Source organism: Ambystoma mexicanum, chromosome 4q, assembly GCF_040938575.1.
Source record: "Ambystoma mexicanum isolate Mex_15411 chromosome 4q, UKY_AmexF1_1, whole genome shotgun sequence".
Classification (NCBI taxonomy): domain Eukaryota; kingdom Metazoa; phylum Chordata; class Amphibia; order Caudata; family Ambystomatidae; genus Ambystoma; species Ambystoma mexicanum.
In genome coordinates, this window is record NC_090928.1 from 1120041271 (window position 1) to 1120113359 (window position 72089).

Here is a 72089-nt window from a genome sequence, read left to right on the forward strand (position 1 = left end):
CAATCTTTAATATAACTTATGTGTTTAAATGGCAAGCAATTTTGTTTGCAAATATTTCAACCCAATTTGAAATATTTTTTCCAATTTGATCATAATGAGTTTGTGAATATCATAGTGGTTTTACTCAATATGGACATTAGTGTTTTGAGAATTCATTACGTTATTGGTGCAACACAAAATTCTTAACAATTGTAGTTACAATTCAATTTTCAATGATAATAGAAACAAAAGGAAGTTCTCAATAAAGTTTTTTTAAATAAAAAGGTTCAACATGTTTCAAGAATTCAATCTCTTCTTCAGGAGCAAAAAACAGTTCCTCTTCAGTTTTCAACACAGTTTCTAGAAAAAATTCAAAGAGTTTTGGTCAGTTATAGTAGCCTCTTATATTTAAAAGTACTTCCATTGTAATTTAGTTTTATGGCATGTCACATCCTATGATCACTATACTTCACCTATTATTGATTAGTGATGTTGTGCTCTGTGGTTCATCAGTTGATTAAGTTTCCTTTTTGGTTTCACAAATTTTACGTGTTCACTGGATGGTGCACCTGGGGAAAATCCATTTATCTTTTTTTTACATTTTTTTAAAAATGTACTGTGCAATAGCCAAAATTTGACTTTAAACACATACCAAGTAATAAAAAACAGAACGATAAAATTGCTTCAGTTAAAACAATTACAACACAAACATTTTCTCTTATTCAAGCAAAGTTAAAACATAACCATTGAGAAAAAATGAAAAAGGGAAGAAAGTAAAAAGAGAGGAGACTGTTGCTGCAGAAGGACCCTCAAAAGAAAAAAGCACACCAATCAAAGATAAAAACAAGAAAACCCACGGAAAATACAGCAAATACATGTTAAAGGAAAAAATAGCAGAAATCAAACTGAACATAGACCATACCAGGGATCTGAAAATGTCCCTCTCTCCCCTATCGATCTCTATCACTGATCAATCTGAGTTCCCTTAAGGTTCTAATAACCTCTAGTGAGAGACCAGACTCATAACCTGCTGATAGTCTCCCCCAGAATTCCTCGGTGTTCAACCAGGATTCATGATAAACAAACCTGCCAAACCTTCTCACCCTCAGACTCCAATTACTCGGGCATTTAGATAGTAAATATTTGATTGTCTGGACCTCAATACCATCACAGTTATCACAGGTCGATATAGAAATGCCCTCCCCATCTCTGGTTACCAAAATCCCCCGTGTAGGAAGCAGATTTAATCGAAATCTCAAAAAAGATGTTCTAAAGGATGGATCTGGTGACTTTGATAAATAGGCAGGCAGTACAGACAGATGCTTATCAATCGATGTTAAAGAGGCAGATCTCTTCGCCTGCCTCATACTTCCTTTAGTGTCTATCCAGTCGGACTGCTTCATCTTTTCCTTCACCCTTACTGGATTCTGGAGGAGAAGGTCAACATCATACTCTGATCTGGCCAGGATTTCGGAACATCTTTGCTTAAAATTAATTAAGAACCCATTTTTGCCAAGAAGCATCTCTTGTGCAACTACCTCAAAGAGTGAATTCGTAGGTGGCACTAGTACTAATCTATAAAGTGTCATCCACTTCCATTCCAACCATGACCTAAGCGATGACAGGCCTAGCTCATATCGTAAGGCGGTTATTGGAACACAATCTGGTAGACCTAGGGTTTGTTTCCACAACTTGGCTTCAATTCTGTCGCACTCAATATCCATGGCTAAAGAATTGTAGTCCAAGCCAAACAGAACTATCGGGACTACCTTGCCAATATTAAAACTCACGAGTAGAAATATAGAGAATTTACAAAATTGGGATTTAATTTTCTTCATTTGAGCTCCCAACTTTACCAATTTTCGGTCAATTGATTGCAACAGATTACCCTTTGTTGGGAAAGAACTGAGTGTTGCACCCAGATAAGTCAATTCCGAGACAGTCTCTACAGGCAGCTGGTCCAGATTCCAGGCATAGTTCTTAACTGCCTTTCTAGGGTGTTTGAATATTAATATCTTGGACTTCATCGGATTAATAGTTAAGTTACTCTTGCGTGCATAATTTTCTAAAGCACTCAGAAAACGCTGCAGCCCTACTTGAGAATAATCTAGGACTACAACGTCTGCGTAAGCCAACCAGTTGATTTTTATTCTTCCCAATAAGGGTGAGATTAAACCTATTTCCTCCAACCATCCCACTAGGTCCGCCATAAAGAGAATGAACAGGAAGGGAGCTAGTAAACAACCCTGATGGACTCCTCTTTCTATCCTGATCGCCTAAACCTCACTCGCATTGAGTTGTTATGATGTAATTCTCTCAGGATAGATAATAAACTGGGGGCAATCACCCATGCATCAAACGTTTTCCATAGGCGATTCCTATCAATTGTGTCGAAAGCCTGGGAAAGATCTAACCATGCCCCAAAGAGGGGGAGACCCACCCCCCCTGAAACGAGGGCGAGCCCAGGCAACTCAATACTAGCCCATTAAGAGATGCCGATAAACCCTTCCTAAAGCCCGATCGGTGCCTAGGGATGATACCTTTAACTTTTGCCCAGGCTTCTAGTTCCCCTAAAATGAGACCTGTAAAGATGTTGCTGTCCGCATCTGAGAGGGATATCGGACGATAATTTGCTGCCAAAAGTATATCCCCCTTTTTGTAAATCGGTATTACTATGGATTTTTTCCATGAATCTGGGACACTCTTTGAAGTAATTATGTTATCAAATAATTTTTTCAAAACCCTAGCCCACAAAAGTGGGTTCATTTTGAGGATAGAATTGCTTAGACCATTTAGTCCCGCCGCTCTTGAGGTTGAGGATTTCCTTTTCAGTTGCCCAAGATCACTAGCGGTAAAATCAAGGGACCACTTGATCATAATATCTGTTTCCCCATCTGTTGAGTTCGGTGAATCATAAACCGTGGCAAAATGCTCACTCCAGGCCTGTTCTTGAATGACAGAGTCCTGTTTCTGGTCCTGGGCTAGTTCCTTCATCCCTACCCTTGCCCAGAAATGTCTCGAGTTTCTAGAGAGTAGTGCAGAGAGCATTCTCTCACAGTCTTGTTGAAGCATAAGGTGCCTATGAGCTCTTAACCAGTTCCTGTAGATATTATTATTTATCACATATTAGGTTAAACCATCTAGTTAAATCTATTGAGATCTAAATGTGAATGACTGATTCCTAAGTATTTGAAATTACCTTAACACGTGCTGCTGCATCACACGTTTTCTGGTTTTTACTTGGAAAGCATTTGGATTTTTTCCCTCTTCTACTGGAAAGCTGCTTAGGGTTACTGCTCTATTTCTATGCGAGTTTCTCTGTAAATAGAGAACGTACCTATTAATATAGTATATAGAGTAATCTGCGTTTAGCGTATTGTTTAGAATTAGTTTATACTTACGGATGCCGGATGTGAATGTGCACACGTTTAGAATTTCTGCAGGACCCAGTAAATACTGAGGATGTTACTCATCTGCCGTTTCCGTCCTGTTTGATCCCTGCTTCCTAGGGAAGCGGGCCCGGGTGTGGTGGGGGTGCCACTTGTGCGCAGACGTGGCAATTGCCCACTATATTTTCCACCAGGCGATCGAGTTGGGGGAACCAGACTTTCTGGCGCAGGAGGCGCTTTGTGGCAACTATGCCCCTGTGTCCTTCATGGGCTAGGTGTATTATCCTCTCCCGGAGAGTTCTCGGGACAATGACCTTGCAGCCTTTTAGTATGATGTTATCCTCCACCACAGTCAATTCGTCGCGGACTTGATCTAGCCACTTGACGTCTTCTTTCGTGGTTTCCGCTTCATCCCTGGCCTGCTGTCTCATGAGGGCCGACTTGTCCACTTGAAGGCAGTGCCGGGCGATTCGCAGTGCCGGGTCTGCTTCAGATTGCACCGACAGCTCCACCCAACCTACCGGCAGCGGTTGTAGGTGGTGGATGATGTAGTTAATGTACGCGTCTGCTATGGACGGTTGGGACGTCGTTGTGGGCATAGGATGTCGGGAGAGATAGTCCGCGGGGTTTTCCTCCTTTCCTGGCCGGTGTAGTATGGTGAATTTGTAGTCCTGCAGCTGGAGTCCCCATCTGGCAATTCTTGGTGGCATCCTGGCCTTTGGGCTGCCATAGATGGTGAGTAGAGCCTGGTGGTCTGTGATGATGGTGAACTCCTTGCCGAAGAGGAATAGGTGGAAGTATTCGCAGGCCCATACAACCGCGAGGCTCTCTTTTTCCGCCTGAGAGTATGCCTGTTCCATGTTCGTCAGGCTCCTGCTGGCGTATGCTACCACGTGAGTGGACTGTGGTTCCTTGTGGTCTTTTTGCGTCAATATGGCGCCCAGTCCCACGGGGCTGGCGTCCACTATCAGCTCGGTGGCACGGTTGGCGTCAAAATATGCAATGTCCTCCGCCTGTGCGATGGCACTCCGTATCGCTTCGAATGCTGCTTGGCATTCTTTTGACCATGTAAACGGCGTGTCCTTCCTGGTGAGGAGTCGGAGGGGATTGCTGACGGTGGCATAGTCCTTCAGGTATCTGGAGCAGTAGCTGGCCAACCCCAGGAACGATCTGAGGTCAGTGGTGTTGACGGGGGGTGTGGCTGAGTTGAGGGCCTCCACTTTTTCCGGGTCAGGCCTCATGCCTTTATCTGAGAAGATGTGCCCGAAGAACCTCAGCGACCCTTTGGAGAATTCGCACTTGGCTTTGTTTAGGGTGAGCCCTGCGTCATCTAGCACCTGGCATACTCTGTGCAGAGCCAGGTCATGTTCCTCCTGTGATTTTCCGTATACTAGGACGTCGTCCGAATAGTTTAAGCAATTGGGAACGTGCCTGATCACCTTGTGGATCTCCTCCTGAAAGATTTCGGCGGCCGAGGATATGCCAAAACTGAGCCGTTTGTATTGAAATAGGCCGAGTTGCGTGACAAACGTGGTGATGTAGCGGGATTCTGGTGCTATTTCGATCTGGTGGTAGCCTTTTGTGAGGTCTAATTTGGAGAATATCCTCGCCCCGTGGAGTAAGTGAATCATGTCTGTGATTCTCGGTGCTTGATGACGCTCTCTTTCAATGGCTGTGTTGGCTCTGCGCATGTCGACGCATAGCCGTATGGATCCTTCCGGTGATTTTTTTGGGACGGGGACGATGGGTGAAACCCATGGTGTCGGACCTGAAACGGGTTCTATGACGTTCATTTTGATGAGCTTGTCTAGTTCCTCTTCTACTTGTCTTTGGATGTTGAACGGGATGCCTCGGTAGTGTTGGGCTACCGGTTTGACCTGAGGGTTGATGTGGAGGTGCACTTTACGGTTGTGGAGTTTGCCCAAACCTGTGAAGAGTCTGGGGAATGATTGTTCAATTGAGTCCGGCTTGGCGAAGTACTTGTGGGCCATCAACTGGTATAGAATGTGTATCTGTCCCATGTCAACTGCTGTCCGGAAACTCAGTATGCAGCCACTGTTGGCTTCGGTGTCTAGAACATATAGCTGGATCTTTGCCACGTGTCCTTTGTGTGTACATGTGGCCGTGATCACGCCTTTGCATGGCAGGGGTGTTGTGGACCCGTAGGGGTAAATGTCTACTGTGGCTTTTCGGATCTTTGGTGGGGCGGTCAAGGACTGATATGCGCTTTCGCTGATGATGTTAACCGTCGCTCCGGTATCCACGAGGAATTTTAGTGGAGTGTGGTTCACTTGGAGTGTCAGGATGGGGCTGTGTTGAGTGGCCGTCGTGTTGTCCTGTAGGGCCCACACGTATCCTTTTTTTCTCTGATCTTCCTCTAACGAGAGGGTGTCAGTGCTGGTGGGGGATCGAGTCTCCACGTATCTTACGAAACGCCGCCTGTGTGATCTTCTTGTGTCCTCGGATGACCTTTTGTCTTCGCGTGTGTAGCGACTTCTGCGGTCTCCGTCGTCTTTTCTGTTGCGCCGCCGTTCACTGTCCGCTGGCGGCCTGGGCGGACTCTGTGGTGTGGGCCTGCGCCTTTCCTGGTATCGGTGTTTGGGCGTTGAGTGGGTAGGGGCGTTCTTGCACATGGCCCTGTAATGGTCCATACCCCCGCACGCGGCACACTTCTGCCCTATGGCCGGGCACGTGCCAGAGTGCTGATATTCGTAGCCGCACTTGAAGCACGTGGCATCGAGGTGTTTGGTGGTCTGACTAGGGTGGGTGTATATCTTGTTGATTGTCTCTGCGTGGTCGCTGGGTTGGTGAATGGACACCTTGCCGAGGTTGTCCAGTTGCGAGTCTACTGCTGCTTCCATGCGGGCCAGCGCCAGGATTTCTTCTAGTGAGCGTTGTTTTTGTAGAAGTTGCTTGCGGAAAGGCTGTGAGAGGCATCCAGCTATCACTTGGGACCTGAGCGCCTCTTCGTTGGAGTATCTGTGGAATTCACAATGTTTTAGTTTGATGCGTAGGCGCATCACAAAATTGTCTATGGACTCCCCTTTTTCCTGTCTTGTTGTGTGGAACATGTGGCGCTCATAATCCACATTTGTGTGCGGTGCGAAGTATTCAGACAGCTTGGCGTGTAGTTGGCTATACGTGACGGTGTCCACATCAAGCAACTCCCCCGCAATGTCTCTTACCGCTGGTCCCACCGCCATGAACAGGGTGTTCTTCAGCCTCGTGTCGTCTGTCAAACCTATGGCCCCTGTGTAGAATTTGAAGTCCCGTAACCATATGTTCCATCTGGGCCCTAGGTTAGAAGTGTCTCTGATCTCAAATGGGTTGGGCATATGCATGACTTGGGCGGCACCTTCCTGATGTACCTGCGGGTTGTTGTCCTGTGCCGTGTCAGCGCTTCCAGGCGCTTGTCCTGCTCCCCCTGACGAGGACGCCGGGGTAGTTGCGGTATCCGACATGACTATGCCGCCGTAAGGGTGTGATGGTGCTGACTTATGTGCACTGTGGTCTGCTGTGGGCACCGGCGTCGGCGTTTCCACCTGGTGTGGTATTTGGCCTGTGCTGCTGTTGTGTGCTGTGGGGTGCCTCCCCTGGTGCAGGGCACACGTGTCCAGTGGGCGTCTCAGCACGGTGTCTGCCGTGTCACGCGGGGCCGGGGCCGCTCTCACACTGCGCTCGTGGTTATGGGCGCGTAACTGTCGGGGGCAGGGCCACCCGTGACGAGTGCTCTATGGCGCTCGAGCGCCCGTGCCTTGGCTTATTATTTAAATGTCACGCGGGAGCCGGGGCCCGCGATGCGTGCTCGGTGGCGCCCAAGCGCTTGCGACTTGGCTTACCCGTTACAGTGTCACACGGGAGCCGGGGCCGCGCTCCCACGGTGCCCCCGTAGCAGCGGAGGGTGACGGGCTGAGATGAGGCCTCTGTCACGCGGGAGGCGGGACCTTGCCTGGTGGGCACCCGTGCCCGAGGCGCGCCGACGCGCTGAACTGCTCGGCTGCAGACCTCGGCACGGTGCCTGCGGGGTCCGCGCCCGCTCGTCGCCAGTGTTCGATCCCTGCTTCCTAGGGAAGCGGGCCAACGCAGCGGATCCGGCGCACGCCGGAATAATACACGGGAGCCTCTGCTGCACACAACCTTCTTTATTTTACACTGCCGGCGGAACTGCCGTAAACCCCTTGTCCCTCCCCCCTACCCTTGACATCACGTCCGGGACGTCAATGTCCTGAGGACCCAAACGGGGTCCTCCCACACAACGATGTGGGCGACCTGACACGTCCATGTGTGGTTCTAAAAACACGAGCAGACGCCGCATTCAATATGTACTTTTAAGAAAATATCACTTTCAGTGTGATACTACTTCTATGAAGAAGTTGAAATAAAGAAACCTACGGTTTCGTGAACTGAGTTCTTTGAATATCCGAAATAACTTTTTTTTTGTACAGGGAATTCTTCTGCTGTAACTGTATTCCGCGTGAATTTCTAAAACAGATGAACGCAGCATTCAGTATGTGATTCTTATGAATCCTCCGATGTCTATCTATTGCTGCTCACTGAGCATGTTAGCAGTTACATTTTAGAAACTTACCGTTTTAACGATCCTTAATGTTTTAAGTTGCCAGCGAAGATGGAAAGAACTTGCAGGGTAGTCTCCATGGAGTCCCTTGCAAAGCTTCGGGGCATTGCTTACCTTACTTAGCAACCGCTGACTATATGCAAAGCGTCATGACGTTGTGTTGTGCCGCATCCTCACCATGGAGCCTCATGGGGATTGTAGTTACTACTGCTCTAATTCGTGTATTAGTTATCAGACTAAATACACATTGTATACTGTGTTTTATAATGCACTTTACGATCTAATTAGATAAACATCGGAGGTTTCGTAAGAATCACGTACTGAATGCCGCGTTCATCTGTTTTAGAAATGCACACGGAATACAGCTACAGCAGAAGAATTCCCCGTATAAAGTTCTTTCGGATATTCAAAGAACTACGTCCACGAAACTGTAAGTTTCTTTATTTCAACTTCTGCATAGAAGTAGTATCAGACTGAAAGTGATATTTTCTTAAAAGTACATACAGAATGCCACGTCCGCTTGTGTTTTGTAGAACCACACACAGACGGAAACGGCAGATGAGTAACTTCCTCAGTATTTACTGGGTCCTGCAGAAAGTCTAAACGGCTGCACATTAACATCCTGCGTCGGTAAGTATAAACTAATTCTAAACAATAAGCTAAATGCAGAATACTCTATATACTATACTAATAGGTACATTCTCTATTTACAGAGAAACTCGCATAGAAATAGCGCAGTAACCCTAAGCAGCTATCTAGTAGAAGAGGGAAAAGATCAAAACGCTTTCCAAGTAAAAACAAGAAAACGTGTGATGCAACAACACGTGTTAAGGTAAAATCAAATACTTGAGAATCAGTGATACACATTTAGATCTTAATAGATATAACCGGATGGTTTAACTTCCTAATATGCGATAAAGGGATTTTCCTCAGGTGCACCATCCAGTGAACACGTGAAATTTGTGATACCAAAAAGGAAACTTAATCAACTGATGAACCACAGAGCACAACATCACTAAGCAATAATAGGTGAAGTATAGTGATCATAGGATGTGACATGCCATAAAACTAAATTTCAAGGGAAGTACTTTTAATTATGAGAGGTTACAATTACTGACCAAAACTCTGAATTTGTTGTAGAAAATGTGTTGAAAACTGAAGAGGAACTGTTTTTTGCTCTTGAAGAAGAGCCTTTTTATTTTAAAAAAATTGCAAACATTGTTTTGTTTCTATTATCATTGAAAATGTTATTGTAACTACAATTGTTAAGAATTTTGCATTGCACCAATAACATGATGAATGCTCAAAACACTAATGTCCATATTGAGTAAAACCACTATGATATTCACAAACTCATTATGATCAAATTGTATTCTTTGAAAAATTGTTGACATTATTTGCAAACAAATTGCTTGTCATTTAAACACATAAGTTATAGTAAATATTGACTGAAGTGTTCTTCAGTATATATAGGTGTGCATGGGACGGAGTGTCCATAAATTGTGGACACTTAGACTGTTTCCATTATAGTGAGGGACTTTCGATGCCAGAGTCACATATATTTCTCCCATGCACCCTTAACAGTATACAAATTCCTCTGAGTGATACTTACCTTTATTCACAGAAATTAGGTGTGCTAAACCTTATGACAATTTTCTACATTGTGATATCCCAACTTGTTGGAGTAGCATTACACTTTGGCCAGCACCCATAGAACAACAGTTCTACAGTCTGATACTTTGTCATTACAAATATGTCCTTTTCAAAAATAAACCTAATCACATCCAAAAATGCAACTACATCAGCCTTTAACGAAGACGAAGTAATACGAATTCTGGGTCTCATTAACGAAACAGAGAAATCGACTTGAACTTCAGAAAACCCAGAACGACTGGTCAACAAGCATGAAAAACTAATAAGAAAGGAGATTGCACAGAAATTACATGCATCCACTCTAGACCAATATTACAAATCCCAACCGATCCATCGTGGTCTAAGAGTCTACTTGAGACCAACTCTTTGCTGAGAAAATTGCGACTTTGTACTTAGATGGGAACGTCCCGGGAGGAGAGCTCAGCGCAACGTGTTCGCTTTGGAAGCAAGACGACACGAAGCAACACAGGTTCGATCCCCGGGTCCGCGCTTAGAAACCACTGGGTATTTAAGCGCGTAATAAATACGCAACTAAGACACACACAAAAAAGAATACTTCCTGTAACAGTGCCTCGATGCCCACGGGCTGTGTGAGCGCTTTAAAAATGCAAATAAATAAAAAATTAAAAAAATGTATTTTGAATAAATGCTTGTTAGACCTCATATTCTTGACCATAGAAGAACGAACTTCCTCCTTAACAAAAATAGATACCGAGATTTCAGAATGGAAAGAACTGACTAATCTAACATCTGCAAAAGAACCTAAGATCATACTTCAAGATACCAACACCAAACTTCAGTCATACAAGTGATATATTGAACAAAGAAAGATTAGGAAGGTCCGTCGCAATACATTAGACTACTCACATGACATAGTGTACACGTGGCAAGACTTTTATCATTAAAATCAGCAACAATTTAAGACATACCCACCACAAAAAACTCCAAGAAGAGATAGCAAAAGTACAGAACCTTCGAGCGACAACTCAGACAGCAGTAGAGAAATTTGTTTCAGGCGACTTCGAACATCAATATCCCCACCTTAGTAACAGAAATTCCAATTGCCAAAGAGATACGTCCTTTTTAGACAATGGAAAGTCAGGAGATGAAACAAGGAAATTCAGAAGAAGAAAGAGAAGACAAAAATTACAAGTTAGCCCTGACCGCAGGGCACATGTTTTATAAAAATACTTGCTGGGAACCTTGTGCATACTCACCTCGTGGGGGTTCATCTCCGCAAACCTTGACACACCAGCAACACTGTTCTCCTCACCTCAACAAAGAAACCTGCAAGGGGAAAGAAAGCAACATTAAACCTCACGAAAATAGACATTTGCATGTACTTATAACTGCCAGGCCACAAAAAAATAGAAAGCAAAGCGCAAGACGATATAACACATACCAGTGAACAGTCTCCACTGGTTGCAGCTGGACTGGACCAGGACCAGTGACGTAACTGGTCAAGAGCTGAGCTTCCCACACTTGCATCATATAGTGAGTCCAATCCTCTTTGGGATACCACTGGGAAGTAGGGTAGGGAAAGGCCAAAACCAATGGTAACACTCACTCCTCTCCTTTTAGGGGATTCAGCCGAGGACAAGCCACATGGGTGCAGACCACTTCACTTCAAACCCTACTCCTTTCAACTTAAGCACAGCAGAGCGCCTTTCAGTAGTGCCTTACGTGGTTGTGGTGGGAGAGGTGTGGGAATGTCCACAAGGAAGACCAGACGTCCCTGCAAGACATCACATGAGTGTAAAGCTAACCCCACATTTCTAGTCTTGCCTGGACCTCATGGAAACCTCAGAGGTGGACCAATTAGCTAAAGTCCTGGGAGGCCTAAGGTCAGAAGTACACACAGCCCATTCTGAGAAGAATGCCTTAAGAAGGGAGCTCATGGTCTATAGGGAGAGAACAGAGGAACTGGGAAGACGCCTCACCCAACCTCAAGCAGGACAAGCCCCTTTACTGGGGACCCCGATGGAGTCGTCACTAATACCCTGGTGGCAATCTCCTCCCATATAGCCTGGGACAGCAGCCGCTACCTGATCCTGACCCTGGGCGTAGATCATGTGGCAAGGGATGACTGCCGGGAGGAAGTGATAACTCCATTGGAAGGAATTCAGTATTTCCCCCTCTCGTATGAAGAAAAACCTTTGCTGCCAACAATTCTGATGCATATTATCACTCTAGCCAAGATACCATTCATACCTCACACATATTTAACACAAACCTAACATCTCCTGTTTCTAATGTTTTCCTAAGTGAAAGTTCTGGACAATCACTGTAGAAAACTTAGAGATTATTTGAAATCCAACTCCCATAAAGCCCCCAACTGAGACGAGGAAGAGGAGTGAGGATGAATTGATGCAGATTGAAGAAAACTCAATCTGAAAATGCGGACTAGTTGTTTTGAAAGATTACAAGTGCGGGGGACATTTAAAAATGCTGTCCGCACTCAAACTGCAGAGAGAGCAAAGCAGGAGAAGTAAGCAGTATGAAAAAGGACCGTACCAGAGGAGATCGAGAAGGCAGACAATTTCCAAAGGCTGTTCGATATTCCCAGAGCTACTTTCCGGCATGGCGTGAGACCAGGAGAGACGCTACGGGTACAGCTGGAGGACTGCCAGAACACCAGCTGCAGCAGCAGAGCTACCGGAGACAAGGTCATGCTGAAGGGAGTGGTCTTTGGTCCCAGTGGCGAAGAGAAGCAGGCGGGTGAGCTGTAAGCCGCTGGTAGAGCTGGAGGAAGATCTTCAGAGTGACAGGGTTTGTCCCAGAGAGGAAGATTCACTGCAACGATGTGCCACGGGTCGGGAACGCTACGAAACACTGGAGAGTTTGTCCCAAAGCCATAGGGGACCCCGGGGCGTACCGACAGGCATGTCAGCCAGCAAAACATATAAGAATATTTGAATACCGAACAAATGAAGTGCAAAAGCAGAACTTGAACAAGTCTCCATACAAAGAATGCCGATATGGGGGAGGTTGGAGCAAGTATAACCCTAAGCAAATAAATGATAAAGGAATAAGCACAGCGGCAGAACTTGAACCAATCCTCATATATGGGATATCAATGTAGGGAAAGTTGGAACAAGCCATATCTCAAGCAAATAGAAAGACAGTGAAGTCATACGGCGTTGTGTTAAGAATCAAAGAACAACTCCTGATGAAAGGAACACATGAGGCAATGAACATTTGGGGGGAGAAGATACCTGGCAGGGGAGTATTCTAGTGGATCTGAAGAGTTTACTAGAGGACTCCTGGTAGGGGAGTATATCAGAAGGTCCATTAAAGTTGTACAAAGAAATGTACTTATTTTACAAAGCACATGGTGAAAGCGGATTCCTGGCAGGCGAGTATACTAGGAGGTCTATCAAAGTTGTATAAGGAAATCTACTTATTTTACAAAGCACATGGTAGAGGAGTATACCAAAGACACTTTTGCAATCCTAAAGGAACTGATGTTTGAGAGACACATTTGGTATCCTAAAGGAACTGTTGTTTGACATTTTCGCCATCCTATCTAAATATCCAGGGGAACTGAAGGATCCAAGGATTTCTCCTGCTTCTAATGGTTTAATTTATTTGTTTTGACTATGAGCACTTTTTCCCGAGCAAGATATTTCCTCACACCCTTAGTTGCTCATTTTTAGTGTGAGGGTCAGATTAGTATGTTTTGGACACAAGGACAGCTTATACGTTTTGATAACTTAACACATACTGATCTTTAGTGTTAGTTTCCTAGATAGGAAAACTCTCTTTAGGATAGGGAGAGAGAGGCCTTTATCCAACCCTTTTGTTTTAATAAAGATGTCTGATGTTAAGAATATTACAGGTTTGTGTTAGCCTCTCATTTCTGACCCCTGACAGTACCCATTCAGGTGGTTAGACCCGCTTCAGGAGCCCTCGGCTCCTCCAGACCGCTTCACGGGGGATACCCAAAAACGTGCAATGTTTATGAACCAGTGCCGACTTAATTTCCTCTGTAGACCAGGGGCATTCCCTGATAACAGATAAAGGTAACCTTCGTACTGACCTATTTGGGGTGCGGGGGGGGTCATGTGGCCACTTGGTTGATCCCATTGGTAGAAAGATGATCCCATACTGCTTAACTTCCAGGGGGTTTAAAGGGCGCTAGAGAAGTTATTCGCCTGGAAACCTCAGGCGCAGGCCCTTGACAGCGAGCTGCTAACCCTCCGGTAGGGGTCTCAGGACTTGTTGGGGTACATATTTATTTTATTTATTTATTGTGTATTTATAATGCACCTATACAGCAAAAAGGTGTTTCAAGGTGCATCAAGACAAGGGGGAGGTACAGTGGAGAAAACAAAACAATAACATTCGTCTAGATCTTGAGACATTCGTATGTGCAGTAACAAGAATGAAGGGGAGGGGGAGGAGGGGAGGGGAAGGTCGGGGGGAACAGGGAAGAAGACGAACAATAGTGTTCCTACTAGGTCAGGAGACAATTCGGAGCGTGCAAGTGCAGTAACAGAAATGAGGGGACAGGGGGAGGAGGGGAAGTGAAGGATGGGATATCCACATTTAACAGACTAGTAGCAGAGATGAACTGGCCCAATGATAAGAGGATTAACCTCTTTTATAGGGGTCTCCATAGAGTACTAAAGGATGTATTGGCTCAGGTAGTGAATACACCAGACAACTGCCCTGAGTACACCGATTTAGTAGTTTAGCTAGGCCACCGTTTGCAGGAAAGAAGGAAAAGAAGGACTGACCACTCGCGTTCTGATACATGCCTTAAGTATGTACGACAAAGAGAACACCCCACGCGTACCGCTGAAAAAACCACCGGAACCCAAGCAGTTGGGCAGCATCCGCAGACTGCTAACTAAAGAAGAAAGGGAAAAATGCAGACAACAGCAGCTGTGTTTGTACTGTGGAAAGGCAGGACATTTCCTTCGTAATTGTCTGGCAAAACCACCCCGAAAGGCTGTTGGCGCCTTGGACACTTTTGCCCCAACAGAAAACCTGGAAAATGAATGTCTGGCAGGTGCTGAGGCGCTAACTATGTGCGAGTTTCATTCCTGACTCCTCACAGTACTCACAGTGAAGCTGTTCTTCCCTTCTGTGATTGTAGGTACTAATTTTGTCATGAGGATTGGGAAAGCCTTGACTTGGTATGGTCGATTCCTTGCCTCACTGCATCATTGCATTGCTTGCCATTTTGTTCCTTGGGGCATAGGAATATAGATTGTTTTTTTAACTTCACAAAATGGGTTTATTCAATGAAAGATTGCTTTCTATGTTTTTTTTGGGCAGATTTGGTATTTTTTAGTTCAGTGTACTGAATTGTATAAACTGGAAGCTGGTTGGGAATGTCAAACTAAGTTTTTCTGGGAATGTCAAGGTTTTGCAAAGCTTACTATGAATATCAAGCTGGGTGCGTACTGGGAATGGCTAGTTTACTGGCAAGCTTACTGAGAATATCAAACTAGGAGTTTACTGGGAATATGTCAGCTCCAGGCCCTGTCCCGAACTGCATTCCCAGACATAGCACAGTGTTCACAGTGATCATAAATACACCTTTGCCTTAAGGGGAACATGGCATGTGTACATCGGTTGCCAACCAATGTGCAAATGAGAGGAAGGTGGAGGGCACTTTTTGCCCCAGGACACATTGTGGGTGGGTGTGATTTTGCAGATAGGCGAGCTGTGCCAATGACCGCCGCTCACACTATAGGGGCATCAAGGACTGTCATTTCATCCATGTTTCCATGTGACAAAGGAAAGGATGTCTTTCATCACACCTGAGCTGAGCCAGTAGGTGCACAATCTTGAGCAGAACAATAGTTCTGTGCACGCGGAGACCTGCAACTCCTTAGCTAAGTGAAAGCCGAAAGACCTGAATGCTATCGAATCCAAATCTCTATACTCTTATTGTCATGAATGCTGTGCATATTTCCTAGGGTGAAAACATTGATAAAATACCAATGAAGAAGACCTGAAATTCAGATAACAGTCACTCATTCTGTTCCCATGTACTCTAACTACACTAATAGATAGGTTATTTTAGGAAAATGTTTGGGGCAGCAAAGACAAAACTCGTCCGACGAGGTAGAAATAGTTTAAGCAGCCTATGAAGAGGAACTTGAAGAAAACGGCCAATGTATACTGCATTACACAAACTACCTACCTCATGACTGTCCACGTCCAGTTAAAGTGAATCAAATGATACTGATCAAGAACAGATACTCCACCATCCTTTTAATACCAAAGATAATGGACCCTGTGGATATTGTAGCAGTGGTAACTGTCCATAGCACAAACAATATAGCTGGAGAGCTAACCCAAGATCTGGAAGAACTCCCTGAAACAGAGCTTTCAGTAGAGATGCTGACCCTCTCGCGGGCGCACTAACTCTGGGTATGTAGAATAACCATGTTAACATACAGAATTCATACTCAGGTTTATAATAGCGCTGTCAAGGTTGATAAAAGTTTAGCACATCTGGAGCATGAACTAACGGAATAGGTGCAGGAGGAGAAGAAGCTGCTTAAAACCTGCCTCACAAAGGAACTGTGCACGATTGAAAATCTAGTATATATGGTAGTCCCCACCAAACCTTGTGCTGAGCCACAGATCCCAATGTCCTATTTGAATCAAACAAAGGCAAACACTGCTTCGGGGGAGGAGATCTTCAGCCACCAAACAAAAGCGGCAGACTGAGGGAATTGAACAAAGAGAGAAGGTATCGGCAGAAACAAAACGCGAAGGCTGACCTAGCTCTCACAGGTCTAATCTAAATAAAAAATAACAACCGGAAAGAGCCAGCAAATATACTGCCATTGAACTGCCGTTTAGTAAGGCCTGTCGAGAAAGTGGCCATAACAGCGAAGGGCTCTGGGAAGATGGGATTCGAGACACTGACTGCCGAGGCGGGAAGTCAAGCAGATGGCCAACTGTCCATGTCTGACAAGAGCACTTAAAAGACCAAATCAGTGCAGGTGGATCCCCTAATTAAATGGAGGAAACCTAATCTGTACATTTAATGAAAGGACCCACAGGACCAAGGGCTCGTATGAAAGGAAGGAGATTGCTGAAATACGAGAGGTCCTGGGAGTAACTGATGTCTCCTTTAAAACATTTACTTGCAAGAGAATTGTATCCGATTGTATGTATTGTGGGAGATGTAATGTCAGATTTGGTTTTAATGATCCGCACCTAAGTACATGTCTAATTCAATGTAAGGAAGAACTGGAGAAAAAGGATATTATGGTCTATATGGATGTCAAATCTAAGAATTGTCATCTGCATGATTACTGGTTTGGAAATTTAAGCTCAAACACAGGCCATTTATGGATGAAGGGCTCTGATATCAATGCTCTCTCAAGCACAGGTCACAATATTGATGACGGATCTGTCATCTCAAATGGACTCCCAAACCTAGATCTTAAGAAGGGAGGTGGAGACGGTTCCAGTGTGGGGCACAAGACATGGTTTACTAGAGCATGTATTTTCAAAAACCTCAATCCCTTTAGTTAAAAGGCATAGGGTGTGGCGTTTAGGCTGGAATCAAGCAGTTTGACAATATATTTGAATACTGTGTGATGGAATGTTGCAGGCATTAAAAAGAAGTGGGATGAGGGCTGGTTGAGTTATCTGAGAGCATTTGACATTACCAATTTGCAGGAAACATTGCTTAAATATGAATTTACACTGCCAGGCTGCCTTACATACGCACAAAATGCAATTGAAAGTAAAAGGGGGCGTAGTAAGAGTGGGCTGTTAACTCTGAAAAGCAAGTCCATTCCGTTTAAGGTGGAAAAAATACCTCACAAAACAAGAAACCTCATAGTGTTGATATTGCAGGATGAAGACTCACAGAAAGTTGTTGATTGTTAATATCTGTAACCCGCCAACATCAGGGTACACATTTATAATGAAGAGAGGGTCCATGGAATGCCCCTCTTGACCCCTATAAGCATGACAGTCCGAAGAGGCAGACACGCAAGATGCCACTCACTGTTTGGCCAGCCCCCAGGAGGGCCAATGACCTCTACATATGAGAACAGATATTCTCTTAGACAACCATTTAAACCAAATCCATCTGACATCTTCATGGATACAGGTGCCTCAACACTGGACCTGGTGGAATAATGATAAATACCCAACCTTGCTGATATCATTAGAGATACCACGACATAGTAACGTTAGCCAGACATAGTAACGTTAGCCATGAAGCAAACTCGCATCCATGCACAAAGTTACACCGACGCACACGTGTACACGCGAAGAACATACTCACACAGTTCTTTAGACAGAGGATAGATACATATATATATACTATCGAAAGCCTATCTTATTTTCTCTCATTAGCCAAATGCAGAAATGCAAGAAATGCAGAGCAAGCTTGCAGCCGCTTATTGCAACTAACCATATGGAACTACAGGATCGTATAAGGAACCTGGAAGAGACAAGTACCACTAACCCATGAGGAAAATACTACAATATAGACATATAGAAATCCCAGCATAACTATAGTAGAGTTACATAAAGCCACAGGCCTCCTACTAAGGGTCGAAGGAAAACAGATTTTAAAGCATGCTTCTCAGAACTGGGGCTCACAGCCAAGGTCAGAGGCGAGCAGAACATTCCTAGCTCCATGGACAGGGAGCCACATGCAAAATAGCAGAATAAATCCTCAGTAATTGCAAACCAAAAAACTCAATTTTGCAGTCCTAACCCACGTGGTGCGGCCAAGCCGAACAATAGCCATTTACCCGCGGTGGGAAGAGGAGCAGTTCCCAGCGAAGCAGGCAAGAACTGATACATGTGTTGTCTTACAACGTTGCAACCTGCAGGCACTCTCTAAGGCAAAGTGGTTATACTGATGGCAACAATGGGGACACATGGGGCCTCATCACGAGTATGGAGGCCGCCATGCCCTTAATAAGTATACCGGGTCCCAGTACCGGGTTCCTTCAATGAGGAATAACCGGGTCATTCCGACTTTGGAGGACCCGGTAATTCCTCCTTGAAGGAACCCTTCCCCATTCCCATTTGAGCCCCCATAGGGCTCAATGGGAATGGGGAGGTAGCTAATAACGGGCCCGCAAATATCGGGCCAGTTATTAGCTCCCTGGTCCCCTCGCGGGACCCGCAAAGGACGTCTGTTCTGACCAGTCGTCCTTACCTGGTCCCGCAAGGGGACCTCGTAATAGGGCATCCTGTAATGAAGGGGGCCGGTCCCGTACCGGCACCCTTCATTACGGGAGCGCCCATGTTGTAATGAGGCCCATAGTCTTTCTCATCTCCTTGAGAAGGTACACGAAGCGCTGAGAACAGAGCTGGGTCCCAGTCCTGAGGAGACCCGCTCCAGCCAATCAGGGAACACAAATCCAGGGGTGGATGGCAAAGGGCAAGGGCCAATGGTAATCCTCCGACCCTGCAACAATGTAATAGATAGTTTTTGGGGAAGGCTCAGGCAAAGCCACCTGACATGCAAGAGCCAGTCAGCTAACCTATATAAGTGCCGTCTATAGGCACTACCACCCCAGCCACCCAACTGTGTAAGCTTTTGGGTTTTTGGGGAAGAGCCCCAACTTGTGATGACACATGCCAACAAAAGCTCCTGACACGGGCTCAGGAGAAATGATTGCTGGAGAATTATTTCCTGTATGATCCCTGTGGGTTATGGAAAATAAAGGACAATTCTAATTTGCCCATGGCTGGGTCCTCTATCTGTTTACCGGGGGAGGGTTTGTTGGGCCCTGGGTACTCAGCTGAACGGTTGTTGTGTAGCACGAACCCCGGTCCTCTGGTATACCAATACAAATTGGAAGCAGAGGGATGTTTCACTAGGTCCGTTCGGCATAGAGCTGCCTCTTCCATCGCAACGCCTGGAGGGCTGTAAGGCGCCCCAGGGAGCCCGAGACAAACGGTGGTGCACCCTGTGCAGAGGCCGTCAGGGACTGCTTTGGAAAATATCCTGCCCGCTGTCTGTGAGGAGCACCGCGGACCAGAAGGGCGGTTTGGCAGTTTTGGGAGGAGCCGGTGGCTGAGCAGCGTCAGTGGATCACAGAGTGTAAGTATTGACTCAGCCTCATGGCAATTGAGGGGGGGTGGTAAAGAAATGCTGGGTGTGGGATGGTGATGAGTATCGTTGAAGTATTGTTGAGTTTTGTGAAGTTTATTGAGAAAGGAGCAGAGGTAGATGTCATTTGTTCGTGGTTAGGGAACATTCGAACTTGTGGTAAAAGGTTCGAGCGGTTAGCATGGACTATTGACTTAAGGGTACAGGTGACAGAAGTTATGTAAATACTGGATTTCCTGTGGATTGGGCGTTTTAGCTAGGGTCATGGATGATGGTATCCCTATGTATAGGGCTTAGCAAATGGAGCCAGCTTGAACTGCGGAAGGTGTTCTTCTGGTTAAGTCTCGCAGAGGCGTTTTATCTACAAGGCAACGCTGTAGGTACAGATTGAGCAAGTGAAATATTGGTATCCCCTGTTGGGAGGCAGGACGACGGCCGTGGGTATATCTTGAGTTTTTATGGAAATATGAGTATAATGGGACAGTGGGCCTCATTACGCGTATGGAGGTAGCCATGCCCTTGGTAAGGGCATGGCTACCTCCATACCGGGTCCCAGTATCGAGTTCCTTCAATGAGGAATAACCGGGTCATTCCGACATTGGACGACCCGGTAATTCCTCCTTGAAGGAACCCATCCCCATTCCCATTTGAGCCCCCATAAACGGTGCCGTTAATAACGGCCCGTTATTAGCTCCCTGTTCCCCTTGCGGGACCCGCTAAGGATGCCTGGTTTTACCAGGCGTCCTTACCGGGTCCTGCAAAGGGAACCTCGTAATTGCGCATCCCGTAATGAACAGTGCCGGTCCCGTACCGGTACCCTCATTACGGGAGCGCAAGCCTCGTAATGAGGCCCAATGTCTTTGTGAGCTCTATTGGTGGTTTTTGTAATTCTGTTACTGATTGCAGAGGTGACGTCACTAGTAAAGTCTGTGTATAGGACTAGGCGAGTACGAGGAGCTGCAGAATTTGGTTTTGACAATCGAACATTTACGGAGTAGGCTGTACTATGGCGGAGTGCGGAAAGGCGCATGCGCAAGATTGGGGGGGGGCCTGAGGAGGCATAGTTGCAGAAGAGCGGTGCGCGGAACACACCTGAGAGGTTTGTTGGGAGCCAGAGAAGCCTGTGATGTTATGAAAAGAACTGGTATCTGTGAAATTGAAAAAAAATAAGATAAATTGCATTTTTGTGTGTGTATAACAACAGAAGTGTCGAAAACCGCACATTGGAGTCAAGCAAGTATTAAAAGCAATGTATTATGGTAAAGATGCGGGGGACACGCCCTTACAGCATCAATGCAAGGCCCTTCTGTGATATAAGGACAGGATTTTTAAATATAGCACGGAATGGACACAAAGCACATAGGGTAAATGTCTAAGCCATGGCCAAAAGGCGGAAGCTTCTCCAAATACACACACACATACAAGAGGTTTATAAGGGAAATAAGTTGAACAATCTTATTGGCAATATTCGAGCTCTGGAAGATGTTCCAGAACGACGGAGGGGATGTGGCGTGGCATCAATGATATGATAGTTTATGATATGATAGTTTATTTATATAGCGCCTATACACAATAGGCCTCATTACCACCCTGGCGCTCCCGGTACAGGACCGGCACCCTTCATTACGGGAGCGCCTATTACGAGGTTCCCTTTGCGAGACCCGGAACAGACGTCTGGTAAAACAAAAGGTGAGGGAGAGGGGTGCAGAAAGTGAGGGGAGGAACAAAACAAGCGACTATCGTACTAGGCCCGACGACATTTCAGATAGTGCTGGAGGAGGGTGGGGAGGAAAAAAACAGTAATGGGAGGGTGGAGGAAACAGACGAAGTTGCTATCATATTAGGTCCAGGGACAATTCTGATAGAGTAAGTGCATAGAAGAAAGTAAGGGGAGGAGATAGGAAAAGGGAGAAGGGAAAGGAGGAGAGAACAGAGAGTAGCAATCAAAAAGAGTGGAGAAGCAAGAGGGGAGAGCGAATACAATTGCAGAAGTCAGTAGTAAAACATAATGTTGCAAGCCAAGATACAAGATGAAGATGGGAACAGCATGATTCAGGGCCACCATGAGTAAAAGATGCAAAGGAAGTCCAGCATGAGAGTTGAGAAAGGGTGACACACCGTGAATCAATGAAGTCCATAAAGGCAAATCCAGCATTGGCCACAAGACGGTGATGGTGAAACCAGAATGTGTCAGGACAGACTCCTTCTGAAGTAGGCTTGAAGGTGGTGAGGGGGGAGCAGGGTAGAAGAATCAAGCAAAACAGGCAACACCTGTGTGCGAGAATGGTGGGAGCACAAGGGAACATGACGGGGGGACCAGAGGGGGTGGGATGGCCTGGGGGACAGAGGGAGTAACACATGTTGGTGCATGCTTACATGCTGTCTGAGCAGGGGTTTGAGCCCTGGGTCCTCCCAGTCCGAACAGGTCCAACAGGAATGGCCCTTTTCTCCGTCTGCCCTTCACTGCAGACGCCCGGGCAAGAGACGCCCTTGATCTAATAGTTAAAAGCAGGAAGGAAGAGGCAGGGCTAAGAAGGTGGGCGGTGCTTAGGCCAGGTGACCTAGATCCACTTGCACCTGCTCCCCATCTGCAAAGGAAAAGAGGCTGGAGGGCTCCTTAAGTAGGGAAACAGAGCGGCAAGCAGGAAGGCACCAGGTGGGCAGGGCTTACTAAGTGGGGAAAAAGAGCTGCAAGCAGGAAGGCACCAGGTGGGGGCAGGGCTTGCGAAGTGGTGAAAAAGAGCAGCAAGCAGGAAGGCACGAGGAGGGCGGGGCTTAGGCCAGGTGACCTAGATCCACTTGCACCTGCTCCCTATCTGCAAAGGAAAACGAGGCTTGAGGGCTCTTTAAGTAGGAAAACAGAGCGGCAAGCAGGAAGGCACCAGGTGGGCGGGGCTTGCTAAGTGGTGAAAAAGAGCAGCAAGCAGGAAGGCACCAGGTGGGGGTGGGGCTTGCTAAGTGGTGAAAAAGAGCGGCGAGCAGGAAGGCACCATGTGGCCGGGGCTTGCTAAGTGGTGAAAAAGAGCGGCAAGCAGAAAGGCACCAGGTGGGTGGGGCTTGCTAAGTGTTGAATAAGAGCGGCAAGCAGGAAGGCACCAGGTGGGCAGGGCATGCTAGGTGGTGAAAAAGAGCGGTAGGCAGGAAGGCACCAGGTGGGCGGGACTTGGGCCAGGTGACCTAGATCCACTTGCACCTGCTCCCCATCTGCCCCAAGGGATGCTGAGCCAACAGGAGACCCTAGGCGAAAAGCCCTCGCCCCCCAATTCCCCACATCCTCCTGAAGATGGGACAAAGGGGCTAAAGCAGGAGCACAGGGATTATACCATATACGAGAATTAAGAGCAGCGGAGGGGACACAAAACCAATATTTGCACCTCCACTATACACCAAGGAGGAGGGGCAGAAAGGGGTCGGACAAGCAAGAGGGGGAGCAGCCAGTGTGGGAGGTGAAAAAGGGGTGTGCAGCAAAACACAGACAAGTACAAGGGGATGCGAACTGGGAACAGAGCAAAGAAGGGAAGGGCTGGAGAAAATAGTAGCTAACAAGTGGTTGGGAGGACAAATATTTCTGAAATTAGATGGGAAGACAGCGGAAGAAACAGAAGTGGCGAGTAAGGAAGTAGCTGTTCGCAAAGAGAACAGTGAAGCACGAGAGTGGGCAGAGATAATGGAAGAGGTGGAAAGACAAGAAAAAATGAAAGGGAGGAATGCGAGAGAGTAGGAAGAGAAATGCAAAAGGCAGAAGAGAAAGAGCAGTCGCAAGGAGAGATGTGGCGAAAGAGAGCTTGAGGAGATAGCGTAGAAAAGGGAGGAAGAAGAGAAGGAAAAGCAGGTTTTGATAAAGAGGGAGAGGAGGAAGTTAGAAATAGAGCAGCTCATAAGAGAGTGCAAATGCAAAGAGGAGGAGGAAAGCGGGCATCCGGATCGAGTCCATCAGGTCCGGGAGCAGGCATCCAGATACTTGTTAAAACCCCAGCAGCCCTGGCTGGGGGCTGTTTGGGTTCACTCCTGGCGCCTTAGGGGCCAGGCTCATCTTAGAAACCAGTCCTGGCGCCAGGCTCATAGACATTACTTACCTCATGCAGACCATGCTGCAAATGAATCCAAGACAACGTGAGGCCTGGATGGGACTATTTTGTTACACAGACTATTTTTTACTCGGGTGTGGTTCTGGAGAACTTCTTACCTGGAACTACTTTGGAGGCTATTTAAACCACGCCGGAACAGCAGCACATGCTTCGCGTTATTCTGCATCCTGCAGCGTAACGCTCACCGTGCCTGCAAGTCAGCATCCAGTCTTCTGCCACGCCCGCCTCGAATCCGGAGCTCCTAGAAAAAGGGGAAAAAGGAAGAAAAGGTTAGATCACAGACATTATTTTAATTCCTTACCTGATTCCGGATCCAACACGTCTCCGAGCCTGGAAAGGACATTATTCCAGCACGCGTCGCATCGCCAGCAGCAGCGCCGCGTTATACATACCAGTCTACAGCATCTTTCGACTCGGCGCTGCCTCCATCATTTTCTTCGTCGAACTCCAGCATCTGAGGGAAAACAAAAGAAACAACAAGGTGAGCCAAGAGAGCTGACAAATACAATCTCTTACCACCATAGGCTTACCTGATTTACCAGCGGAGTCATTACCCTTTAATACGCCTCATCTTCATATGCCGCACCTATAAAGGGGGAGAAAACAACAAGTTAAACTCATGCAACTTTTACCGGACAATGTTGGGTAATACAGACTCTTACCTGAACGCCATCAGCTGCCTCCAGGCAACATTCTTTTGAACCAGCTGCCATTCAACAAGGTAATGGAACAAGAGTGAACATCGGACATATTGAACTCTTTGAACTTTATAAACCCCGGAGTCAATATTCCTCCGGAACTCCTCCAGTACCTTCAAACCAGTGAAGTAACTGGTATCTACGCGCCCCTGCATGCCATGCAGGATGGAGAGCTCATCATTTAAAAACATAAGGTGAGGTTACTAAAAGGGTATATCAGAGGTGACAAGTGGGGAGAACGAGAACAGTGGGAGGGGGCTATCACTAAAATCCACGGGTGGCTAAATCCCTTTCTCCAATTGCAGGAGAATACTTCTACGGATCAAGCAGACGAGATTAGGCGGGCCAGTCCAGACAGTCATCTCGGCACTACGCATCACGTTGGTGGAGACCGCAGCTGTCCGGGTCCGATCGATGCCACTGTGGGAACCAGGTGAGCGTAACAGAACGCGAAGCCTATCTACAAATCCCCACCCGGGCATAATGGAAACCTCAGAAACCGACCAACTAGCCCTATTGTTAGGGGAACTTAGGGTAGAAGTGCACTCCGCTTATGCCCTCAGGAGAGAACTGATTGTGTCAAAGGAGCGCACTGATGATCTTGCTAGACAAATGCTGCAAAACCAAGCGGGGCAAACCACACTACCTGGACTCAGAGGGAATCCAACTCCCGTTTCATCGAGCAATCCTGTGCAAGTGGTTCTAGCAGGGAGCATTCCTTTAGCTCCACCCGAACGTTTTGCTGGGGACCCAAAAAAGTTTGCCGTGTTTATGAACCAATGCCGCTTGCACTTTTTATGCAGACCTGGAGCTTTTCCAAACGACCAAGCCAAAGTAGCCTTTGTACTATCATACCTTAGTGGCAGCGCAGCGGAATGGTCAATTCCACTAGTCAACCAGGATGACCATCTTCTTCGGGATTTTCAGGGTTTTCAATTGAGCATGGAAAGACTATTCGCCAGACATTCACAGGGACAGGCCCTGGATAACGAACTTTTATCCTTACGACAACGTAACCAGGATCTACTAACCTATATCGCAACCTTCAATAGGTTGGTGGTGGAAACCGGATGGCCAGAGGTAAAACGAATTACATAATTTCATCGTGGACTTCGGGGTGAACTCAAAGATGTTTTGGCCCAAGTTGTGAACCCACCTCAAGATTGCGCAGAATATATAGACTTAGTGGTCCAGTTAGACCACCGACTTCAGAATAGAAAGGCTGATCGAACTAAGTTCGAGAATCGGGTATTGGTTAAACCCAATGTTACCCCCAAAGGAACAGATGCATCAGAGCCGATGCAGATCGGGGGGGTTAAGGGACCCTTAGCTCAAAAGGAGAGACAAAGGAGACAGCAGATGCAATTGTGTCTGTACTGTGGGGCCGCAGGACATTTTCTACGGGATTGCCCTATAAAAACCATCCAAAAAAATAGTCGGAGTTGCTGATAGAAATCAAACAGAGCCTGATTCGGAAAACGACCACGCCTGACAAGCGTAGAGGTCCGCTTGCCGAGCTTAAAGAAGGATACTCAGACCTTGCACCTAATCATACCAATGGTCCTTATTGATCCAAGGCAGCCATCACGTATACACGCAGTAAGGGCATACATTGATAGCAGGGCCGTAGGAAACTATATGGACCACGAATTGGCTTCTAGGATGAATCTACCTCTCTGCAAAAAGACCACTTCGGATGTCATCACCACAGTCGATGGAACTGAAATTGCCTCTGGGCCTGTAACTCATTCCACCGCAGAGATCACACTGTTGGGTCAGCATGGGCATTGAGAGACTATTGTGTTTGATTTAATCAAAGCCCCGCAGTTCCAAATAATACTGGGGATACCTTGGTTGGAAACACATAATCCTTGTATTGATTGGCGAGAGAAGAGAATAACCTTCCCGGATTGTGCACACACCTGTTACTCGGAAAAAACCTTGAACAAAGGCCTGGCCACAGTCGCTAATCCAGTCGTGCAGTTACCTCAGGAATATCAAGAATTCCAGGAGGTTTTCAAAAAAGAACAGGCAAACACCTTACCACCTCACAGATCATACGATTGTCAAATCGACCTCATACCCGGTGCACAACCTCCATGTAGTAGGATCTACGCCCTTACGGAACCCGAAAACCTTCACCTGCGACAATACTTGGACCAATACCTTGGTAATGGCTTCATTCGTCCATCCAAGTCCCCTGCATCCTCAGCTTTGTTCTTCGTGCCTAAAAGGGAAGGTGACCTCAGAACGTGCATAGACTACCGCACATTAAATCAGATCACGGTGAAGAACCGATACCCATTGCCTCTGATCCCCGAATTACTAGACCAAGTAAAGGACGCTTGCATCTACACCAAATTAGATCTCCGAGGGGCATATCATCTGGTACGTGTAAAGAAAGGCGACGAATGGAAGACTGCCTTTTGCACCAAGTACGGATTATTCGAATATCAGGTGATGCCCTTCGGGTTGTGCAATGCACCAGCAGCCTTCCAGTATTTTATGAACGATGTCCTTCGTGAACTCATTGACGTCTGTGTTGTCATATACATAGACGATATTCTAGTGTACTCCTCCTCAGAATCATACCATGTTAGGCACATTCGTGCAGTCCTCGAGAAACTATGCCAGCACAAGTTATATGCAAAATTGGAAAAATGTGTTTTTCATGCTACCGAAGTTGAATTCCTTGGATTTATCCTGACTCCAAAAGGAGTCCGAATGGACTCTCGAAAGGTGGACGGAATTATCAAGTGGCGATCACCCAGTTCAGCTAAAGGGGTACAAACCATGTTTGGATTTGCTAATTTCTACCGCAGATTTATTCCTGACTTCGCACATGTTGTACACCCCATCACAGCACTTTTGCGAAAAAACAAACACTTCTTGTGGACCAAAGAGGCTGAAAAGGCCTTCCAAGAGCTGAAATTGAAATTCATGTCGGCACCTGTCTTAAAGCATCCACGTCCCGAGCTCTCATACATAGTTGAAACCGATGCATCCAGTTTAGCCATGGGGGCTGTCCTGTCCCAAAAGGATCCTGAAACCGGTCAACTTCATCCAGTAGCCTTTTGGTCCAGAAAGTTCTCGGCCCCCGAGTTAAACTATGCTGTTACCGATAGAGTTGTTAGCCATCAAATCCGCCTTCAAGGCTTGGCGGCATTATCTTCTCGGTGCCAGGCACACCATTACTGTAATCACCGATCACAGGAACTTGCAGTATTTAAAAACAGCCAAGGCCCAATCATCGCGTCAACTTCGATGGGCATTATTCCTTGCCGAATTCGATTTCGTGATCACTTATCGACCAGGTTGTAAGAATGGTAAGGCAGATGCCTTATCCCGAATAGGGATGGGAGAAGCATATTCGAACCCAGAACCGGTGCCTATAATTCCAGAACAAAGCATTCTTGGCATAACTACTCTACAGACCTTAGAAGATATTCATTTAAAAATCCACCAACTTTTCGATTCAGCAGCCCTGCAGGACTGGGTGAAAAAGGGCCAAGATTATTCAGTCATCAATGACTTACCTTACTATCAAGGGCGTCTATTTCTACCACACAAGGGACTACAAGAACTAGTCATCTCCAATTACCATGATGCTCTGATGGAAGGGCACCCAGGTATTGCGAAGACTGAAGCTAAAATTAAAAGACAATTCTGGTGGCCTACCTGGCGGAAAGACGTAAAGTCATTTGTACTGTCTTGTGGCATCTGTGCCCAAAACAAAAGTCAGAAGAAAAAACTAGCTGGTCTTTTACAACCTTTAGATATTCCACCCACACCGTGGCACACTTTGTCTTTAGACTTTATTACAGATTTACCGCCATGTAATGGATTCAACACCATTCTAGTTATTGTGGATCTTTTTTCCAAGATGGCCCACTTTATTCATTTGAAAGGATTACCTTCCGCTTCAATTTTGGCCAAAGAATTTCTTGAAAACATTGTTCGAATACATGGATTTCCTTCCGTATTAATTTCTGACCGAGGTAGTCAGTTCATTTCGCAATTTTGGAAGAAATGTTGTCAATTGGCGCAAATCGACGTAACGTTATCAACCAGTCACCATCCCCAAACCGATGGTCAGATGGAGAGGACCAACCAGACTCTTGAACAATACCTACGTTGTATGCTTCATCAAACCGAAGGTAATTCGAAGGATAATTTATGGATTTCTGAATACGCATACAATAACTCTGTACATTCAGGAACCGGAAAAAGCCCCTTTTATACCATATATGAACATCATCCTCGAACCTCAAAACTCGATTCACGCCAGCACTCAGAAATGCCAGCAGTGACCCAAATGCACTCTACTATTACACAAGCCTTTAAGGAGGCAACATAACATTTGAAACAGGCAAAAGAAAAATACAAGAAAAATGCTGATCAACATAGAAGTGAGACTCCACCATATCAGATTGGAGATCAAGTTTGGCTGGCTACAAGACACATACCTCTGAAAGGAACTCAGACTTTTAATCCTAGATATTTGGGACCTTACACCATTAAGGCCATTATCAACCCGGTGGCCGTCAAATTAGAATTAACCTCTAATATGCGAATTCATCCTGTCTTTCATGTCTCACTTCTAAAACCAGTTGAACCCGGGACAAGATTAACCAAACCACCTGACCCCATCTTGATAGATGGAGAACCAGAATTCGAGGTAAAAAACATCCTGGACTGTAAAAGGTTTTTTTTATTTAATCGACTGGAAAGGTTACGGACCACAAGAAAGGTCATGGGAACCTAGTGACCACGTTCATGCTCCTCGGTTGGTGAGAAAATTCCATCGGAGCTTCCCAGACAAGCCAGGACCAAGGGGAAGAACAACTTTAGGAGGGGCCTTGGGGGGCTGGGGGAGTGCTGTCATGATGCCTACCCCGGGCATCCGGATCGAGTCCTTCAGCCCCGGGAACAGGCATCCAGATACTTGTTAAAACCCCAGCATCCCCGGCTGGGGCTGTTTGGGTTCAGTCCTGGCGCCATAGGCGCCAGGCTCATCTTAGAAACCAGTCCTGGCGCCAGGCTCATAGACATTACTTACCTCATGCAGACCATGCTGCAAATTAATCCAAGCCAACGTGAGGCCTGGATGGGACTATTTTGTTACAGGGACTATTTTTTACTCGGGTGTGGTTCTGGGGAACTTCTTACCTGGAACTACTTTGGAGGCTATTTAAACCACGCCCGAACAGCAGCACACGCTTCGCGTTATTCTGCATCCTGCAGCGTAACGCTCACCGTGCCTGCAAGTCAGCATCCAGTCTTCTGCCATGCCCGCCTCGAATCCGGAGCTCCTAGAAAAAGGGGAAAAAGGAAGAAAAGGTTAGATCACGGACATTATTTTAATTCCTTACCTGATTCCGGATCCAGCATGTCTCCGAGCCTGGAAAGGACATTATTCCAGCACGCGTCGCATCGCCAGCAGCAGCGCCGCGTTATACTCACCAGTCCACAGCATCTTTCGACTCGGCGCTGCCTCCATCATTTTCTTCGTCAAACTCCAGCACCTGGGGGAAAACAAAAGAAACAACCAGGTGAGCCAAGAGAGCCGACAAATACAATCTCTTACCACCATAGGCTTACCTGATTTACCACCAGAGGCATTACCCTTTAATACACCTCATCTTCATATGCCGCACCTATAAAGGGAGAGAAAACAACAAGTTAAACTCATACAACTTTTACCGGACAGTGTTGGGTAATACAGACTCTTACCTGAACGCCATCAGCTGCCTCCAGGCAACATTCTTTTGAACCAGCTGCAATTCAACAAGGGAATGGAACAAGAGTGAACATCGGACATATTGAACTCTTTGAATTTTATAAACCCTGGAGTCAATATTCCTCCGGATCTCCTCCAGTACCTTTAAACCAGTGAAGTAACTGGTATCTACGCGCCCCTGCATGCCATGCAGGATGGAGAGCTCATCATTTAAAAACATAAGGTGAGGTTACTAAAAGGGGATATCGGAGGTGACAAGTGGGGAGAACGAAAACAGTGGGAGGGGCCCATCACTAAAATCCATGGGTGGCTAAATCCCTTTCTCCACTTGCAGGAGAATACTTCTACGGATCAAGCAGACGAGATTAGGCGGGCCAGTCCAGACAGTCATCTCAGCACTACGCATCACGTTGGTGGAGACCGCAGCTGTCCAGGTCCGATCGATGCCCCTGTGGGAACCAGGTGAGCGTAACAGTTACATCGCGCAGCATGGACAATGTAATGCCGTATGCACAAAGGCTTAGGGACCTTCCAGCACGAAGGAGGGGAGAATTGGAAAAAGCATTCACTGCCACCAAAGACACCGGGAGATTGGATGGGGAGAATGGGGTAACAGCGAGATTGGACAGGGAGATTGGACTGACAGTTCCCCTTACTGGAAAAGGGGGCGGGGCAGCCTCAATACATATCATGGAAACATATCGACAAGGAAGATTTGAGGTTTAGGTTACCCTTGTTGACGGTGGGTGTGGGGAAATGGATATACGAAATGGAGAGGATGACAGTAGGATAGAAGTTAGCGGTAGAGGACATAAAAGGTTAACTAGTGGCGACCCTCGGAGAGGCTGCCGATGACGTGTGAAAAAGGGCTGGGTATCCTGGAGTGACCACCCAAAATACAGCACACAATGGTTCACCATTCGATAACTGCTGAGCAGCCATATGGCAAGCTCTAGGGGCACAGTACCCAGACACGTCAGATATTAGTGCGAACATGGCATGCAGAATGGGGAAAGACGAAGACCCCCTACAATGTATTCAGGCTATTCAAGAGTTGTGGAGACTTGAAATGCGAGAACCGTGGGACAAAACAGTGGCATTATTTTATCATATACTATGTCAAGGGTTGCCAGAACAAGTGCAAAGGCAACTAAAGAAGTTGGTGGGGTTGGAGGCAAAACCGTGGTCAGAAATTCATGTCACGATAGTACATTACTGCAGGTTAATGCAGGAAAGCACAAGGAAAAAGCATGAGGAAAGGAAGCAGGAAGAGGCGGAGTTAGTGCAGAAAAAACTGTCTAAATACGCGATGGAAGGAGCAGTATTAACAAGCATCGGAGTACAAGGTGCACCACAGACACAGTGCGCACCGCCGCCCGCGGTAGAAGAGTTCATGGGGTGGGGGATTCACAGTATGGGTTCCGAGGAAGAGGGAGGCCACCAAGGGGATGCGGGTATGGTCATCAAATACAACAAAGCCAAGGGGGATTTTTGGGAGGGTATCGCGGATATGGGCAACAAATGCAGCAGGGCCCGAAGAGTTCGCTGGGGAGTATCAGAGGCAAATGAGGGAACCACCCCAGTGCTGGGTGTGCGGACAGGTTGGGCACATCTCTAGAGTGTGCAGGAGAAGAGGGGGATGCCATAGAATGGAGGAATGCAATACCAGCCAACAGAATAAGTATTATGCCCATGACTAGACACAATAACAAGGACAGGCACCAAACGCATACCCGCAGACACACCAGCCCATGACACAGACACCACAAATGTAGGCACCAGCGCAACAGTATTCACAGGCACCACCGATACCACAGATGCAGAATAACATGCAGCAATCATACACAGCACAGCAAAACGATGGGACACTGGCACACATGGACTCCATGGCAACGACACCCATTAGAAAACTAGGGTGGGTTACCGTAGTGGGAGGCAACCCATTTGCAGGAAACGCCCACAGACAGACCTGATGTGTTCCATCCCATCGATTACACCCAACCCGGTGGAGGAACGAAGCAGAGGGGTGACGATAGGTGACAAAACATTCTCCTTTCTTGTAGACACATGGGTGACTAAATCCTGCATCCGGGAGGGGAAGTATAGAATGTCAGGCAACGGCATGAATGCTTATGGATTTTTTGGGGTGACGAAATTGGTTCCATTTACAGATGATATTGCACTTTCTATAGGAGAGCACGACCTAGCTCTACCCTTACTGTATTCCCTACAGACATCAGTAAATATAATGTGGAGTGACATCATGAGCAAACTTAACATGACCATCTCATTCATTGACAAAGGGATAGAGTATTCCATACCTGGGAAACACCTTCTAAACGTGAGAGAAATTATTCAGCTTATTATGGACGCAAGTTACAGAGGGGGGTGCCAGCAGATGAGGAACTAGTTCGATATGGGACTGAAATAATAATAGCATGGCTCCCACGAATTCAGGGACAAATGTGGCGCCTTCCAAATGAGTACATGTTCAGGCCAGAACTATCATTAGACGAAAAGGAAGGGACGATGGTACCATTAGAAATAGAGGCAGTAATATTGGGATACGACTGGATAACAGTACATGGGACAGATGATACAGGGTGAGCATCGCAATCAGTCATCGCCATGGCCGAAGGGTACAGATTGACTACCCTACCGTTACAGATGAAGAACTGTTCAAAGACAACCGATCAGATCATGAGGTAGTGTTTGAAATTAGCATCACATACTGGGTGAAACTACATTACAGAGAGGTACCACAGAGAATGGCGATGATGCTACAAGCAGCGCCAACATTTCTTGAGGAACACTTGGCAAAGGTCCTCAGCGTCTTATGGACCACAAGTCCCTATGATGTGCGGCTTCTGAAAAGGATAGGAGCAGTGAAAGGCAAGGGTATTTATGAGACAATTGCAGCAGTAGTGAAGAAAGGCATCCTAATACCATCAGAATCACTGTGCAAACCGACGGAGTACCTTGTCAAAAAGGCAACGGGGGAAATGTTGTTTTATACAGGCTTGCACACTCTGAACCATATTGTCGAAGCAGAATTTCCTTTAGTTTCGAATCCAGTGACAATATTATATAGAGTTTCCACGGAAGCTACCTAATTCACGGTCATAGATTTGAAGAATGATTTCTTCTCTATACCACTACACCCAGACTCACAAGACTTAAATTAGTTTCTATATAGAAATAAGTGAAACATACAAGACTTCCTCAAGGGTACTGCAAATCACCTTCCATATTCAACAGGGTAATTCAATGGATTTAGGAAATGTTAAGAGAGCGTTGTCATACAGTACGTAAACGACATATTGATTTGCTGCAAGATACAGACACTGTGTAGAGATGACTTTGTGCCTATGTTGACTGCACTAGCAGAAAAGGGATACAAGGTAGACATGGCTAAATTACATTATTGCCAGAAAGAAGTGTTATATATTGGACAACTGAGACCACCAGATGGGGCGAAAAGTGACACCAGAAAGAGCAGAGGGTACATTACAATCAACAAAAGAAATGACTCAGGCATTTGACAAGCTGAAAGAAGCAATATGCACAGCTCCTGTGTTGGGGATCCCAGACGATCAAAGTGAATTCCTCTTATTCTCGCACTCCAATGGAGTGGTTATGACTGCAGTACTGACACAAAAGACAAGTATGGGGCACAAACCTCTAGCATATTACAGTGGGAAATTAGATCCAGTAATGAGAGGACACTATGCGTGCGAACAGGCACTGGCAGCTGCTGCTGCATTTGCGGTAGACAAGTCAGCAAGTATTACCATGGGATGCAGCACCACTATTTACGTGCAGCAGGTTCTCTTCGCAATACTGGAAAGACCCAAAAACACATTGATGACACAGAGCGCTTCAGGGTACGAGGTGTTACTGTCAAACCCAGCGTTCAAGATAGTGAGATGCCAACTTGTCAGCCTGGCGGCTTTCATTGACGAATCCGTAGAGGAGGGCAACTATGTGCATGACCAACATAGAACAGTTCAGCGAGACCCCAAAGGTGCAGGAGAATGTAATCAAGGGAAGAGACATGCTTTATATTGACGGGTTGTCAACGATTGACCAAATGACTGGGAAAAGACATACTGGGACAGCAGTAGTGAGATTAGAGGAGGACGTCACGAGTGAGGTGGTGACAAGCGCACGTCTACCATCACATCTTTTAGCACAAGCAGCAGAATTAGTAGCATTAATATTGGCACTGGAGCACAGCAAAGGGAAAGAAGTAACAGTGTATTCAGATTCAGCCTATGTGACATCCACAGTGCATTCTGGGCTGTCACGTTGGCTGAGGAAGGGCTTCATACGTGCTGATGGGTCACCGGTGTAGCACGCACTATTATTGGGAAGACTGATAGAGGCACTCCAGTACCCAATGCGCATGGCAGTGGCGAAGTGCCAAGCACGCCCGAAGGGGGGACCCCATGTTTAGGGGCAACGAGGCAGCAGACGCAGAAGTAAAACACACCATCTATTTTGGGGAAATTTTAGAAATGGATGCTTCATCCCCAGCACGCAACTATGTGCGAACAATGATATTAAAAGAAGGATATAACACATTACCAGTGACACAGATTATGGAATTGCAGGGAGTCTTACCAAAGGAACAAAAGGAATTGTGGATAAGGAGGGGATGTACAATGTCTCCGACAGACGCCTTATGGCGGCAAAACAACACAGGAAAAGTGGTAATGCCATTCTCTTTATTGCACACTGCACTGACACACTTAAACCATCCTACATATATGGCGAAGGAGGTGCTTGCTGCTCATATTGGAGAAGATTGGTTCTGTTCTAATTTGGCAGAACATGTGGCTGAATTCATAACTAATTATAAACAATTTACAGCAGGCCATACACTAAGGGTAGGGAGAGAAGCCATACTTCACCCAATGGGTCCATTCCAACACCCGCACGTCGACTATGTTGACATGCTCCAAGTATGCCAGGGCTATCACTACATGATAGTGGTTGTGTGCCCATTTTCCCGATGGATGGAAGCCGGTCCCTGTTCCCACCTTGATGCCATTAGAGCGGCAAAATTCCTGGTTCGATAAATCTTCCCACGATGGGGCGTGTGTGAGGTCCTGCAGTCTGACAATGGCCCTCACTTTGCCAATGAGATGTTCCACCATATCACAACTTTGCTGGGAATACAACACAAATTCTCTTCCGCAAGCAAATGGGATGTGTGAGCGTCTCAACGGCTGCTCAAAAAGACATTACCAAAATTAAAACGACCCTTAACAAGAGTTAGCTAAACTGTCTTCCATTTGCATTATTCGTGTTGTGCAACAAACCAGAGTCCGGCCACCATTTAACCCCACATGAGGTGGTGACAGGACGCCACATGAGACTTCCCCTGACTCCTCCCACTGTCATGGATTATGGATAAGGGACAACAAGCCTGGTAAGACAGTTGGTCACAGATCAGGCGACTTTACAGATGAAAAAGGCAATAACAAAAAACTACAAATGTTCATTGAATACAAAGCACACACTTCCACATAATGCAAGGGCTGTTGACATGGGACAAAAGCAGACACTTGGTTCAGATAATATAGTTCCTTGAATAAATAACACATGTGGTTTTAACAAAGAACATACACTTGCTTTCTTGGCTTTAGCGAAAGGCGATGATCAGGAAATGGTAGCTTCCCCCTCCAGCAGAGAAACCTAACCGCATGTGGCAACTTCCTGTCTTAAACGGCACGTAGCAAAGTCAGGAGATGCTTTTCACACCATTTAGATCTGATAAGCAGTCAAAGGACAGGAGGCACCAAAATACACACGCACAGTTAAGAGAGTGTGGAAGCAAGTGACATGTGTTACCCCTTCAGAAGCCCATTGTCATGACCACTGTGAGGGAGCACACGTTGTGCCACAAGCAGGCTCCCACCAGAACCCTGGGGGCCTTAAAACCACTGCAAAAGGGCTCCTGGAGCCAGTCCTGGCATCTTTGTCACCAGGCTCATATGTAGGAAGGAAGGGCTGTTCAGACTAGGTCCCATTTATGTAAATGGGCCTTTAAATCCAACATGGAAGCACCCACACAGTCTAGTTCTAAGAACCAAGCTATGCGGTCTAGTGTTTTGGGTGTGGCAGGCCTGGAACTACTTTACCTGGGCTATATAAACCACACCCTGACTGCAGAACATGCTTCAAGTTATTCTGCAATCCTCAGCGTGACGCTCACAGTGTCCAGCTCCTGGTCTTCAGCATCTTCCTGTAATCCTGCAAGAACAAGATTATTCTGCCGTATCTGAGAAAATACCATCCAGCACTCAGCATCTCAACTGGGCTGCAATCTGTGTAAACCGAGAGAAGAAACATCACTCACCTGTGAGTACTAGCTTAAGGACTTCCGGCAAACCGCTACCACAGCTGCTGTTCGAACATTGCGACCTGCAATAACGAGAAAGGGAAAAACAATATTAGAACACGTGCTTCCAAAACATTGAATTCCATCAGTCTTACCCGAATTCCATCGTGCTACGCCACGCTTCCATCCGGAGCACCACAGCAACATTTGCAAAGGAAAAGAGACATATTCAGGTTTGCTTTCAATATTAAACAACCGCACAGCGCTGTACTTACCTTATCGGATTCCGGGGGCCTGTTTTTCATCGCGCTCTCATCCACTCGCAGCACCACAGCGGCCTGTGAGGAGAAGAAGAAGAAAACACAGGTTAGATTTAAAAGACAATAAAGGCTTTACGCTTTCTCTTACCTAGAAAACGTGCCTCTCCATCCGGCACGCCAGCATCAAGACCTTCGCACCTGAAAAGAAGGAGATAAAGACATTAACGAATTCCCACCATAAACAGAACAAAGACTTACAATTAACAAACCTACCTGCCTATCAGCAGATTCGGGGTCACAGCAGGCCTGGGCCCAAGGAATGCGTACTGCACCAGTGAAGCAACTCAGGCAGCTCGCCAACAAACGTCCAGGGCCCCTGCACAAGAAACGCAGGACGGATAGCTCACCCTAAAAATAACTAAGATTCATTATTCAGCACTGGGCAACTACGCATTCAGGGTTCCAGATCTCAGAGCATTCCAGGCGCCACCGGGGATATCAGGTGAGCGTAACACACATTTAATGTAATGGAGTTTGTATTTGTGTGGAAGCAAGTAAAACTTTTCCCGTTCACTGAATGGAAGGCCAGTTACTATAGTGGAGACAAACAGTGGACACAGACAACACCTGTCTCTTAAGTTTGCACATAGGAATGCCATATGTTCAAGCAAAGCAAAGGAACATTCTTAAGCGTTAAGCTTTAACCTCCCACATGGCAGGATAATACACTCAGGTCTGATCCCTTTATTACATATAAAGGGCAAGCTAAATGAGAACAGGAAATTGTTCGCGCATCAAACAGCAGGCTCAAGTCGTGGGGGCTGGGGAGATATCCAATGCAGGCCCCAGAGCAGAAGCGAGGGAGAGACATACGCAGGCCCAGCTGGACAGGAAGCCGTGGGCGGTTCGTGTGCGCACATCTTGTCCTAAAGCGTGAGTTAAATGTGGAGTCTGGCTCTGTGCATTTTGACACTTTTCACCACTCCATAGCATAGCCCACCATAATATAAATCCCAGGTCACTCAAGCTGTTAAACTAAAAAGATGACTTGTTCTTTTTCTCTATTAATACAAACCATGCTCTTCACTTACATAACAGTTCTTTTCATATGTACGGTAATGTGCTATGTTATAGTTGCTGCTGTTATAGCATGTGCAATGCAAATCAGAGCTAGCTTGTAGAAGAAAGATGTGATATTAAATATATGACCTATTACCCTCAATGTCAATTGCGTATTTCTGAGTAATGCATGAGGATGGTGTCTCTTTGAGTCCAGAGAACTTGACAAATTTCCTGGCTGTATTTTGTTAAATTATGCTAATGGGTGCAAACACTCAGGAAGGCTGTCCCAAGCGCTAGGTCAACTCCTGCGGTGCCTATTATCATAAAATATGACTTCTGATTCCATTTCCACTTCCCACAGCCTCAAATGAGGTGGGGGGAGCTGGAATTTCACTTGAGCACAGGCAATAAAATTACCACTAGGGCTTTGAAAGATGCAGATGTCTGATGTATTGGGTCAAGAAATGTACGAGTACACCGCTTCCTTGATAGCAAGTGCCTCTTTTATTTCTCGTCAACTGCAGGGACAACGGGAGAGGCCTGAAGCAAGAGAAGAGAACAACGACCCAGAAGCAAACAAAGAACAATTGAAGCAACCACAGCTGTATCCAGGGGATCATGTATTGCTAAGAGACTTTACCAGGCGGTGGAATAAACTGCAGTTTACAGGACCATATACAGTAGAAAAAGTAACTAATTGTGCAGTAAAGCTACAAGGGAGGACAACTTGGAATTACCTGGGGGACACCAAGCCCTGCAAAGTGGTGGCCTCTCCTAGCACCAACAACGAAAGGGCCAACGATTCACAAGCAGAAGAACAAAGCAATTGCCTCGAAACATCACAACCCAGCAGAGGCCAACCTATGATTACTCGCTCCAGAGCAAGAGAGATAGGGAAAGGACTTCCTAACCATCCAGAGTGAGGGCACACTGTGTATTATTTTTCTTTCCGCACACTGACAGCATTCATTGTGAAAGTGCGACTATTATTATTGCATTGTGCCATGCTTCCCTTTGAATCTCATCCCGAAACCTTCCAAGGCCAATTTTTCCAATTTGTTAGGAGATCCAACAGCGATAGAAGACGCCATCATAATGTGTTTTTCTGTTTTTTTTATAGCTTATTTGGCCCAAACATACGCACACCTAGAGATAGGTAACCCTTCTGTGCTTGCAGTACTTTGTGATCCAAGAATATGCACAGTTTTGGAAAAACTATTCCTTCCTGCAATGACCCAACATCAAGTTAGCAGGAGTCTTAAATTAATAAAATACTAATACAATAATGCCTTTTTTAGTGCATTGTAGGCGGGCAACAAACATCATCAAGACTACACAAGAGTGCAAAGAAGAGTAAGTTATGGGAGGTATTATTAAAAGAATGCTTATTGTGTCCCGTGTCTTGTTTTCATGTGGTATTTTTACCCTCATCTTTTGGCAAGTGTCATATGTTGCAAGTGATACCGCTGTAACCTCTACTAACACAACCCCAATCCAGCAGGTGGAACGACCATGTCAGGTGGAAAGGTAAGCACTGTAAGTACAGTAAGGAGAGGTAGATGCAGTGCTGATGCAGACATGGGAGGGGTGGATCTCTATCTCACTGATACTGCTCGAGTATTTAATAACATTTGGTACAAGCACATGACTAAAGTAGGCAGACATACCACAGGGAAGATCTGCTACCTCTGCTCACTAATCCCCTGTGCCATGAGTGCCTCCAGAACTTTTGTAGCAACTGAAATCCCAGCAGCAAGAGCACAATGACTTATGTACCTGTCGATGTTTACAACCTGAGGAAGATTCCAAGGGAGAACGGCAACATAGCAATGGATTTCCAAGGCAACATTCCCCTTTGAAGATAGCGATATAAAAACACTTGACATGATGGACAATTATTGGAAACAAGACCAGGCTATACAATACATAACTGACGGCTCACAGAAAGGAGAGACAAAAACAATAACACTGAAAGAATGACCATGTCCTAAGAAGGGACCCAAGGAAATAGGAGAACCTGGATGTTGGGAATGACCACAAATGCTAGTGTATGGCCAAGTGTACACAGCTAAAGGATGGAAGGAGGGAGTGATAGGTAGCAAAGCACATATACGTTCCTACAAGTTTAAGTTTGCACAGTACAAGAAGAAAATGATAAATGCCTCAAGGAATGGGATGCAAGTGCAAAGTTACTGACCTGGGTGGAGAATGAAGCTGGACCAATGTCCATAATACCACTGAAAAAAGCAGCATTATGTTTCCAGAGTGATGGTGCTGTAAAGGTTGGAGAAAATGAAGAGTGCAAGCCCACAGAAAAGCATCCAAGCATGAAGGTTGGGACGGCAGTATTAATGGATCATTATTGGACGTGCGGATCTAAGGTGTATGCAAAGCTGCCACAACTGGGGAGGAGTATGTTTGTTGGTGCACATCAATACGCCAGCACTAGTAGTGCCACAAAAAGACATCAAAACAGAAGACTTCTCTAAGATAGATAATGCAAGAAGACAGAAGAGGTCGGTAGAAGTGAGTAGAGTGAAAAGAGAGAACTACTTCTCGTCAGCATCGGAAGCATCTCTGGACGACGTACCACCTGAATGCTGATTGTTCAGCAGGACAGAAATGTTCTTCACGTCAGTAGTTCCAGCTGTACAGGCATACACAAATGCAAAATGGCTCCAGATTACAAGATGGGAGCTAATGCAGACAATTAACAGTTGATGGCCCTTCAGAACAGATATGTTCTAGACCTTCTCACCGCCATAGAAGGAGTAGTTTGCACCAAGATAGGGTCACCTTGCTGTACATGTGTGCCAGCAAACGATGAAGCAAATGGCACACTGAGAGAAGCAGTTACCAAATTGTTGAAAATGTACACCAAAATGGAGGAAGCAAAGGGTACAGCAAAAGAGCATAGCTGGCTGTCGTATATATTTTCATGGATGCCAAAATGAATGGCGACAGACTAAAAGTATTATTAGGAGCACTAATATTGGTACTAGTAGTATTTTCTGTGATTAAGATCTGCATCACACAATGCTGCAGAATGACAGAGAAGACAATAGGATGAAGGTGTTAGTAGACACAAATGGTGATGAAGACAAGATAGTGGAAGAAGGAAATAAAATAAGGACACAGATAAAGGTGTGCCCATTGTTCCCGAACGAGCAGATAACATTCGATGATCCCATGGACAACAGGAAATACAGGGCGAAATGGGTATGGTGCAACCCGGAAGGAGAATGCAGTTACATGACATGGCGTATGGATGACCATGCAAATTACTATGGACATCTTGGAGGAATAACAAAGATATGGCTCCCAAAAGCCACAGTGACTAGGTTTGGTGGTGTGGTCGACAAGGGGGGGGGGGACTGAAGAGAGGGTCCCAGGAATTCCCCTCTTGACCCCTATAAGCATGACAGCCCGAAGAGCCAGAAAAGCAAGATGCCAGTCACTGTTTGGCCAGCCCCCAGGAGGGCCAGTGACCACTACATATGCAAACATATATTCTCTTAGACAACCATTTAAACCTTATCCAGATGACATCTTCATGGTTACAGGTGCCTCGACGCTGGACCTGGTTGACCTGGTTGACTAATGATGAGTACCCAGCTGCGCTGACATCATTAGAGACACCACGACATAGTAACGTTATCCACGAAGCAAAATTGCATCCATGCACGAAGAACATGCTCACACAGTTCTGTAGATAGAGGACAGATACATATACATACTGTCAAAAGCCTTTGTTATTTTCTCTCATTAGCCAAATGCAGAAACGCAAGATAGCAAGAGATGCAGAGCAAGCTTGCAGCCGCTTATTGCAACTAACCATATGGAACTACAGGATCGTATAAGCAACCTGGAAGAGCCAAGTACCACTAACCCATGAGTAAAATACTACAATATAAACATATAGAAATCATAGCATAACTATAGTAGAGTTACATGAAGACACAGGCCTCATACTAAAGGATGAAGGAAAACCGAATTTACAGCACGCTGCTCAGAACTGGTGTTCGCAGCCAGAGTCAGAGGCGGCAGAACATTCCTAGCTCTATGGACAGGGAGCCACATGCAAAATAGCAGAATAAAACCTAATTAATTGCAGACCAAAAAGCTCAATTTTGCTGTCCTAATCCACGTGATGTGGCCGAGCCGAACAATAGCCATTTGAATTAGAAAAAAACTTTCCAGCCTTGAGTAAAGAAGTATTCCCTTGGCGACCGCTAATATGTGGTGTAAAACAAAGTAAACTAAATGCACAATTCGACGTGATTGTGCTAGGTTGTCAGCATGAGTTTTTCCCAAAACTGTGTGGCTGCTACACAGATGCAATTTTAGTGAAAAAGAAAAGGTTTGGAGAATATTGCTCAAATGCGCCAACCTTACTCAAAAAATGTTTGTTCAAAGGTGAGTCAGTTCAGTTTTGTCTTTTTATTTTGCACAATAGGTTAAAGAACATTCAAACAAAAATAGTTCCAATTTTGTGTTTACTTCACACCATTTCAATCCTTAATGCAACTTGATGTGAGGTGTTAACTCCACACTTGTAGTTTGGTGGCTTTTCAAGAAAAGATTGTAATTTTGTGTTTACTTCACACCATTTCAATCCTTAATGCAACTTGATATGAGGTGTTAACTCCACACCTGTAGTTTGGTGGCACTTCAAGAAAGGATTGTTTTAGTTTATATTGTCCTCAATTTGGTATAAATTACTTAAAACAAGGAGTAAAGAGAAAGTTATTTCACAAACAAAGGAAATTGGAACAAGAATACATTTTTTTTGGTGAGTACAAAACAATAATTATTAAATTAAGAATTTTACAAAGCAAATTATGAAGTCACAAATTAAGTGGCAATGGTCTGCCATTTTTAATTTTCTTTTGTAATGTAAAACCTTTGAAACATTATTTTCTTTTTTCTCAAAAAGGTAATCAAGAATGTGTTAAACTCTCCTGAAGAACCATTGCAAAATGTGATGGGGAAACACGTGTAGAGAGTATTTGAGAGTAATTGGGAATTGAAAGAAACTATATGGAAAATTGATACACAAACCATAAGGATATGCTTGAATGTGAAGAGAGTATTTGAGAGTAATTGGGAATTGAAAGAAACTATATGGAAAATTGATACACAAACCATAAGGATATGCTTGAATGTGAAGTTACATGTCTAGTTTACAATAAATGGAACTATGGAATTACAGATCTGACTATTTGGAATCATTAATCTGTTGAACCTTACTCTTTATTTTCATCAATACTCACCGAAACAAACTCAATACAAGTGGTTGGCGCACTAGAGTAAAATTATAACTCTTATCGCTTTTTCAGTTTTTTGATTGCTTCTGTGTAGCAACCACACATGGATTAGAGTTTTACTCATGCTGACAACCTTATAAGTAAATAAGCGATCAGTTTGACTACATAAAATTAGTCGCCAAGGCAAGCTTTTTTTGGTTGGTTGCAAACTTTCTATTGTCCTCAATTTGGACTAGTTATCCATGCCTTACTATGTCTCTCTCAACACGTGTTTCCCCATTTTTGCTAACAATGGTTCATCAGGAGAGGAAGTGTGTATCTAAAACAAAGAAAAACCAGAATTTCGTTTTAAATAATGCTAAATTGCACATGTTAAATATTACTGGTTTTTTTCATACCAAAAAATGCATTTCTTTGATAGCTTGCCATGACTCAGCCAATCTGTGATTTTAGCATTCATCCAGCTATTTTTGACAGGTTCAAGTGGATGAACAACTAAGCTTGATGGTTTTATTTAACAAGGTTTGCCTCTTATCCCAATTAATGGGTAAAGTCCAATATTGTCAATGCAGGGAAGAAGGTAAAGAAAAAAACAAGAAGGTGTTTCCTGTTAATGTGCTTGGAGAAAGGGTCACAGTTTGAAAAATAATTGCCTGACACTACTTTGTTTCTTAAAGGTCTACAGAAATAATGCTCTTACCTTGTTTCTTTTCAGCAATCCTCCGCCATGATAAGCATCTGAGTCAATGGATGACTTACTTTGGCTTATTACTGCAATTTATGCCGCGATCGTGCCGTGATGACGTCATCACGCCACGTCCACGTGATTTAACGTGACGCGATGACGTCATCACGCACGTTTTTACGTGCCGGCGGCCATTTTAGATTGGTAAAACTACCTCTTAGCTCTAACCTTCCTAAAAAATAAATCGTGTTGTTTGCTAGATCCAAATAGAATTGATTCTTTTTAATATTATTACTAGTTGCTCATTTAACTAAAAGTTATTCTGCGTCTTTGGTTTGATGTTAATTGAACATCAAAAAAGCCAAAAAGTTACTATTCTATTAATTTGTTTTTGGGTGGTGTACTAGTATTACTCTGTTTATAATTTCGCAGAGATAAGTTGTTTATGAGCTAATTTTGTTTTTTATTGGCTAATTTTTTAAATGATTATGGTATGCTCATGCAACCATAATTTGTATACTGACTTCGAATTCTCATTGGCCATTAAGTAATACACTTTTCAAATCATATGTACTGAACACATCACTTCAAATTTAACATTCATGTATAGAGAATAAACAGTTAGTAAAAACCAGTCATAAAAAATAATTAAATATTTAAAGCCAGTTGTACATTTCCGTGTCACAATTTAAACCTGTGACACAGGTATCCATGATACAAATCCATTTGCATTCATTTTTTCGCAATAAATTCTCCCTATTTCCTCCTCTCGGAGGTAGAGTCACTTTCTCCAGGCCAAAAATTCTCAAATTGGAGATGTCAAAGTCTGGGTGATTTGTGATGATATGTACTGAGATGGGGGATCTTAGATCTTTGTTTCTAATTGCTCTTAAATGTTCAAACATTCTTGTTTTTAATTTATTTTCTTATAGTGCTCCCTATGTATAGCTTCCTGCAGGTGCATTCAATCCCATAAATAACATAAGTAGAGTTACAGTTCATCATCTGATTGATTTGTTTAATTTTTCCATTCGGTAACTCAATTTCCTTTTTTCCTTGTTTTATGAACGGACATAATTTGCAATGACCACATTTGAAAGTTCCTTTATTTGCCATTTGAAAAAATATTTTTCTCTCATTGGGTAAAGGACTCAGAAAGCTTGGGCTAATCAAATTCTTAATAGTCAGTGCTTTTCTAAAGCAAATATTTGGATGATTATCCAAGTGTTTTTGTAAACTTGAGTCTGTGAGAAGAATATTCCAGTGATTCTTGAGTATTTGTTTGATTCTACTGGCTTCCGTACTGTACGTGGTGATGAAAGGAGTTTTAGGACTCATTTTCACTGATTTTGGTTTGTCTTTCAAAAGAGAGTCCCTAGATACAAGTTCTGCCTTGTTAGTTGCCTTTTTGATGATTTGTGTCCCATAACCTCTCTGTATGAATTTTTGATGGGTTTGTTGAAGATTGTCTTGAAAAGTAGGAACAGTGCTGCAATTTCTTTTAATTCTGAGAATCTCCCCATATGGAATACTGTGAACAGTGTGCTTAGGGTGATGAATGTTGCATAAAGTAGACTATTTCCAGCTGTAGGTTTTATGAATAATTTGGTTTGAATTTGTGCGTTTTCAACAAAAAGTTCTAGGTCCAGAAATTCTATATTTGTGGCACTGGCTGATTTTGTAAATGAAAAATTGAAGAGATTGTTGTTGGGATGAGTTACGTAGTTGTCCAAATCTTGCATGTCACCTTCCCAAATTATTAATATATCGTCTATGAATCGACCCCAAAATTTGATGTTATTGTGAAAAAGTTGATGTTTCCAGGCATGTTCCAGCTCAAAAAAACCCATAAAGAGATTTGCTTAGGAAGGGGCAAATTTAGACCCCATAGCAGTACCTTGGAGTTGTTTAAAGATGTTATTATCAAAGATGAATATGTTATTGTGCAAACAGAAGTGTAACATTTCAATTATCATTTCATTTTGCTCGAGAAATGAAACAGATCTTGTTTTTAGAAAAAACGTTGTACTTTCTAGACCTTTTTGGTGTTGTATACTTGTGTATAGTTGTACTACATCCAATGTGACAAAGTGGTAATTTCGTTCCCATGGTTTTAGATTTAACTGCTGAATGATGTGTTTTGAATCTTTGACAAATGAAGCTAAGTTTGCTGCCAACGGTTGTAAATGAGAGTCAATATATTGTGAAGTTTTCTCTGTTATTGAGCCAATGCCATTTATGATAGGTCGAATTGGTGGACAATCTTCATAAGTTTTATGAACTTTAGGCAAAAAATATATTGTTGCCATGATGGAATTTTTGCAAATCAAACTCTGATATTCCTTGTCACTTAATAGGTCTTGTTCATGCCATATTTTAATCTTATCATTCCAGAGAGTTTCCAAGTCAGGAATAGGGTTATTAATTAGCTTCTCATAACAATCCACTACGTTAAGTTGTTTAAATCCTTCTCTGATATAATCAGTTCTGTTAAATAGGACAATTTTTCCTCCTTTATCTGCTGCTTTAGTTATTATTGATTTATCTTTGGACAAATCATTGATTGCCAGTTTTTCTTCTTTTGTTATATTGTAAGTTGTCTTCATGTGTTTTTTACTAAGATAATTCTTCCGTATGTTATTGCTGACTGCTTTATGAAATACATCTATAACATTTTCTGAAGATAAGATTGACACAAATGTCAATTTTGGTTTTACGCTGGTTTCTTCCATTAGATCTGTTAAGATACCTTGTTCTTCTAGGAATATTTCCTTAGTGTAATATTGTTCCTCTTCAATATTTAATAGGTCCATAGTATCTTCGACCATCTTTTCTGTAAGTTGTGACGGAGTGATAGTTTGAAATATAGTTTTTTTGAAAATTGTTTCCTCAAAATGTTTTTTCAACTTTAGTTTTCTGCAAAATTTATACAAGTCCAATTGTAGTTGAAAATAATCTCCTCTATACGTTAGACTAAAGGAAAGTCCTTTGCTTAAAGCTGTAGTTAGTGCCGGTGTGACTTCATATTTTGATAAATTAATGATGAGATTCACCTTCTCTTCCCTTGCCTTTGTGCTCTTGTTTGTACTCCTTGATTTGTTTCTCCTTGTTTTGCTTCCTCCTCAACTACCTCTATGGTGTTTTGGTGAGAGGTATTTTGAGATCTTTGTTGTTTTGACGGTCCATGAATCATTGGATTGCTTGTTCGCGAATTGATCCTGTGTCTTTGTACTTCCTCCAAAAAAGGACATATCTCTGTTTTGGGAACTTGATTATTCTCTGTTGTGATATCAATTTTAGGAATAGCTGCTGTTGAGATAGGTTTCGCTGTAGATACTTCCTTATCACTTGATGTTTCAACATCTGAAGTAGATGGAGTGGAGAGATTACTTGAAGACAGGGTTTTACTTTTTTTAGGTCGTTGTTTAGTGCTAGTATCATATTTTCTTTGAAAGGTGAATATTTTGTTATTGATATAATCATTCTCATCTCTGATAAAGGTTCTTTGTTTCTTGATTTTTAGTTCTTTCTCATAGTTGCCTTACAAGTCATCCAGGATCTGGTAATTCTTGAATGTGATCTCTGGACATTGAAGTTCCTTAATTACTTCTTTTGTGTCTTCTATGTCTTTCATAATTCTTTCGAGAGTTAGCGCTGCTTGATTTATAAGCCGTATCATCATTTCCTTAGAAGTGTTATGTAGTAATTCTACCCAATCATTTAGGGCTGTGATGTCTTCATCTTCAAAAGACGGGAAAATGCAGATCCGGAGGCCTCTAGGGATTCTGTTGACCTCCAAATACATTCTTAAAGTTTTTATCTCCCACCATTTATTTAATTCTTGTTTGCTTAGATTTTCTCATTGTTCAAATAGATGTCTTAAAATGTATTAAGACATCTATTTGAACCATTAGAAAACCTAAGCAAACCTAAGCAAACAAGAATTAAATAAATGGTGGGAGATAAAAACTTTAAGAATGTATTTGGAGGTCAACAGAATCCCTAGAGGCCTCCGGATCTGCATTTTCCCGTCTTTTGAAGATGAAGACATCACAGCCCTAAATGATTGGGTAGAATTACTACATAACACTTCTAAGGAAATGATGATACGGCTTATAAATCAAGCAGCGCTAACTCACAACAGAATTATGAAAGACATAGAAGACACAAAAGAAGTAATTAAGGAACTTCAATGTCCAGAGATCACATTCAAGAATTACCAGATCCTGGATGACTTCTTAGGCAACTATGAGAAAGAACTTAAAATCAAGAAACAAAGAACCTTTATCAGAGATGAGAATGATTCTATCAATAACAGAATATTCACCTTTCAAAGAAAATATGATACTAGCTCTAAACAACAACCTAAAAAAAGTAAAACCCTGTCTTCAAGCAATCTCTCCACTCCATCTACTTCAGATGTTGAAACATCAAGTGATAAGGAAGTATCTACAGCGAAACCTATCTCAACAGCAGCTATTCCTAAAATTGATATCACAACAGAGAATAATCAAGTTCCCAAAACAGTGATATGTCCTTTTTTGGAGGAATTACAAAGACACAGGATCAATTCGCGAATAAGCAATCCAATGAATCGTGGACCGTCAAAACAACAAAGATCTCAAAATACCTCTCACCAAAACACCATAGAGGTAGTTGAGGAGGAAGCAAAACAAGGAGAAACAAATCAAGGAGTACAAACAAGAGCACAAAGGCAAGGGAAGAGAAGGTGAATCTCATCATTAATTTATCAAAATATGAAGTCACACCGGCACTAACTACAGCTTTAAGCAAAGGACTTTCCTTTAGTCTAACGTATAAAGGAGATTATTTTCAACTACAATTGGACTTGTATAAATTTTGCAGAAAACTAAAGTTGAAAAAACATTTTGAGGAAACAATTTTCAAAAAAACTATATTTCAAACTATCACTCCGTCACAACTTACAGAAAAGATGGTCGAAGATACTATGGACCTATTAAATATTGAAGAGGAACAATATTACACTAAGGAAATATTCCTAGAAGAACAAGGTATCTTAACAGATCTAATGGAAGAAACCAGCCTAAAACCAAAATTGACATTTGTGTCAATCTTATCTTCAGAAAATGTTATAGATGTATTTCATAAAGCAGTCAGCAATAACATACGGAAGAATTATCTTAGTAAAAAACACATGAATACAATTTACAATATAACAAAAGAAGAAAAACTGGCAATCAATGATTTGTCCAAAGATAAATCAATAATAACTAAAGCAGCAGATAAAGGAGGAAAAATTGTCCTATTTAACAGAACTGATTATATCAGAGAAGGATTTAAACAACTTAACGTAGTGGATTGTTATGAGAAGCTAATTAATAACCCTATTCCTGACTTGGAAACTCTCTGGAATGATAAGATTAAAATATGGCATGAACAAGACCTATTAAGTGACAAGGAATATCAGAGTTTGATTTGCAAAAATTCCATCATGGCAACAATATATTTTTTGCCTAAAGTTCATAAAACTTATGAAGATTTTCCACTACTTCGACCTATCATAAATGGCATTGGCTCAATAACAGAGAAAACTTCACAATATATTGACTCTCATTTACAACCGTTGGCAGCAAACTTAGCTTCATTTGTCAAAGATTCAAAACACATCATTCAGCAGTTAAATCTAAAACCATGGGAACGAAATTACCACTTTGTCACATTGGATGTAGTACAACTATACACAAGTATACAACACCAAAAAGGTCTGGAAAGCACAACGTTTTTTCTAAAAACAAGATCTGTTTCATTTCTCGAGCAAAATGAAATGATAATTGAAATGTTACACTTCTGTTTGCACAATAACATATTCATCTTTGATAATAACATCTTTAAACAACTCCAAGGTACTGCTATGGGGTCTAAATTTGCCCCTTCCTAAGCAAATCTCTTTATGGGTTTTTTTGAGCTGGAACATGCCTGGAAACATCAACTTTTTCACAATAACATCAAATTTTGGGATCGTTTCATAGACGATATATTAATAATTTGGGAAGGTGACATGCAAGATTTGGACAACTACGTAACTCATCTCAACAACAATCTCTTCAATTTTTCATTTACAAAATCAGCCAGTGCCACAAAAATAGAATTTTTGGACCTAGAACTTTTTTTTGAAAACGCACAAATTCAAACCAAATTATTCATAAAACCTACAGCTGGAAATAGTCTACTTTCTGCAACATCTCATCACCCTAAGCACACTGTTCACAGTATTCCATATGGGGAGATTCTCAGAATTAAAAGGAATTGCAGCACTGTTCCTACTTTTCAAGACAATCTTCAACAAACCCATCAAAAATTCATACAGAGAGGTTATGGGACAAAAATCATCAAAAAGGCAACTAACAAGGCAGATCTTGTATCTAGGGACTCTCTTTTGAAAGACAAATCAAAATCATTGAAAATGAGTCCAAAAGCTCCTTTCATCACCACGTACAGTACGGAAGCCAGAAGGCTCAAACAAATACTCAAGAATCACTGGAATATTCTTCTCACAGACTCAAGTTTACAAAAACACTTGGATAATCATCCAAATATAAGATTAAAATATGGCATGAACAAGACCTATTAAGTGACAAGGAATATCAGAGTATTAGTAAAGCACCGACTATTAAGAATTTGATTAGCCCAAGCTTTCTGAGTCCATTACCCAATGAGAGGAAAATATTTTTTCAAATGGCAAATAAAGGAACTTCCAAATGTGGTCATTGCAAATTATGTCCGTTCATGAAACAAGGAAAAAAGGAAATTGAGCTACCGAATGGAAAAATTAAACAAATCAATCAGATGATGAACTGTAACTCTACTTATGTTATTTATGGGATTGAATGCACCTGCAGGAAGCTATACATAGGGAGCACTATAAGAACATTAAAAACAAGAATGTTTGAACATATCAGAGCAATCAGAAACAAAGATCTAAGATCCCCCATATCAGTACATATCACAAATCACCCAGACTTTGACATCTCCAATTTGAGAATTTTTGGCCTGGAGAAAGTGACTCTACTTCCGAGAGGAGGAAATAGGGAGAATTTATTGCAAAAAAATGAATTTATTGCGAAAAAATGAATGCAAATGGATTTGTATCATGGATACCTGTGTCACAGGTTTAAATTGTGAAACGGAAATGTACAACTGGCTTTAAATATTTATTTATTTTTTATGACTGGTTTTTACTAACTGTTTATTCTCTATACATGAATGTTAAATTTGAAGTGATTTGTTCAGTACATATGATTTGAAAAGTGTATTACTTAATGGCCATTGAGAATTCGAAGTCAGCCTACAAATTATGGTTGCATGAGCATACCATAATCATTTAAAAATTAGCCAATAAAAAACAAAATTAGTTCATAAACAACTTATCTATGCGAAATTATAAACAGAGTAATACTAGTGAACCACCCAAAAACAAATTAATAGAATAGTAACTTTTCGGCTTTTTTGATGTTCAATTAACATCAAACCAAAGACGAAGAATATCTTTTAGTTAAATGAGCAACTAGTAATAATATTAAAAAGAATCAACTCTATTTGGATCTAGCAAACGACACGATTAATTTTTTACGAAGGTTTGAGTTAAGAGGTAGTTTTACCAATCTAAAATGGCCGTCGGCACGTAAAAACGTGCGTGATGACATCATCGCGTCACCTCAAATCACATGGACGTGGCGTGATGATGTCATCACGGCACGATCGCGGCATAAATAGCATGAATAAGCCAAAGTAAGTCATCCATTGACTCAGATGTTTATCATGGCGGAGGATCGCTGAAAAAGAAACAAGGTAAGAGCATTATTTCTGTAGACCTTTAAGAAACAAAGTAGTGTCAGGCAATTAGTTTTCAAACTGTGACTCTTTCTCTAAGCACATTAACAGGAAACACCTTCTTGTTGTTTTTTCTTTACCTTCTTCCCTCCAGTGACAATATTGGACTTTACCCATTAATTGGGATAAGAGGCCAACCTTGTTAAAATAAAACCATCAAGCTTAGTTGTTCATCCACTTGAACCTGTCAAAAATAGTTGGATGAATGCTAAAATCACAGATTGGGTGAGTCATGGCAAGGTATCAAATAAATGCATTTTTTGGTATGAAAAAACAGTAATATTTAACATGTGCAATTTAGCATTATTTAAAACGAAATTCTGTTTTTTTTGTTTTAGATACACACTTCCTCTCCTGATGAACCATTGTTAGCAACAATGGGGAAACACGTGTTGAGAGAGACATAGTAATGCATAGATAACTAGTCCAAATTGAGGACAATATAAACTAAAACAATCTTTTCTTGAAAAGCCACCAAACTACAAGTGTGGAGTTAACACCTCACATCCAGTTGCATTAAGGATTGAAATGGTGTGAAGTAAACACAAAACTGGAACTATTTTTGTTTGGATGTTCTTTAACCTATTGTGCAAAATAAAAAGACAAAACTGAACTGACTCACCTTTGAACAAACATGTTTTGAGTAAGGTTGGCGCATTTCAGCAATATTCTCCAAACCTTTTCTTTTTCACTAGAACAATAGCCATTTACCTGCGATGGGAAGAGGAGCAGTTCCCAGCAAAGCAGACAAGAACGGATGCATGTGTTGTCTTACAATGTTGCAACCTGAAGGCACTCTCTAAGACAACGTGGTTATACTGATGGCAACAAGGGGGAAACATAGTATTTCTCGTCATGTTTAGAATATACACAGAGCGCTGAGAACAGAGCTAGTTCCCAAGCCAGAGGAGGCCTGCTCCAGCCAATCAGGGAACACGAATCCAGAGGTGGATGGCAAAGGGCAAGGGGCAATGGCAACCCTGCAACAATGTAATAGATAGTTTTTGGGGAAGGCTCAGGCAAAGCCACCTGACATGCAAGGGCCAGTCAGCTAACCTCTATAGGTGCCGTCTAGTCAGCTAACCTCTATAGGTGCCGTCTATAGGCACTACCACCATAGCCACCCAATCGTGTAAACTCACGCCAACAAAAGCTCCTGACACAGGTTCAGGAGCTGTGATTGCTGGAGAATTTCCTGTATGATCCCTGTCTGTTATGGAAAATAAAAGACAGTTCAAACTTGCCCTTGACCGAGTTCTCCGTCTGTTAACCGGGCGAGGGTTTGTTGGGCCATGGGTACTCTGCTGAACGGTTGTTGTATAGCACAAACCCTGGTTCTCTGGTATACCTATACAATAACATGGCCAAACTATGTTATGGGTCTTGCCAACTAAACAAATCTCTGCTAGATATAACTATACTGGGGGATTTTAATGTGAAGCTTGTTCCGGAGCCTGAGAAGGATTCTGAGAAGATTGAGCTACGGGTTATATGTGACATCCCACGAAGAATGGATGCCAACCCCAAGTTTTAAACAGGAGGTAGGAGTGTATATAAGTTCATGTTAGCACACTTAATGGTTGGTTTAATTGGTAGGCTTAAGAATGTGTGAGGGATCAGAAATGCGAGACAGACACAGAGGTAAAGTTTTCTCAAAGTTTGCCATTTATTCAAAGTCAAAAGGGTTCTGATAAACGCCTCACTTTTTCTAACCTAACAGAGAGATCCCTGGCTAGCAAATTAAAACTAAAGAAAACCGACCTAGTATCAAAAAAACCTTCTGGCCCTCACACTAATACATACAATTAAATTATACAAGGAAAATATGGCTTCTGATTCAGCAAAAAGACAGTTTTACAATGTACACTTAAATATGTCGTGGAAACTCTCCTTGTGGCCAGGGTTGCATTCCCCTCCCTTGAATCAATTCAGGAATTCTCAAATTATAATAATGTTCCAACAATGTTCTGTTCACAGAAATAGAAAAGTATTTTCTATTTTTTAAAATATATTTTTATTAGCATTTCCATAAACATTAACATCGGGACTTTTAACATTGTCCTCCTCCCTCTGCCCTCCCCCCTCCCACCGGCTGTTCTGTCCTTAAATATTCTAAGTTCCACCCTTAGAGTCTTTGGCCGTCATTACGACTTTGGCGGTAGCCATGCCGCTATTGGCGGCATGGCTGCCGCCAAAATCGGGTCCGGGTTCCCAGAATGGGGAATTACAGGGCCATTCTGAGTTCAGAGGGCCCAGCAATTGCTCCCTTCAGGAACCCGGCCCTGACCTTCCCCATTCCCATTTCAGCCCCTATAGGGCTGAATGGGAATAGGAGAGGGAGCAAACAACGGGCCAATTACGAGCGGACCGTTGTTTGCTCCCTCTTCCCCTCGCGGGACCCGCTCTGTATGTCTGATAAAACCAGACGTGCAGAGCAGGTCCTGCGAGGGGACCTCGTAATCAGGCAGTACGGGGTTGACGGCGCCGGCACCTTTACCGGCGCCGTTACCCCCTTACCGCCTGACTTATAATGAGGCCCTTTGTCTCATCCTTTAAACATGTCAAAAATTTGAATTCTATGTGGGCACCACTGTAACATATAGGGCTTCATTACGAGTTTGGGGGGTAGCCATGGAGCTATTAGCTCCATGGCTGCCTCCAAATCGGGCTCCTTTGCCGGGTTCCTGCAATGGGGACTTACCGGGTCATTCTGACATAGGAGGGCCCGGTAAATCCTCCTTGCAGGAACCATTCCCCATTCCCATTTGAGCCCCCATAGGGCTCAATGGGAATGGGGATGGAGGTAACAACGGGGACATTATAAGTGTCCCGTTGTTACCTCCCTCATCCTCTCACGGGACCCGGAAAAGAAATCTGGTTTTACCAGATGTTTGATCCGGGTCCCGCGATGGGAAGCTCGTAATCAGCGCTGACGGAATGAAGGGGGCCGGTCCCGTACCGGCCCCCTTCATTCCGTCAGCACAAGCCTCGTAATGAGGCCCCTAGTCACTTTGTAGATATTCTATTGCCGCTCCCCAGTCGGATATAAAGTTTTGGAGGGCCCCTTGTATTCGCTCAATCGCCACGAATGACCATACTCTCTGCAACCACTCCAGATTGGATGGCGGTGCCTTCTGTTTCCATTTTTGGGCTATTGCTAGCCAGGCGGCTGCAAAGAATCCCATGAAGTTCCTCTTTTGTGTTTTAGTCATTGTCCTATCTTTGGGATCCCACATGCCACACATCCATACATCTTCTCCTAGGCCTTCTGCGCCCTTAAACATTTCTTGCATTTGGGATTTTACCTCTGTCCAGAAGCTTTTTATTACCGGGCAGTCCCACCATATGTGTCTCCAGTTACCCACTGCGTCACAGCCCCTCCAGCAATTATCTTGTGATGTGGTAAATAAACATTCTGTGGACTTTTCCGGGGTGTTGTGCCATTGTATCATTATCTTTGTCCACGCTTCTCTTGTCTGGATCGCCCGTATCCATTTGGGGATTATTTGCCAGATGTTGGTCCATTGTTCTCTCGTGATTTCTTTCCCTAATGTCGTTTCCCATCTCTTCATGTATTGCCATTTAGTTTCTTCTGTGTGGGCGTTTATGAATTTGTACATGGTTGAGACATATTTTTCTTTCCCCTGGCTCTGTCATGATATATGTCTCGAATGGAGTCAGGGATCTTGTAGCCACTTGTGTTATTCTCGGGGTGGATAGCCAGTGATGGAGTTGTTCATATTTGAATCTATCCTTTTCAGTGAGGCCGAGGAGTTCCCGGCATTCTATATAGGTTCTAATCTGCTGGCCGTCGTACATATCTCCCACTTTCGTGCAGTCTGCTTCCACCCATTTCTGAAATAATCCTTTCTCCGTACGCGGCTGGCATTCCGGGTTCTCGACAATCGGCATGAAGGGGGCCAGGTCTTTTGTCAGCGTTTCTTTCTTGGTTGCTTTGTTCAAGATTTTCAAGGTTGTGCTCATGATCTCGCTTATCCAGACATTCTGGTGCCTGTGCTTGGGTCTGATCCAGAGTAGCTGGCGCAGACTTGTCCTTGGCACTGTTCTGTTCTGTGCTTCCCATAGTTTTTCTGATGTGTTTGGGATCTATTCCTTCAATACCCACAGCTGCACTGCCTCATAATATTTTTGAAAATGGGGGAGTGCCATGCCTCCTTCTGACCTTTGCGCCGTGAGTGCTAGGTTAGAGAGTCTCTGAGTTTTGTTCTGCCAGATATATTTGGTTACTATTTTGCTGAGTGTTTTGAAGAATGATGATGGAATTCGTATAGGGAGGGCTTGGAAGGAATACAGCAATATGGGCAGGATTGTCATTTTTATGACCCTTATTCTGCCCCGCCATGTAATTGAGAGTGGGTTCCACCTTTCCAGGTCACTTTTCACTTGTTCTATAAGTTTCGTGTAGTTCCCTGCATAGAGGTCTTTTATCGTGTTGGTCAACGTGACGCCGAGGTATCTTACCCCTTCTTCCGCTGTGCGCAGGTGGAGTTCCTCTGCTCGCCTGTGGATTTCTTGTTTGTCTCTGGCTATGCCCATTACCATTGACTTTTGCCTATTCATCTTCAGTCCGGAGATGGATCCGTATTTATCTATTTCTTGTATGAGAAGGGGTAATGTTTTTATCAGATCCGTCAGGATCATCATCATATCGTCTGCATATGCCGCTGTTTTATGTAACACCCCCCCCCCATTTCAATGCCCTTAATGTCGGGTGCTGCTCTGATTTTCACCAGTAGTGGTTCGAGGAAGATTGCGTATAGAAGAAGGGACAGTGGGTAGTCCTGTTTTGTGCCTCTTCCTATTCTGACCGTGTCTGAAATTTCTCCATTCACCACGATCCTGGCCGAAGGTGAATTATAGTTGGCTCGTATCATATTCATGTATGTTTCACCCATGCCCATTTCCCCCAGTACTGAAAACAGCATAGACCACTCCACTCGGTCAAATGCCTTTTCCGCATCTACCGCAAGAATTGCTGCTGGGGTGTTGGTGATTCCCACTTTCTCTATCAGATCTGCAATTCGTCTGATATTGTCGTGAGTTTTTCTATTGGGGATGAATCCTGATTTGTTCTAATGTATCAGCTTGGGGAGCAGCGGTGAGAGTCTGTTAGCTAGAATTTTGGTATATAGTTTGGCAGCTATGTTTATTAGCGCTATGGGGTGATATTAGCTCAGGTTCTCTGGATCCTTTCCTTTCTTGTGGAATACCAGTATTTTAGCTTCATTCATCGATGTTGCAATGTTGGCTGTATCTTTAAAGGTGTTGAAGAGGTTTGTTAAGATAGGACAAAGGGATCCCACATAGGTTTTATAGCCATCCGGTCCTGGGGCTTTGTTTTTCAGTAGTTCTCTGATTGCTCTTGTTACCTCCTCTGTTGTTATTGGTTCGTCAAGTGATAGTTTCTCCTCTGGTGTGATGGTTGGTAGTATTATCTCTCTCAGGTAGGCTGCCTGTTCCTCCTCTTTCGGTTTGCCCGATGTGTACAGTTGTCAAAACCAGACAATCTTTGTCACAACCCCCTCTTTGCCTGAAGCCAATTTGCAACCAAACTTTCCTCACAAGAGCACAGTCTGTAGGAGTATGAGAAAGCACCTAACAGACTAGGGACTTGAGTGAAAAGGCAGGACCAGCAGCAACAGAGCTAGAGGAAACAACAATAACAGCTGTTTACTACTTTGATCGAAATTACCAACCGTATCCGACACACCCCCTATTTCCCACTCTTACCTGCTCCGTGAAGAACAAGACCCGAAACCTACTTGGCCACAATGGAGGAAATGGAATGAAGAACCAAATAAAGAAGGTCCAGGAGAAGTCCTGTAATGCCAACAGGAAAGGATTGACAACAGTTTGTGTCGTACTGCAGAGCGTCCAGGTATTTAGTCAAAGGAGTGACCAAAGAAGAAAACAGGAGAGCGTCCACAACAGTCACCCTTGTGTCCAAATAAAATCCTCGTGGTTCAGCAGAGCGTCCCAGGGTGCAGGTAAATGAGTCCGTGTATGGAGGTATGGAGGAGGGGGCAAAATAAACAAGGATAGAAGAAGTAAAGGAATGGAAATAAAAGAGAGGAAAATACAGGTAAGGAGCGGGAGGTACTTGACCAGGTTTCAGAAGCGATAACGCTGAGTTGCAGAGTTCCGGGGTAGCGGCGTAACAGAACAGTAGGCAGTGGGAGTCCAGGTAACGTATGCCGGGTCAGGGGTAACAGGAATCAATCCGAAGTAGCCGAATACCAGAAATCAGGGGAAGTTCAAAATGGGCAATCCGTAATAACAGGCCAAAGAGTCAAAACAGGTTCAAGAAACAAGATTGCAGGAAACAGACACTACAAAACTGGCTGTAGAACTCAGTTAAGGAGCACCATTCCGTGTGCGCAGCAAGAATAAGTAGTACTCGCATACAGATGTGAATGATGATCCGTGCGTATCACGTGACCGTAACGCCTGACTCGAGTACTAACACGGAATGCTGGATGCTGCAGTCCACACAGAACCGCCATGTTTTCGGCATTGAGCCAGACGCCAAGGAATCTTCCAAGTGATTGGAGGGGCCATCGCAAGTCTTCGTGACTTTAGATAAGGTCGATTCACGACAGTACCCCGCCACAAAGGGCAGCGCTCCCTGGAATCTCACAGGTATGTTTGCCAAAAGGAGCGCAAAAGTCGAGGGGCATGTAGGTTGGAAGCCGGTTCCCAAGTCCTGTCTTCCGGACCATAGCCTTTCCAATCGATCAAATATGAGCGTACCCCGTTCTTCACTCGGGTGTCCAAAATTGCGTTAACCTCGTATTCTTCTTCACCCTGCACTTTCAGTGGAGCTGGGGATACAGGGAGACGAGTGCCAGAAACATATGGACGGAATAATGAAACATGAAACACAGGGTGTACACGCCAAGTGGAAGGGATTCGTAGACGCGCGGCAGCTGGATTGATGCAATGCGAAACCTCATAGGGGCCTAGATAGCATGGCAGAAGCTTCTTCTTGCCCCGAAGAGTAAGGTGTTTGGTTGATAACCATACCCGGTCACCTGGAGTGTAAACAGGGGCTGGGGAGCGATGTTTATCCGCTTGTTCCTTAGTGCGATGCTGGGCGGCTTGGAGGTGGCAAAGAACAGAGGTATGTATAGAGAGCAGTGAATCCCTCATTTTCTTAGCAGCAGGAACCCGGTCTAAAGAAGGAAGGACGGCAGGAAGAGTCCTTGGGTGCAGGCCATACAAGGCGTAAAACGGAGAACACCCCACCGATGAATGTCGAGAATTGTTGTAGGCAAATTCAGCGATCCCCAACACAGACAACCAATCTGACTAATGTTGTAGACATAGACAGCGAAGGTACTGTTCCACTGTAGCATTAGTACGCTCCGTCTGACCGTCTGTCTGTGGATGATATGCTGAAGACAGACGAGCATCAATGCCCAGAGCAGTGGTTAATGCACGCCAGAATCGTGACGTAAATTGCGATCCCCTATCGGATATCACCACTGTGGGAAGTCCAAAAAAGCGGACTATATTATCGAAGATCAAAGAGGCCAATAGGGATGCAGATGGGATGCCACGACACGGAATAAATCGAGCCATCTTGGTAAACTTGTCCACCACCACTAGGATTGCCGTCCTACCCTGAACCATGGGAAGATCCACTACAAAATCAAGCGTAATCATGTACTATGGGTGCGGAGGCAATGGCATATTCATCAGAAGACCGACTGGTTTACCTGGTTGGCGCTTGCATTGGGTACAGACGGCACACGTGGCAACATATAGATCGACTTCTTTTTTCATCCTGGGCCACCAACACCATCGGCTTAATAATTCATGAGTTTTGGTCCGGCCTGGATGTGCTACCAGTTTGGAATCATGGGACCATTCAAGAGCCATTCTCCTTGTCTTGTTATCTGGCAAATACAAGAGGCCACGAACATAGGGAAGACCCGACACCAGCGTAGCCCCCAGTTCTTCAAGAGAGGAGACATGATCCTTGGCCCATCGCCGGACCAGATCCAATAGCGATGGAGAGGCTGCACAAACACAGACTACTGATCCAGTTGGCAAAATCCGTGTTACCGGTTTGTTGGGAGTACAATCGGTGCCAATCCGGGACAAAGCGTCTGCCTTCCCATGTAGGGGGCCAGGACGATAGGTCACAGTGAAATCGAACATTTATATTCGACCGATTCCGCCATATTTTTTATTCTTATGTTTGACCTTCGGGATCGATTTTCTAAGTCTTCACATTGGTTTTCAAGTTCTTGGGCCAGTCTGGCCAGTCGTGGTTGTGCTTCCGCATATTGCAATGTTTCCTCATCAATGTTCTGGACCATCCTCTCTAAATTGTTCACTCTTCCAGGTTTCCTATGTCCGTTTTCAATTCCTGAACCGCTTGTTTCATTTCCCCTTTCATGTTTTCAAATTGTGCATGCACAGAGGATATGAATTGTTCCTGAAACTCTTTAAACCATGTTTTCATATCATCTTTTGTGGCCATTTCTGCTCCTTCTGTCTGTTCTGGTGTGATATTTTCCTCGCTCTTTTGTGTATTTGCTTTTGGTGTCGCTCCTGTGTCTGCACCCCAGAGTTGGACCAGGTTCTGATCTTGTTTCGCCTTGATGTTGAGGGTCTGTGTTGCTTGTTGCGCTTGACGTTTCCTGGATTTTGACATGTATGCACCTCTCTTTTCTTTACTCCTCGCCCGTTTCCTCTGTTGTGTCCCTTGTGACGTCCTGGTATCCGCCGCTGAGTAACTGCGTGGCTGGTAGTTCTTGACCCTGCCAATCTTGTTCTTATTTTTAGTTTTCTGTTATCTTTTTCATTAATTCAGGTCATTTCTGAGGGGTGGGTCGTAGTGAGGTAGTCCCTCTTTTGTTGGTTGTTAACCCGGTGGTATGCCTTTTGGTCCTCCTTGCTCCATGGTGTATGGGGTTGCCTTCTCTGGTGTGAGTTATGTTGGGTGTGGGGTGCGCGTCCCCTACCGCACGCGGTGTCCCAGTGGGAGCCTCCTCTGCCACCTGTGGCCCCTGCTGTGCCCCGTGCAGTAAATTGGGTCCCATTTGTAAAAGGGTCTTCTTCTTTGCCTCCCTTTTACTACTGTTCAGTAGGCCCTGGGTCCTTTCTGTACGTATGCGGGAGGGGAGGCAGTTTGTTGTGCGACTGGGCTGTCCTGTTCCCCCACCGTCCCTGGAGCTTACCGTTCATTTGTTCTGTTTCTTCCCCCTCTTAGATGGGGCCTCCTGCATCTTGCTGTTCTTCTTTCAGGCACTTGATATGCGTGCAGCGGGGCTTGTACTCTCTTCCTGGTCCGTGTTGCTGTTCTCTCTGCTCGCTCACCGGGGCTCTCCTCTTCCTCCGCTGTTCGGATGTTCCGAAGTCTGGGAGGTTGCTAATATGCCTTTTCCACTTGCTGCATGTCTCTGACTGCGGATCAGGCGATGTGCTGCTAGGAATTCCGTCTGGGGCTCCGGAGTCTCCTAAAACGTTTTCCGTGCCACTGGATATGTTTCGGCCCGGCCTGCTTCAGAAACTTGCCTGGTACCCGGGCGTGGGCTTCTGTACCTCCGTGTGTGCGGTGAGTTGCTGGAGCTGTTCTTTTCGCCGGAAGGTTCGCTGGTCTTGCTTTCCGCCCATTTTCGCTTTCATTCTGCTCTGCCTTCTCCGTCCGTTCTTTTAGGGCTCCTCTCCGCCGGCGGTCTCTGCTTGGTATGTAACACCCGGCCGCTCTTTTGGTCCAGCGGTATGGTGGTCCTCTTCCTTCTTGTTTTCTCGTTTTGGGTCCTCTGCCCTTGGTTTTACCTCTCACGATTATCTCTGCATTGTAGACATGCTCCGGGGGACCGAAGAGCTTCTATTTTGTCTTTCTTAGTTGTTGCGGCCTGAGCTGGGGGACGGAGCTCCGCTCACACACATCTGCCCAGCTTGGCCACCATCTTGGAGTCCAGAAAAGTATTTTCCAACCACAGAGTCTTCCTCAAAGAAATAACAAATGTGCTTTTTACCACAACTGGTTAATAGTTCAAACAACACAAGGGGCCTCATTCTAAGTTTGGCGGTCCAGAAATAAGGGTGCCAGTAGCAATGTACCGGCACCCTTTCTGGACTGCCAGACTACAACTATGCCTGCAGGGGCACCTGCCCCTGCAGGCATGCTTTTCACAGAAGCACTGGCAGCATTACCAACGGTGCCAGTGCAACCATTTCCCCATTCACGTGGAGTCCTACTGGACTCCACGGGGATGGAGACTTACACTTTCTGCTGCCTGATATCCCAGGCCGCCGGAACTTGTAATGTCCCTGTGGCACTGGGATATCAGGAGGCGGAACAGTGTTACGAGTTCAGTGGGAACCCGCCGGTAGTACCGGTGGGTTACTGCTAAACTCGTAATGAGGCCCAATGTCTTTCACAATATCCCTTTTCAAGGATGCTTGTTTTTCTTCCAACGCACATGTTCCTAGATGCAATTGTTCTGTTATCATAGATAACCTCTTCTTGTAAAAATAACATTCTTTTATCAGGATAGCAAACAACAACTTGTTTCATTGATGTTATGATTTGTCAACATTGAAATAAAGCATATAAGTTATTTTCCTTTAACAAAGATTATTTCCACAACTCTTTCTGCCACAAGGTTATTAAATGACCAACTCCTTTCCTGGTCCACTCGCCTGACACGATTAACTACTATTTCATTCAACAATGGTTCTTTCCGCACTCTTTCTGCCACAAGGTTATCAAATTTCCAACTTCTTTCCTGATCCACTCACCTGATAGGACTAACTACTAATGGAATTTCCTGGTATACTCGCCTGCCACGGAAACAACTCCTACCACTAACTTCCAACTTGTATGTTGGATTCCAGTATTCTCCACACCAGTCGTTCGACATGGTTTTACAATTTCTTGACTGCTGGCAATGTAAGATGCAAGCTTCTCCAGAACTATATATTCTAGAATAGAACGTATGCCTTGGTTGTATTATTAAGTCTTGCATAACCTCTTGGCTGTTGGTAATGTTGGATATGAACATTTCCCAGGGTTTGTCTTGATTTGCTAGTTCTGTAGTTTCTTTGTGATAGGCAATGATGGTTAGAAACTTCCCCCACTGGTACTTTGCCCGAAGGCACTTGGCAGCCTCTTGGTTGTAGGCAATACTTGTTACAGCCTTTCCCTTCTCTGTGTTTGCACAAAGTCTTATAACAGCCTTTTGGCTCTAGGCAATACTGGTTCCTACCTTTCCCAAAGACTTTCCCTTTTGCCACTTATTTTCGTTTCGTTTCATTCATTGATATTCATTAAATATGTTCTGCTTGGATTTATCAAGTGTTCTGTATTCAAAAACATTAAGTTGTGACAACATTCTTTCACGGAGTGCCCCGGTGTCGGTACTCACTCTCTGAACACTCACCTGCTCTTTGCGGTGGCTTCCTTCAGTTGTCAGTTCTTGCGGCAGTGCTTTGAACATCACTCTGTCCCGTCTCCCACCTCGGCGAGCCTCAGGTAAATGGCACGGCGGTCTCCGGGAGCAATAGAAGCTCTGTTGATCTTCCGCGGCTTCTCCAGTCTGCTTCACGTTGGTTCGGTAATGCGTCTTCCTTGCAGCTGGGCTTCTCTTTAGTACGCCGACTTCGGCTGAGCGTACTCTGCAGTTCTTTGCATTTTCACCAGTTGGGGTGACTTCTGCTGGCGGACTTCTCTCCTTGGCTGCACCTACACTGAGGATGGCTTCAGCTTTCTCTGCTGCGCCTCCCGCACGGATCCAAACTGTTTCTTCCTCTGCTTCAACTTCATCACAACATGACCACAACCTCTTCTACTGGCTCTTGTCCTGGGATTTAAATATCCTGCTCAGGTGCTCTAATTGGCAATGACTAGACCGCACATTTGGATACTCACACTTCTGAGTTCCCATGGCCTCTGAGTTCTTCTTCTTCGTACTAGTACTTTTGGTATTATGGGAATTGGAGTTCTCAAGAGAATAAATGATATTAAGTTGTTCTCTTTTATTTTCAATTAATCTCGGGATGATAGCTCAGCGGCAATGTGCTTGCCTTGGAAGGAAGATGACGCAGGGCCGCACAGGTTCGATCCCTGGGTCCGCGCTTAGAAACCCCTGGGTATTAAGCACGTTATAAATAACCTATCATACCATATCATACATTAGATTGTTGAGAGTTACCAAAGAAAGGGTTTTCACGATGAAGAGACTGCAATTTCACATTAGAGGGAGAGGTTCTCTTTAGGATAGAATCCTGAAATTCAAATGATCTTTTCTTTAACTCCTGAGCTTCTAAGGTCCCAACTTGATTCTGTTTAACTGTTTTTTGTAACAGGTTTCTGGAACCTTGATGTTAGAAGGATTGGAGCATTGAGGTATCCGGTCATTGCATCTAAAACAAAGCATTGAATGCAAAAGCATTGAATGCAAAAGCCTCGAAAAAATGCATTTTTTTGTAGGTAAAGTTTTTTTTAATGAAAATGGGTTTTAAGGGGTAAATAAAACAGGGGTTGGGGGCCCCCCATTAAAAAAAATGAAAAATAAATGCATTTTTTCGATGCATTTTTTTTCGAGGCTTTTGCATTCGATGCTATCATGCCATTAAATATCTGGGAATTATTTTCTCCTCATCTTCAGGAGAGGAATACAACATCTCTCCTAGTGGAGTCACCACCAGTTAGGATCAGGTAGCGACTGCCTCCCTCTGGCCACATGGGAGAAGACTTTAGGCTGGGGATCAGGGATGACGCCAAACGATTCATCACAGATGACAGACCAGCAAAATGCACCTTCAGGAGAAGTGTTAAGCACTCAGTGATTAATAATGTGTTGGTAGACCTTTTCCTTTTTAGGATATATGCAAGTTTGAAATTGCAAAAAGAACTGATAGTGACCACTTTCCCCTTGAGCTAGTAATTGGCCTGCAGGGAAACCATGATAGTTTTGCCGTATATAAGGTCACACAGGGATTTACACACAGACGCAAACCAACTAAAGTGTAATTCGTGAAACTAATAAGAGAATGTGGTATAAAACATGGGGCAAGGTGCATGACAAATATCGACGGTAACCCCTACTATTGTATTCGTTTATTTGAAGACTTTCTTAGAAGGTTGTGAGACTGGATGTGAGAGAAGATTCAGCAGTACAACCACTGCGCCATCATTCGCAGGGTGCGCCATGGTTTGATAAGCAATGCAGATGTGAAATAATGAAGGTGAATGAGTTAGTAAAAAGCATTATGCACAATGAAGGTCAGTAAAAAGAGGCTAAAATTAAGTATAAGAAATTGTTACATTTTAAAAAATAGTTCACAATGAAACAGTGGGATCTACTTGAGGATGCAGTGGCCACAAACAATATTACATTATTTTGGAAACTGGTAGAAAATGGGGTGTGAAAAGAAGAGCAAGAATCACTGTAACACAATTCACCCGGACGAATGGAAGATTCATTATTAAAATGTATTTAGAGACGATAACCTGATGACTCAGTCAAGGGATAAAAGGCCTCATTACGAGGTTGGCGGTAACCCGCTGGTATAACTGTCGGGTTGCCGCCAAGCCCGTAACACCGATTCTGGCACCTGACTTCCCGGTGCCAGCAGGACATTACAAGTCCCAGAGGCGCGGGAAGTCGCCGGATTTTGTAAGTCCCCATTCCCATACATAGAGTTCTATAGGACTCTAGGCGAGTGGGGAGATGGAAGCAGCAGCACCGTTGCTAATGGTGCCGGTGCTTCCGTGACGACTCTGCCTACCGGGGCCGATGCGCCTGGCGGGCAAACTCGTAGTGTGGCGGTCCAGAAACAAGGACTCTATGGGAGTGGGTACACGGAAGCACTGGCACTGGTGTGAACTGTGCCGGTGCTTCTGTGACGGCTTTGCCTGCAGTGACCGATATGCCCGGCAGGGTCAGACATTTCGGGCACAGCGGCTACGGCAGGCAAACCCATGGTTTGCAAGTCCGGAAACAAGGGTACCAGTGAGCTTACCAGCACCTTATTTCCGGACCAGCAAACTTGTAATGAAGCCCCAAGTCTTCTTAGAAGAGGAGGCCAAAGCAATTGCCAACAGTAAAGTTGGGAAACTCCATTTCTGGATGGCTTGTGCCCGGAAATCTTTATCAGAATGCTGTGTCCCTATTTTGTAAAAGGTGTTTGATGCAATCTGTAAATCCGGTATGTGCCCCTACTCATGGAAGCAAAGCACAATAGTTCCGATATTCAAAAAGGGTAGGACTAACTACCTTCACTGTTACAGGCCATTATCTTTATGGATGCTTCTTATAAAATCTTTTGCAAAGGTTTTGCAGTCCACAATTGAAGAATGGGCTCAAGAACATTTGCTTTTGACTATATATCAAGCATGGTTCAGAAGCTGATTGAGTACACTAGTTGGGTAATTCATAGGATTTCACACAAAAGTGGCGCACGCGGCTGGCGCACAGTGTGCGGGTGCGAATGTCTGCGCCAGCCGTGTGCGCTAAAATCGATATCCGCGCACAGCGTATTCATGGATTTCAGCCTCCAAAACCAGCTTTGGCGCAGAGTGGCGCAGCGACCCTGCAGCTGCGCCAGTTACGCCCCCAAGAACGCCCTCGCGCAAGGAAAAGCCATCAAAATTCCCAATTCATCGCAAAGGGCTGTGCTAACCCTGGACCAGTATATAGGGCTGCCAAACAGCAAACGGCGAGCAGGGAACGTGTATTACTGGGGTGCGCGGGAAGTTCCACACGCAATTTCAGCAGGGTACGTGTATTTCTGGGGTGTGGGGAAGTTCAACACGCGATTACAGCAGGGTACGTGTATTACAGGGGTGCGTGGGAAGTTCCACACGCTATTCCAGCAGGGTACGTGTATTTCTGGGGTGCGGTGAAGTTTTACACACGATTTCAGCAGGGTACCAGTATTACTGGGGTGCGCGGGAAGTTCCACACGCGATTTCAGCAGGGTACGTGTATTTCTGGGGTGCGGGGAACTTTTACACGCGATTTCAGCAGGGTACCTGTATTACTGGGGTGCGCGGGAAGTTACACACGCGATTTCAGCAGGGTACGTGTATTTCTGGGGTGCGGGGAAGTTCAACACGCTATTACAGCAGGGTACCTGTATTACTGGGGTGCGCGGGAAGTTACACACGCAATTTTAGCAGGGTACGTGCATTTCTCGGGTGCGGGGAAGTTTAACATGCGATTTCAGCAGGGTAGGTGTCTTACTGGTGTGCGCGGGAAGTTACACACGCGATTTCAGCAGGGTACGTGCATTTCTGGGGTGCGGGGAAGTTTGACACACGATTTCAGCAGGGTACGTGTATTACAAGGGTGCGCGGGAAGTCCCACACGCGATTCCAGCAGGGTACGTGTATTTCGGGGGTGCGGGAAGTTTTACACGCAATTTCTGCAGGGTACCTGTATTACTGGGGTGCACGGGAAGTTCCACATGCGATTTCAGCAGGGTATGTGTATTTCTGGGGTGCGTAGAAGTGTAACACACGATCACAGCAGGGTACCTGTATTACTGGGGTGCGCGGGAAGTTCCACACGCGATTAAAGCAGGGTGCGTGTATTACTGGGGTGCGCGGGAAGTTCCACACGCGATTTCAGCAGGGTGTGTGTATTACTGGGGTGCGCAGGAAGTACCACACGTGATTTCAGCAGGGTACGTGTATTACTGGGGTGCGGGCAAGTTTCACACGCGATAGGCCCTGTGCGAGTGGGGTACATGTATTTCGGGGGTGCAGGGGAGTCCTACACGTGAATTGGCAGTGTGGGTCCTCCCAGGTGTTCCCTCTACACCCTCCATGGCCCCTGCAGGCAGACCACACCACAGGGGACTACCCTGCACCCCTGGTCATGTGCCGCAGGCAGCCCATCCACCATGCGCATGCGCCCCCAGCCAAGCCACATGTCACCTTGCACTAGTGATCACCAACGCATTACCCCCTTGCACCGCCACCCCACAGCAGTGCAGGGCACCTGCCAGCAGGCACACACATGTCCCCCAGCACCCCCACCCCCCAGCAGTACAGTGCACCTGCCAGCAGGCCCCCACTCATGTCCCCTTGCACCCCCACCCCCCAGCACTGAGGGTCACCTGCCAGCAGGCCCCCACTCATGTCCCCTTGCACACCCACCCCCCAGCAGTGCGGGGCACCTGCCAGCAGGCCCCCACTCATGTACCACTCATGTCCCCTTGCACCCCCACCCCCCAGCAGTCAGGGGCACCTGGCAGCAGGCCCCCACTCATGTCCCCTTGCAGCACCACCCCCCAGCAGTGCAGGGCACCTGCCAGCAGGCCCCCACTCATGTCCCCCTGCACCCCCACCCCCCAGCAGTGCAGGGCACCTGCCAGCAGGCCCCACTCATGTTCCCCTGCACACCCACCCCCCAGCAATGTGGGGCACCTGCCAACAGGCCCCCACTCATGTCCCCTTGCATCCCCAGCACTGACGGGCACCTGCCAGCAGGCCCCCACTCATGTCCCTTTGCACCCCCACCCCCACCCCAGCACTGAGGGGCACCTGCCAGCAGGCCCCCACTCATGTCTCCTTGCACACCCACCCCCCAGCAGTCCGGGGCACCTGCCAGCAGGCCCCCACTCATGTACCACTCATGTCCCCTTGCACCCCCACGCCCCAGCACTGAGGGGCACCTGCCAGCAGGCCCCAACTCAGGTCCCACTCATGTCGCCTTGCACCCCCACCCCCCAGCACTGAGGGGCACCTGCCAACAGGCCCCGACACATGTCCCCTGCACCCCCACCCCCCAGCAGTGCGGGGCACCTGCCAGCAGGCCCTGCCACATGTCCCCCAGCCAACACGTCATCACAATCTAGATCCCTGGCCCTTATGGCCAGCCTCCACATGCCAAAGACCCACCCAAGTATTGCATCCACCCACATAGAAATGCCAATTACATGATACAACCCCAATGGCAAGTATGTAAATGAACACATGTCCGTCACACACACACAATGGGTGCAAGTGAATCTCAAAACCCATATCATGACATGCATGAAACCAATGAGATAATACCACACATCGAAGTTTGAAGAAAAAAATGTATTAAAAGCAACATGAATGGAATTAAAATCAAACAAATGACAATGTAAATTAAAAAAGAAAAGCTGCATGTCCGTAAAATAATGAAAAACAACTAATCATAATCCAAAGGAAAGCTGTACAAAGTCACAGTTCCAAACATGAAATCCAACCATTGCTCCATGGGGAAATCCAAAAAAAAAAAAAAAGTAGAATCCAACAGTCAACTATATACAGATGAACAATCCAGGGTCCATGATCCCAACTGAAGAAATGAAACCTATCAAAAACTACTACCTAATAAAAAAACTATATACAAAAATGTGGTCCATTGTCGAAAAGGTCCAAAATAAAGAAAAAAACAAAGGAAACCTAATACTAACCAAATAACTATTTACAAGGGCAGCGGGCAAGTCCAACGGCTCACATGTTGATGTTCCGGGCCAGGGCATCATCGAACTCCTACTCGATCTCTCGGAGGCGGTCCACTTCAATGGCCCCGATGGTTCGCAGGGACGATGACAACTGGAACTCCAGGTACCTGCAAATGGCCTCGAGGCACTCGGCCCACCTCAGGGCCCTACGCATGGAGTTCTCCGCCCTGAACATCGTGAGCCGTGCCTCTTCCACCCCCTGCTGCTCCACATCTATCGCATGGCCCAACCGCTGCCACACGGAGGACACTTCCCGTCCAGGGTCCTCCTGCCCTGCGGCCGATGCCTGCCCCTCCGATGTTGATGGCCCCGAGCCATCATTGCTCCCACCTACAGCCTGCTCCTGCTGCTGCTGTCCATGTGCCCTGTCCGATGGTGCCTGCACATCCTCCATCTGCTGGTCTCCAGATGTGGTGTTGTGACGCTCACCTGATTCCCACGGAGGCGCTGACCCAAACTGGACTGCTACAGTTGCTTCTATGACTATGATGAGGCGTAGAACTCGGAAGACGCTCTGGGCAGGACCTCCGAATATTGACTGTCTGGCTTGTAAGGTGAGTTTTCTGCAGGTGGAAGAAAAAGGGGTAATTACAAGCTGGTTGGATAAGTTCTCCCACCAATCTTCTGCTTTTCCCACTTCTTGGTTCTCGACTGGTCTCCACAAACTCTCACCTTTGGTTTAGTAAAGCCGAGCTCTCCATCCTGCTTCTGGTGCAGGGGCGCGTGGAATCCAGTTACGTCACTGGATGATTTCAGTGTTTAGGCTCAGTGTCCTTTTGTGGCTTGTAATAGTCCTTCAGGTGCCGAGGAGCTGTTGGCGACACCACCACTGCTGTGCAAGAAGAGGCTCGTGAGTATAGAAGATCTGAGGCCGCTTCTGAAGGAGCACCCTTTTATAATGTCCTTTTCTGTCTTTCAGGTGCCGAGATTCTGTGGGCGATGCCGCCGCTGTTGCACGTGCGGTGGCACGTAAGTATAACTGAATTGTGGCCGTTTCCAAATGGGCGCCTCTGATAATGTCTTTTTCCTTCCTTTCAGGTGCCGAAATGCTGAGGGCGATGCTGCCGCTGCTGCGCGTGAAGAAGCGCGTAAGTATTACTGAATTGTGGCCACTTCAAAATGGGCACCTCTAATAATGTCTTTTCCTTTCTTTCAGATGCCGAAATGCTGAGGGCGATGCTGCCGCTGCTGCGCGTGAAGAAGCGCGTAAGTATAACTGAGTTGCGAACCCTTCGGCTCGGACACCACTAACAATGTCTTTTGTTTTCCAGGTGCTGGGATGCTGCCGAAGCGAAGGCCGCGGTGAACTCCGGTGTGATCACGGATGGATAAGGTAAGCGAGCGCAGCTGCGAGCGTGTTGCCCGTTTTCTAACCTTATGTCTTTATTTGCAGGTTGTCGGAGACTGGACTCTTGTGGCTGAATTCTGGTGAGTAGATGTTCCTGTGCCTTTTCTTCATCCACAGGTTGCTGCTCGAGAAGCTGAGGGTGTGTCTGGACCTGGAATGCAGGAGCCGACTCGGTGAGCGTCCTGCTGCTGTTGCAGAATAACGCGAAGCACGTGAATTCTATCGGGCGTGGTTTAAATAGTGGAGAAGTGCTTTGGTGCGTATTCTTCCTCCAGCCTGACCCAGGTAAGAAAAGAGTTCCAGTGTCAGAGGATTAGCATCAGCCCCACCCAGGTAAGAAAAGAGTTCCTGTAACAGAGGATTGGTCCCTCCCAGCCAGTGGCTGGGACTTCACCCAGCTTGGATTGTTCTAGGTGAGTATGCAGCATGGTCTGCCACAGGTAAGTCCACCCAATCACTACTGCACACTTTAAGAATATGAGCCCGGCGCCGGGACTGTGGTTCCTTATGAGCCTGGCGCCACAGGCGCCAGGACATGGTCCAAAGGGCCCCTGTAGGGGTCTGCTGGAACCGGGGGTGTGGATGATGAGCCTGCTTCCGGGGACGCTGGGCCAGTCTTGGCTCCTCGGGAGTAGCGCTCATGACAGCACCCCCCCTCAAGGCCCCTCCCAAACTTGCCCTCCCCGGGGGTTTTGGTTTATCGGGAAAGGTTCGGTGGAATTTCCTGACTAGACGAGGAGCATGGACGTAGTCATAGGGTTCCCAGGATCTTTCCTGGGGTCCGTAGCCTTTCCAGTCGATTAGGTAGAATAGTTTTGATTTGATGATCTTGGAGTCCAAAATGTTTTTAACTTCAAATTCGGGCTCTCCATTCACCTGAATGGGTTCTGGAGGTCTGGTCAGTCTGGTTCCAGGTTGCATGGGTTTCAAAAGAGATACGTGAAACACAGGATGTATTCTCATATGGGTTGGCAAATCTAATTTAACGGCCACTGGATTAATTATGGCCGTAATTGAATATGGTCCCAGGTATTTGGGGTTGAAGGTGCGAGGTCCTTTTAGCGATAAATGTTTGGTGGACAACCAGACTTGATCCCCAACCTGGTATTGAGGGGCATCGCTTCGGTGTTGGTCTGCTCCTTTTTTGTACCTTTCTTTAGCTTGTTGTAGATGTGCAGTTGCTTCCTTGAAAGCTTGGGTAATAACAGAGTGCAACTGATCTACGGCGGGTGTTCCAAGATCTTGAGGTGGGTCGAGGTTGGAGGTTCGAGGATGAATTCCATACAAGATGTAGAAGGGACTCTTCCTGGTTCCTGAATGAACTGAATTGTTGTATGCATATTCAGCTATCCAAAGGATGTCCTTCCAGGTGCTTTCAGACTGTTGTAGCATGCATCGTAAATATTGTTCGAGAGTCTGGTTTGTTATCTCGGTTTGCCCGTCGGTCTGGGGGTGATGACTGGTTGAAAGTCTTACATCGATTTAAGCTGACCGACAACAACTACGCCAAAAGTGAGAAATAAACTGGCTTCCTCTATCAGAGATTAGTACCGACGGGAAGCCGTGTAATCGGACAATGTTTTCA

At 45.0% G+C, this 72089-nt stretch overlaps 1 long non-coding RNA gene across 1 annotated transcript; it reads left to right on the plus strand.

Annotated features, from left to right (window-relative positions):
* Nucleotides 1-8180: 8180 nt before the first annotated feature.
* On the plus strand, nucleotides 8181-39200 carry LOC138467152 (uncharacterized). Its single transcript, XR_011268077.1, has 3 exons — nucleotides 8181-8374; nucleotides 8478-8574; nucleotides 38373-39200. It is a non-coding gene; the product is annotated as an uncharacterized lncRNA (long non-coding RNA).
* Nucleotides 39201-72089: the final 32889 nt, after the last annotated feature.